The following is a 54,830-nucleotide window of genomic DNA, read 5'->3' as shown; positions in this document are numbered from 1 at the left end:
TTTTGTACTAACATTTTTATACTCTTGTTCAATTTAGGAGGGGTCCAAATTCCCAGAGATTGACGTCTTCGGCGACGTTTATGTTCGACCTGGGAATGAGTTGGCGGAGTCCCTTCATGTAAGTAGTCTTTAATTTTAATGATTATTTTACGCGTTCAAGTTTCATAGTTATTATATAAATGTTTTTATTTATATTTTATGTTATGTTAAACAGACGACCATGATTGAGAAGAGCCAGTTGGTTCTTCAGGAGTCCGCCTCCCAGCTTCCTCCCGATACGCCGCTCGAGTCTGTGGCTCCTCCACAGGATGCGGGGTTTCAGATCTTGACGGACACCTTGGATCAGACTCTAGGGAGGCGGCCAGGGACATACTGTCGAGGGATGGGGAATGCTCGGCGGCGGGAATCTAGATCCCGTTCATCGTCGCAGTCAAATAGTGCTTTGACAGCAAAGGTCGCCCAGCTTGAAACCCAGATGGCACAGATGGCTCAGATTATACAGTCCATGGCCCAGTCCGGCGTTCCCGTACCATCTTTTGTTCCCCCGTCCACCTCTGCGCATGGCCACCAAACCTCTGCCCCTGTCCCCAATGTCCAGACCTCCGAGCCGCATTTGCCAGACGAGGAAGTAGATTTAGCTACATTGTTTAATTAGTTTTTTACTTTCTTAATTACATTTTAAATATTTCTCTTGTATATTATACATTTATATTATGTTTTAAAAAACTATTTTCTCTTCATTACATTTTTCAATTGCAATTTGATTTAATTATAAAAATAAAATAAATCAAAATTCTTTTTTTTCACATAAATTAAAAAAAAAATTAATTACTAATATTTGCGCGACGAATAAATGACCCGTCGCGCAAATCACGTTTTAAAAAATAAAAAAACCATAAAAATATATCGTAAACGAAAATAATCCTCGGTTTGCGCGACGGACGTATTTGTCCCCTAAAGAAAATGCGACAAATAAATCATTGTCGCGCAAGGGTTTGAGTCACGATCCTTATTCATCGCACAAGGTATTTGCAACGACGAAATATTTGTCGCGCAAATATTGTTTGCGCGACGAAAATCTGTCGTCGCATTATGTTCATGCAACGTCTGTTAATTCGTCGCGCGAACAACAGTGCGACGGATTGAAGTCGTCGCGCGTAGTTGCTGCAACGCCTGTACTCTCGTCGCGCAAAATATTGAGCGACGGAATGTTTGTCGTCCCTGAACTATTGGCGCAACGAAGGGTATTGCGCGACGATATTTTATAGTTTTGTCGCGCAAAGTCTTGCGTGACGGTATTTGCGCGACTGATTTTGCGCGACGATATATCTGTCGCGCATAGTTTCCGCGACAGATTTGTTCTTTGCGCAATTATTTTTGATTCGTCGCGCAAACGCTAAAATGTAGTAGTGAAAGATCCTTCAACATTTGATAGTGGGAAATATCCTTTTCATATTGATACAGTCAGGGACGGACCCAGGATTTCAAAGTGGCGTGGGCTAAATTTACCTTACATACAAACATATAGAAAACTCGACAATAAGATTGAATTTCATTGATAACAAAAAAATACACGGGGGACATAATGAGTCTTACTCCTCAAAATGCATCTAATGCAAAATACAAATACAAATAACACTTATATAAAGTATAACCTATTGAATAATATATAGACGATGTAAACATATAAACTAACAAAATCCCTAATTGATAATTCATAAGTCTCAATTGTAAATCCCGTTTGGGGTTAGTTTGTATCTTTTATTAGTGAGACGTGGTGTAGTGCAGGTTTGTTAATGAGATTTTATTTGTGTGTGGGGTTAGTTTTAATTTTTTTTATTGTTATTAACTTATTGGCCAGACATGCGGGGTAGGTTTCTTAATGGGATTTTAATTGGCTGAAATGGGGATGTCAAGTGGGCTGGACTGTGGTATTATTTTAGCCTACAACAAATAAACTCACCTAGGCTACAGCCCAGGTTAGCCTGGGTGTAGGACCGTGCCTAGATACAGTTGATCTATATGATAGTAATGCTAGTTTGAATGATATTAGTGTTGAGGAGTGGGATGAGTGAATTATGTTTTTGTTTTGATGTTGAATAAATATTTTATGTTTTGGGATTGATTATTATGCTTTGAATGACAATTAGTACTTATATTTGATTATATTTAAAAGATTGTTATGGTTGAATAAGAATTAGTTGTACAATTTAATCGTATTGTATTATTCATAAATTTTTCTTATTAAAATAAATTAATGTTCAAAAGGCTTATGCCTCAACGCTTCAAGGCTTACGCCTTGCATAGCGCTATACTAAAAACGCCTCACCTATATGCCTCGCCTTTGAAAACATTGGTTTAGACTAGCTCTTGTGTAACACGTTTCATTCATACCCCTTTTAGGATTCTCTTGCACTTTCCTCAAAGTTCACAATGAGTAGTCCAAAGTACAAGTCTTGTCCAAAAAAAAAGAAGGTAAAAGCATTGTACGGGGCAATTCTTGCAACCTCAAGGCTCAAGCTTTATTCTTTCATCTGTTGTTCTTTTTCTTCTGTTCTTATGGTTACAGATGTACTCCCCTTGTTTTAGCCACAGTATTATTATGCTCTTTGTATACAGTTTCATTGTTTTTTAATTAACTGTTAATCAAACTAGAGAAATGGCCCTCTATTACAATAGTTGCTTCATTTAGTTTTGGGGTCCTACCCCAAACCCAACCTCCATGATGTAAACAAATATATAGCATCACCTACCTGTTCTCTGCAAATAGCTTGAAGCCAAAATGGTACAGAGCCTATACCCGCATCCTGATGTAAGTCATCATTTGTTTTTCTAATGCATATATTTGATTCAAGAAAATGCACCACCTAAGGTTGCAGCATTATGCGCGTTTGATTTGCGGAATGGGTTCTTTGATAATGAACAACTTTTTCATTTCCTTTTTGCTCATTGGTCGAACAAATCCTTCTTCTTCTTCATATAGCATTATGCGCCTTCTTCCTCATTTAGCTTAACCTGTCTTCGTTTGGTGTTTGAGATATTTTCTTTTGTTGATTTGTCTTTTGTTTCCTGACAAGTGCAGGTTGTTTTATACGAAAGCCCAAAACGGTAAATATCAGAATTATTCTTTTAAGATCATTTTTGTTCAAGAAAAAGTACGAAAACCACCTTACTCTTCAAAAATAAAAATGTAATGACTTGCAGTTGTTTATATTTCAGGCCTAGTATCGTTGAGACAATTGAAGAAGTTGTTGCAAATGTGGTCGGTATCTTGAGGTTAGTATATGTATGTATATGTACTATGTATACCCTTTGAGGCTTTCTCAGATGACGATCCAAAAAGTGTAGCTATGTACTATTAGATTTATTTTGAGCTAGTAGCTTAGCTTGGAAGTCTCTTTGTATGATTTAGGTTTATTGGTTGTAATTCATTATTGTTTCTTATATTCATTCATTTATGCCTAGACTATTGATTGAAGTCTGTAAATATACAAGAAGAAGAAGGCACAAACTGAAAGTCCCTGATTCATTGATTTTATGGGAAACTTTTTGTTGTTGAGTTTGAATAATTTTATTGAAAATCGTCCATATATGATAGGTTTAATATCGACGAGTATTTGATGTATCAAGAAGACAATACAGGAGACGATTTAGATGAGGATTCAAACCATCGTCGAATAAGGAAATTAGAAGGGGAACATATTCAAGAAACTCTTAGGCGCATCTTCTTCTCTACATTAATGAGGAAAATGATATTTATCTTATCATGTGTTGGCAGAGGTATTTTGAGTCGGTTCTTCTTTTCTTTGTAGTTGCTGCTGCTGACTGTATCTTCTGTTCTTCTTTTCTTATGGAGACTAGTATTTTGTTTTATGCATTGAATAATTATAACATGATGGATGAAATATCAATTTTGCTATTTATTATTTTTAATTTATATTAGTTTAATCTCCGTATTGGGACGTATCTGTATCCCAGTTGTTGACGTATCAGCTTATCGTAGACCGCAAAAATTTCCTTTACATTGAGTACTTGCTTCGCCACGCTAAGAAACAGCTTGATCAGCTCAGGAGCCCTGATATTGTTGGATTATCACCCCTGAATGTCAGTTTTTCGCAGACAAAACATCCTACAAATTGAAGTAAGAATTTCATCTATTCTTATTTACTCGTCGAGCCAAATTTAGTTTGATCCATTGTTTAAACAGAGCAACAGAGGAAAATAAATTTTTGGCTGAAATTTCCATGTTACTATAAAATCTCAATGTGCGATTCATTGATGGTCATGGCCTGTTTCAAGTCCTGTTTTCTGTGTTGCTTATTGTTCGTTAGACGATAAATAAAGACCAATGATTGATTGTGGAAATGGTAAGCAAATATTACTTTCGAAGACTGATCGGTAAAAGGATACATAGAAATATAATTCAAAGTTGCGTTTGGTATTAACAAACTTAATGGCTCGCTAAAGCAAGACCCCAAAACCAGAACTGCAACAAACTAAGAAATGGAGGAGACAATAAAACCCAGAAGAGCAAACAAGGAAAAGAACCCAACAAGATGTTATGGCCATAAAACAGAACAGGAACCCAAATTCAACCTCGACAACCAGGAACTAAAACCTCAAGCAAAGAATGCTCATTGCACAAAAGCATCTTTATTACAATTAAAGCAGTCCATTGTATCAAAAGAAAATGGTATTGAATCCAACCAATGCTTTTCTTACTATGAGCTTATTATTTTCATGCGATATAAAAGAGGATTTGCTTATATTGCCCAATCTTCCATCTAGTATAACTGATATATCTGTGTTATAAAGCGAGACAAATAATATGCAAATGTGGGTTAAGTCAGTTGACCAATGCAATAAGTTGGACCTTTTGCACCCAAGTTCAAATCCCCTTCTGTTAATATGAAAATTGTATTGTCATTTCCTTGACTCTAGCATAGGTTGGGAGTTAGTGTGTGAATATCGTTTACTAGAAGTTTTGGCGCAACACATTCAATCCCAGATTTCTGAAGTGTGACTTGATTGATATGAGGAAACTGATTTCAGGTAAATCATGACATAATCATGCATTCATTATAGGATTCCTAGTTTGAATTATTTTCACTCAAGTATTTTTATGTTAATCCTATTTTTAATAGGATTAGATTTTTTCTCTTGATATTATTTCCTACTTGATTGGTCTAATTAATTTGTTTAGGTAGATATTGTTTTAAAAGATTGGCTGTAGTGGAAAGTCATTAGGTTTCCTCTCATCTTGCATTAGTTGGCGTCATCACATAGCAAGTAAATGGAATTAGAATTTATATTGATAATTGGATAATTGTTTGGCTGTTGTTTTGGCGTCTCAATAGAGAGACCTTTTTGCATCATGTTTTGAAGTCTTAGTTGAATGGGTCTTTTAGTTGCATTGGTGGTGTAGTGACGTGGGGTTTCTCTCCAGGTAGAGAAACCGGCTTTGAATAAAAAGGATTGTTGTTCCTTTTCACAGATAGCTTTTCAACGCATGAATTTTTGAGCATATCAAATCTGTTTTTGAGAAAACTGCTGTGCTTATTTTTCTTAGATAAGTCATCAAGTGTTCCTTGTTTACTTGGTGCACTATTACAAAAAGCGCAAAAGACTACCAGAAAACAACGACGGTTTATCAAAAAACCGTCGTTGTTTTTAAAAAGACGACGGTAATTGAAAGCCGTCGTAGATACATAACTTAAACACCTAAAAAACCGGGAACCGCATAGATATTTTTAAAACACGACATACCAAATTAAAAAAGAATCGTCTTATTAAAAAGGTTTTATTCCGAGTTAAAATCAAAACCTAAAAACAACGACTGCATCTATGAAGCTACCGCCGTAGAAAGTAAAGACGACGGTTTGAAAATAAGCCGCCGTGTTAACTCATGAATAAAAACGACCAAATTTTCTTAGTCAGCGACGCATAAATTCAAAGGAATCGACGACCGTAGATTACAAAAAATTCGCCGTATTCAATTTATTTACCATGACGGTAAATATAAATTTATCAACTTTTTAATTACAGTATACTACGACGGTATCTATAAATCTACTGTCTGCATAATTTGTACTAATCACGATGGTTTGTTCAATTAACGACGTATAAAATTTCTTTACCACTTCGTGGAGTTAAAAATACCGTCGTATTAATAAACTTTATACAACTATAATTATCTATAAACCGTCGTCTTAATTTTTATTGCTTTTTAAGATTCATTTATTGGATTTTTTTTCCTACGGCGATAGATAAACAGTATGACAAGATTTGTTATAACCCACGACGGTTTATATAGAAAACCGTCGTCACAGTTAAATTAAAGTGAAGTCTTACCAGAATGAACTCTGTTCCTCATCATAATCGAACCAACACACAAAGACAATATTTTAGACATTGATGATTTGTGTATCTTTGTGTCTTTGAGATACACAAAGACACACACACACATCAACATCCAAAACATTTGCTTTCAAAAAAATGAAAAATGACGACCGCAGCCAAATTGAAAAATGAAAGCGTGTTTGTGTCTTTGCTAACTGACATTTGCTTTCAGAAAGACAATTTTTTAGAAGTTGATGATGTGTGCGTGTTTGTGTCTTTCAGATACAAATTGAAAAACGCGAACACACATCAACATCCAAACTGAAAAATGAAAGCGAGGTGAGACAGAGCCAAGAGCAAGAAGAAGTTGAAACCCTAATTGAAAAATGAAAGCGAAAGAAGGACTGAAAAACCCTTATTTATAAAATAATCTTTTATACCACGTCAGTTATATTAAAATTAGCGACGTCTAAATGAAACCATAGACGTCGTTTAAAAATAAACTGAGGTCGTATAAATTTAATTAACAACGACGTTATATAAAAAAACGACGTTGTCATTTTTTGAAAAACTAATTTCTTATGTAATTAAAAAGTTTACACGTCGGTATGCGTAATTAAAACGACGTTCTATAGATATTTAACGTCGTTATTATTGAGTATAGGTCATTGTGTAAATTTGAAAATGACGGGTTACATCTTTTTGAAGAAAATATCGTCGTGTAATTAGATATAAACACGGCGTTTTATGAAAACTAGGGGTCGTTAAAACCATTTTACTAGGGCGGTGGAAACCTATACCGCCGTATAATGTCAGATACTAGGGCGCTTTCTATTAATCGCATCGTTTTATGAAACGGTATGTTAGTATACTAAACTTTTCGTCTACTTGACTTACACTTGCACTGTTTCCAAACCCGAGAAAAAATTTCAAGCTCCGAGAGAAAACTTTTCGTCATTTTTCCTTCTCAAAGTGCTGTCGGTGTATCTCATCGTCTTCCTCTCCTCTTCGTCTTCATCTCTGAACTGAAACATCAAACTCCGAGAGAAAAACTTTCATTGCACGCAAAAGGTAAGCATTTCTCACTATTTTTGTTGCTGTTTTGCATGCGCATATCATTTTTGTTTTGAATATAGGTTTTTGTTTTGAAAATCTTTTTACATTTTTTCTCGCGAAAATCATTTTAATTCTTTCCAAGTTTGATAAAATATACAGACAAAGAAGGAAAGTTTCCAACTTTGAACACAACTATGTTTCTTCTACTTCAACTAAATAAGATGACGGTAGCTTCTTATTTACGTGGTTAGATTTATAGACCACGACGGTTCGTCAGTCGTCCTAGCGTCGTCTGAAAGTTGTTCTACGTTGTTTTTTAAAATGACCGTTGTTTTTTTATTTGATTGTCTAAGATATATTCATCGCACGTTTGATTTCTCTTAACCATGGTTTTTGTTTTGAAAATCTTTTACGTTTTTCCTAATTTGATAAAATACAAAGACAAAGAAAGAAGGGTTTGGAACAACTTCTCCGTTTTTGTTTTTCATCTTATAGAGATGACGATATCTTATTATTCACGTCGTTTGAATTGTCATACCACGACGATATATTAATATTAATGTCGTTTGCATTTCAATATCACAATGGTATTGTTGGCTGTGCAAATCTCACGGCCTGGTGCTCCGGGCCGAGGGGATGTGCGTTAACACGTGGCTTCCTGCTTTTGGATGCGGTGCGGTTGTGCGCGGGTGTGCCAGCATGGTCTACCGTGCGTCAAGATGTTGATGTGGATAGAATGGTTAAGTGGTGTGCCTGTTTGGACTTGACTTCTAATCAAACGGTTGTGGCCGAGAGAGGAACTGATCTCGGCCGTCAGGGTCACGGCCTGAGCTACAAGACCGTTTAGTAGTGGTGTTGGTGGTGGGTTTTGGGCGGTGCTCCGGCGCGTTGCTCGATGAGCGACGGTCGTATGATATATGGGGTGAATGAGAGAGTAACAGAGATGGTGCTCCGGCGCCTTGAAAATCAAGGGTCGTATGATATATTGATGAATGGATTTTCCTTACAATCTAACACTACTCCTAGGAAAGCAAGTAAAGATATTGAAAGTGCATTATAGGAAAATATAAGTTGCTCCGTGGGAGGCTTTGGTTTGGTGTTTGAACCCTTTGAATATAGCTTGAGCCTTGTATTTATAGGAAGAGTTCCTGGAGGAGTAATCGAGGCTGAAAATTTGCATGGTGGAGCCTGGTTAGAGCAAGTGGGCAGTCCAATCGACATTTGGGATCGTGAAGTATGGTGATGTGACCCCATAAATCCCGGTAAATCTCGGCCGCCGCCCTGATCGTGGGTTCTGTGCTTCTGGCCATGGAGGCGCATTTATTGCACTGATAGCTGGTGACCTAATCTCTCAAGCTGTAAGAATCCTTGCGAGAATGTTTGCGTCTAATCACTCTGATTCCTATCACCAAATCCTGACTTCAGTCACTTCCCACCTTCCCTCGTGCATTAAATGCTTATTCGTGGCCAGTGAGTTTGCAGCAATAAACAGAGGCATTACTTCATTAAATGAAGCATGGGACCCTGCTGTCACGTGATGATTTGACTTTAATACCTTTGGCCGTGATTTTGTTCGGCCTCGGCCTCGGCCTATAATCGAGGCCGAGATGATCATGCCTTAGCAATTTTTCTTTTGTTTTCAGGAAGGCCAAACATCTTGGCGAAACGCAGCGTTTTAGTTTCACGAGCAAGTGCTAGGGCCGAGAAAAGGGGCTCCTTCGGTCAGTTTATGGCCGTGATTTATTAGGCACAAACAGATATATAAATATCGCCATGATAAAGTCTTATTACGTCTTCTGTTATATTTTTGCGTCGTGTGAATAGAATTACTACATCCACATTTTTTTAAAAATGTCGTTGTTTGAAATGAAAATCTAAAATATTTTCACCTGAATGTCTGAATCTGGAATCACTTCTCTGTTTTTTGTAATTATATTATAAGACATCAGTGGTTTATTATTGACGTTGTTTTAATGTATTAACCACGTCGGTAGTTAAGTACCGTCGTTTTAAAGGTTTATTACGTCTGATGTTATGTTATTGCGTCGTGTGAAATTTAATAATATGGCATTTTTTATAAATAACCGTCATGTGTTATCTTAATTTTTTTTTGAAATATTTTCACTTGCAGGTTTGATTTGTCTGTAACCATGGTTTCTCAAGACCAAAGTAAGGACTCTGGGTTGAAAAAAAATGAAGGTAAGGAGCTTAAAGTTGTAAATCCTCAAGCCAAGTCCTCGAAGAAGATGAAGTTTGTTTCATCTGCTGAGACAGAACCAGGCAGCACGACAACATTTTCTGAGGAGCCAAAGTCAAGTCGGGGTATAAGCACAATGCCCCGTGTTGTGAAGAGAAAATATCAGAAAATCAAGCCAGTTGTTGAGTACAATAAAAGGGGGAAACCATGTGGCCCTGCACATACTGAGATGCAGTCCTACATTGGTGTGTTGGCATGCTCCAGAGTCCCACTTGTGGACAAGAATTGGGCTGAAATCCCCAAGGATATAAAAGAGCAGATTTGGGAAGCCGTTGACATGGCTTTTGTGGTAGGTCATGGGGGCAAGAAACTGGTGTTATCTTCTGCTGCCAAGAAATGGAAGGATTTCAAGTCTACACTAACGAGGCATCATATCCTTCCATTCATCAAGGAGAAGGAGAAATTAAGCCAACCCCCTGAACTATATAAATTCATAGAGAAAGCAGACTGGGATGCCTTTGTAGCTTCAATGTTATCTGAACAATTTGTGTCTATGCATTTTGAACAAGCACAGAGGAGGGAGAAACTTGAGTACAATCATCGATTGTCTCGAAAAGGATATGCTGGTTTGGAGGATCAATTGGAGGAAACCATGCCCGGGGTACAAATTGATCAATCTACCTTATGGAAGAAAGCTAGAGAAGACAAACACGGTAACATCCTGGATCCAAAGGTGGCAGAGAAAGCAAAATTAATTGTAAGCCTACTCACTCTGTTTTTAATTTTATTTAAAAACGTCGTTAAAGGTCTGAATCTGGAATCACTACTCTGTTTTTTGTAATTATATCATAAGACGTCGGTGGTTTATTATTGACGTCGTTTGAAACTTTTAACCATGTCGAAATAAATTGTAAGCCTACTCACTCTGTTTTAAATTTTTATTAAACTGTGTATTGCCATGATAATTCTTATTATGTCTTTTGTTACTACATCGAAATTTGTTAAAAAACGTCGTTAAAGGTCTGAATTTGGATTCACTACTCAGTTTTTTGTAATTATATCATAAGACGTTGGTGGTTTATTATTGACATCGTTTGAACTTTTAATCACGTCAGTAGTTAAGTACCATCGTTATAAATATATGATCACGTCGATTGTTATGATATTGCGTTGTGTGAAATGTTATAATACGTCATTTTTTATAAATAACCATCGTGTGTTTTCTTATGCTGACTTTTTAATATGTCTTTGTTTTAGGATGAATTGCAAAAACAAGTCTCTAAAGGCACTCTTACTGTATCTGGAAGTAATGATGTGTTGACAATGGCTTTGGGTCCCGAGCATCCAGGGAGAGTTAGTGGGGTAGGGGCTGGGATTTCCACTAGGCAATACTTCAATTTACCTAGACAACAGAGGGTAAAGTTTGCCGATCAATTAAAGGAAAGTGTAAGACTTGTCCTTCAAGAAGAGACTTTGAAGATGGAGGCTAGATCAAGGGAAGAGACTTTAAAGATGGAGGCTAGAACCAAGCAATTGGTAGAAGCTGAGAGGGAAAATTTGCTGAGTCAGCTTTCCCAACTCTTGCCCAATTTTGATCCAAGCATGCTTAAACTGAAAACTAACCCCTGTGAAATCCAAGGTCAAGAGCAAAGTCCCAAAAATCCAATGTCGGACAAAGCAAGCTGCTCTGGGGCTCTTGATGTGAGAGCCCTACATTTTGAGGATGATACTGCCAAGGGTGGGGAAAAGCAGGATGAAATGGTAACATCTCTTAACTTTGAATTCTCTGTTTTTTAAAAAGTCATTAGACGTCGTTATTGTGAATCACAGTCGTTAGATTAAAAACTACGACGGTTTATATTTACCGCCGTTTGAAATTACAAACCACGACGCATGTATTAATAAATCGTCGTTTGGAATGCAATACCACGACAGTGGAAAGGATTGAGTTATTGTCGTATTTAGTTTACTTGTTTTACAAGCTATCTTCATTGACACAACCCCACTCTCTGTATCTCTCTCTCTCTCTCTCTCACTCTTTTTATCTGCAATTGCTGTCATCTGTGTTTCTGCTAAAAAAGGCTGGTACACTATGGAATCTGGATTTTTGAAAACTTTTATGGTGATTTAGACGACGGTTTTAGTCCTTACCGACGTAATAGATAAATCCCCACGACGTTTATTATTTACCGTCGTTTAATGGTTTTTAGACGTCCGTAATTCTTACATACCGTCTTATGTTATGCCTTACCACGACGGTTTAATTTAATTTTTTTTTACTTTTTGTACAATCTTTCTTATATATGTTTCTTTATTTCTTAAAACAGAAATCCAGGGATGTAGAAAAGCAAGATGAAAAGGTAAATTCTCATAAATTTGCCTTTTTCATTTGTTTTTCAATTTTCAAACGTCGATATTTTCTTTAAACCGTCGTTTGTTTTAAATTTCCACGACAGTTTTGTTTTTAAATGAATTTTTAAATTTTTGTACAAGCTATCTTATATATCTCTCTTTATTTATTAAAACAGAAATCCAGTGTTGGAGAAAAGCAAATTGAAAAGGTAAATTCATTATCTTCACCACGATAGTGTTTTGTTACCGTCGTTTAAATTATTTTCAGACGACGGTTGTTTCATTAAACTATCGTGTTTATTGATTTACCACGTCACTTTATGTTGCTTTATTTCTTTAAACAGAATACTGAAGTACCTAATTATTCAAAGCTGGAGGTGCCATCTTCTTTACAATCCTTTTGTCGTTATGTGGAAACGACACTAAAGCCTCAGGAGAAGATTATGACCTTTACAATTGAGAAGGAGGTGTTTGGTGAAGATCGTAGTACCTTCGTCTTAAATGAAGATATTACACAGTCTGCAGGCATGGAAGAAATTGGGGCTACTGTGGTTGCAGTATATATGAGGTTTGTCCTTATCAAATATTCATTTCACACTCTCCGTTTTGTTGAAAAAAAAAGTCATGTGATCATTTCATATATATATATATATATATATATATATATATATATATATATATATATATATTAGGTGCCTATTTGATAATTTGATAGCTGCAAATATGGTGAACATGGTTGGCCTTATCGACCCTGCTCAAGTTAGTGTCAACTCTGGGTCATTAACTGAGAGATCACATTTGGTAGCCAATCGACTTCAAAAGACAGATGTTGAACAAATTTTCATGATGCCTTACAATCCAGGGTTAGTCTCCTTAACAGGATTTTGTTTGTATGATGCACTGCGTATAAAACTGTTTAACCTTTATATTTATTTTGTGTAGCCGTCATTGGGTCTTGTTCATTATGAGAGCAAAGAAGGAGGCTGTGTATTTTTTGGATCCACTGCCTGGAAATCGAGTTGTTGATGAGGAGGCAAAAACATAATGAACAGTGCTATCAAAATGTATAATTCACACATAGGCAGACAAGGCCGTAAAGCACTTATTTGGAAAACTCTACCAGGCACACCAAAGCAACCAAGCAGTGTAGAATGCGGCTATTATGTCATGCGCTTTATGAGAGACATCATCATGGATCCTTCCTTGGAGTTTGAGAAGATGGTAAGAAGAAAATTTTCAGATTTATTTTATGTGGTTTTTGTATTATCAACGACGATAAATTCAAAATACCGTTGTTGAATCGATATACTATGTCGGTAATGAAAAATAGCGTCGTCTGTGGATATCAAATATTGAATTTCTGTGTATTTATAAAGCCTAAATAATCATTGTTTATGGATTGCAGTTTGCCAAGGGAAAAGATCAACCGCCATACCCCAAAGAAGCCATTGATGAAGTGAGGAAAGAATGGGCAGAGTTTGTTTTACTTCATATGGAGTAGAGGATTTTTAGAACCCTTAACATTTTTATATAATGTACAAATTTTGTTAGAATTAGACAAGTTTTTGTACAAATTTTTCTCTATAATATACATCCTTTTTTTCCCTGTAAATTTGTTGATGTTTTCGTTATTTTAAAAAAAAAAAAGAAATTGCGTGACTGACGTGTAATAAACGTTTCAACGACATAATTATATCAAACACCGTCATCTTATTGCATGTTCAATTTATTACAACCGATGTTGAAAAAAATAACAACGTCATCATTTGAAACAAACCAGAAGTAAAAGGATATTTAGACGACACTCTTAATGAACTAGATGACGTAGTAATTAAATTAAACGGCAATAAGTTAATAGTTTGAGTCGTGATATACAGTTTGTACGTCGGTGACAGCCATTAAACGACATTTTTTTTTTACAAGTAAGTCGTTTATTATGTTTTACAACGTTGTTCTTTTCTTAGCGCCGACGTGGTTTGTTTGTGTTTATTTCCATTTAATTCAAAATATTCAAAATAAATTTAAAATAAATCCAAAAAATACAACGTCAACTCCTATGAAGTCATTGAGATATTTTCTTCTTAATTTGGCTTGAGCTGAACCTCCCTGCAAATTTGTTGAGGTTTTCATGTTGTGAAAAACCCAAGTTCATGTTGAACCAAATTTGTAACAACAGAAAGCTGAATTCTGCTTGACTCGTCTGAGTTGGATCGTCGATGTTTTAGGAAGGGCGCTTTGTAAACCGTCGTTTATCTAAACCGATGTTGTAACAAATAACAACGTCATCTTTTGAAACAAAAGAGACGTAAAAGGTTTTTCAGACGATGCTCTTTCTAGATACCGTCGTAATGAGAATTAAACGGCAATAAATAATTACTTTAGTTCGTATATACAGTTTGTACGTCGGTGTGTGTGTAAAAACCGCCATTTTTTCTTTTAAAGACGACTATTTTTACAAGTAAGTCGTTTATTTGTATTTATAACGTCGTTCCTTTCTTAGCGCCGACGTGGTTTGTTGGTGTTTGTAATAATATTTTATTCTATTTAATTCAAAATATTCATAATAAATTTAAAATAAATCCAAAAAATGCACCGTCAACTCCTATGACGTCATTGAGATATTTTCTTCCCCCTTAAGCTTAAAAAAAATGCAATTTGAGTAATAAAAATTTAAAATGACCTCCAAAAAAAAAATTGTTTTGATGTGTCACAACATCACTTCTAGTTTGATGGTTGAGGGTTTAGGGTTTAGGGTTTAGGGGGTTAAATGTTTATTTTTGGGGTTTATTGTTTATGGTTGATATATATTAGGCCGTAAAACCATAAACCCTTTTCTAAAATTATTTTTAAAAAATATATAATTTAGGGTTTATTTTTTAGGGTTTAGGGTTTAGGGTATTAATGTAATAAGCGTCATGTTTATTTATATTTTTAACGACGGTTTGTTTGTTTTCCGTCGATGATATACGAAGAGCGCTTTCTAAACCGTCGTTTCTTTAAAATGACGTTGTACAGGAATAACAACGTCATCGTTTTTTAAAAAGAGACGTAAAAGGCTATTCAAACGATGCTCTTGGTTCTACAGATGACGTGGTTTAATTGAAATTAGACGGTGATAAGTTAAGAGTTTAAGTTGTGGAATAAAGTGTGTACGTCGGTTTTGGTGAACAAATCGCCATGGTTTTTCCTTTAAACGAGGTCTTTTTTGCAAGTATGTCGTTTATTACGGTTTACAACGTCTTTACTTTCTTAATGCCGACGCGGTTTGTTGGTGTTTGAAAGAATATCTTATTCTATTTAATTCAAAATATTCATAATAAATTTAAAATAAATCCAAAAAATGCAACGTCAACTCCTATGAAGTCATTGAGATATTTTCTTCCCCCTTAAGTTTAACAAAATGCAGTTTGAGTAATACAAATTTAAAATGACCTCCAAAAAAAAAAATTGTTTTGATGTGTCACAACGTCACTTATAGTTTGATGGTTGAGGGTTTAGGGTTTAGGGGGTTAAAGGTTTATTTTTGGGGTTTATTGTTTATGGTTGATATATATTAGGCCGTAAAACCATAACCCTTTTCTAAAATTATTTGTAAAAACAATATAATTTAGGGTTTATTTGTTAGGGTTTAGGGTTTAGGGTTTAGGGTATTAATGTAATAACCGTCATGTTTATTTATATTTTTAACGACGGTTTGTTTGTTTTCCGTCGATGATATATGAAGAGCGCTTTCTAAACCGTCGTTTCTTTAAAATGACGTTGTAAAGGAATAACAACGTCATAGTTTTTTAAAAAGAGACGTAAACGGTAATTCAAACGACGCTCTTGGTTCTACAGATGACGTGGTTTAATTGAAATTAGACGGCGATAAGTTAAGAGTTTGAGTCGTGGAATAAAGTTTGTACGTCAGTTTTGGTGAACAAATTGGCATGGTTTTTCCTTTAAACGAGGTCTTTTTAGCAAGTATGTCGTTTATTACGATTTACGTCTTTACTTTCTTAACGCCGACGTGGTTTGTTGGTGTTTGTAAGAATATTTTATTCTATTTAATTCAAAATATTCAAAATAAATTTCAAATAAATCCAAAAAATGCAACGTCAACTCCTATGAAGTCATTGAGATATTTTCTTCCCCCTGATCCCTTTTCTAAAATTATTATTTTTTAAAAAAAAGTTTAGGTTTTATTTATTAGGGTTTAGGGTATATTTGTCTATTTAATTTTCTGTTCATTCCACCCGTTCGCGCACGAGTTTGAATTCCAGCAAAACCAAACCCCACATATATACTTAGTTTCTAATACGTCAGTTTTGTTTTTTTGTGTCGTAAGGAGTTACCACGACGCATTTCGTGTAATATGCGTCATATTTCTTTTGAATTTTTAATGACGGTGTTTTGGTTTTGCATCGTAAATATATTTACCACGACCTCTTTAATGTAATAAGCGTCATGTTTATTTTGAAATTTTAACGACGGTTATTTTGTTTTCTGTTGATGTTTTAAAGAGCGCGCTTTCTAAAAATTTCCCCGCGACCTAAAATTTTCTGATTTCGCTCTAAGTCTTATACTTGTAACCCTGAACCAAGTTGGCCATAATCTGTGACCTAAAACATTTCGCTCTCTCACTTCAACTCTAATTCAAAGTTGGGCTCTCCAGGCTCCGTCGAATCCAAGTTGGGCATAATCTGTGAGCTCTGCCTACCTGTAAGTACAAACCCTAATCTCATGCTTGTAAATTCATTGAATGATATTCAGTTATGTGTTAAAGGGTTTTAGATATATGTTTTGCGATATTTTAATGTTGTCGGAGGTATGGGTTCATGGATTTAATGTTTAATGTTTTCATGCTTAGTATATGTTGGTTTGTTGTCGGATCTTATGAATCGGGAATGGATTTAATGTTTTCATGCTTAGTATATGTTGGTTTCATGCTTAGTATACATGTTCTTAATACCCAACATAAAAATTAATGTATATGTTGTGTTCTTAATATATTTTGGGTTCTTGAAAATAAACTGGGATTTCAACCATTGTGAATGCTTTTTTAGGCATACGACGACGGTTCAATTTGTTTGCCTTTGTTTTTTGCTAGCATTAGAAGACGTTTTTTTGAAAACCCGTCGTCTATATATGTCTAATACGTCTGTTGTTGTTTAAAAACCGTCGTTTGTATACTATATTACTTGCTATTAAAACCCTATATAATTTGCTATAATGATGGTCATTGCTTGTCTTTTCACTTTATTATAGATAATATGGTATAGTGTCGTAGATGGATAAGTCATGGATGCACTCGGATAAAAGATCGAAGGCATATGAGTTAGGGGTGGAAGCATTTTTGAACTTTTCTGTAGAAAATCTTCTAACTACAACACATATCCATTGTCCATGTGTTAAATGTGTGAACTTGAAATTGTTTGGGGTTGGAATTATAAGGGATCACTTATACTTTAATGGAGTTGACCAAAGCTATAAGAATTGGACATTTCACGGAGAACCTTGGGAAGCAACTACTAATGCTAGTAGAAATGTTGAAGAAGATGATGACCATAGTAGGTACAGTTTTGTGTCTGAAGAAATAGAGATGGATGATAATGATTTTGGTGATTTTGGATCCGATCCTTATGAGTTTGCCAATGTGATTGGGGATGGATATCAACCATTGTACCCTGGTTATAGAAAGTACACCAAGTTATCGGCATTAGTGAAGTTGTATAATTTGAAGGCAAAACATGGGATGAGTGATGTCTGTTTTACAGAATTATTGATACTTCAAGGCGATTTGCTTCCAGAAGGAAATACAATACCCGCCTTTATGAATGAGGCAAAAAAGACTTTGTGTGCATTGGGGCTGAGTTATGAGAAAATCCACGCATGCCCCAATGATTGCATCTTGTATAGGAAGGAGTATGAAGATAAAACTAATTGTCCTACTTGTGGTATCTCAAGGTGGAAGGAAGGTAAAGATTCAATCTTGAAAGAGGGTGTGCTAGCGAAGGTGGTGTGGTATTTTCCTCCAATTCCAAGGTTTAAAAGGGTGTTTCAATCACATGAGACAGCTAAGAGTTTGACTTGGCATGCTGCTAGAAAATCAATTGACGGTCAGATGTCTCATCCGGCGGATTCCCCGTCTTGGAAATGAGCCGAGAAACTTGAGATTGGCTCTTTCATCTGATGGATTCAATCCCCACAATTCTCTAAGTAGCAGATATAGTTGCTGGCCAGTTATCTTAGTTACATATAATCTCCCATCATGGCTGTGCATGAAACGAAAGTTCATGATGTTGACCTTATTGATTTCCGGTCCTAAACAACCCGGAAATGATATAGACGTCTATTTGGAGCCTTTGATTGATGATTTAAAATCTTTGTGGGATGGGATTAGATGAGTGTATGATGCACATAATGAAGAATACTTTACACTCAGAACTGCATTAATGTGGACAATTAATGATTTCCCCGCCTATGAAAACTTATCTAGTTGTGTTGTTAAAGGATATAAAGCTTGTCCAATATGCGGTGATGATACACCTAGTCACAGGTTGAAAAATGGCCACAAAATTTGTTACATTGGGCATAGAAAATGGTTACCAATCAATCATCCACATAGGAGGCAACGTGCAGCTTTTAATGGGAAACCTGAATATGGCACGCCTCCCGAGCCATTAACCGGAGAAGAAGTGCTGCATATGGTTGAAGATATTAATTACAGATGGGGCTCGAAAAATGGGAGAAGTGTTGGTGAGAATAATGGTGACAGAGTTTGTTGGAAGAAGAAATCAAAATTCTTTGATCTCGAGTATTGGAAATACCTTCCTGTGAGGCATGTCCTTGATGTTATGCACATTGAGAAGAATGTTTGCGATAGTATCATTGGTACATTGCTGGAGATTCCTGGAAAAAATAAAGATGGGATTGCTGCTCGGTTAGATTTATTGAACATGGGGGTCAAAACTGATTTGCAACTCGAGTATGGAGAAAGACGTACTCGTTTGCCTCCAGGGCCTTGGAATTTGTCAAGAGCAGAGAAGAGAGCGGTTTGTAATTCTTTCTATGGTATGAAGGTCCCTGAAGGTTATTCTTCAAATATAAAAAATCTGGTATCTTTACAAGATTCAAGACTTCTTGGCCTTAAATCACATGATTGTCATACCTTAATGCAACAATTGCTCCCTGTGGCAATTCATTTTGTTTTGGAGAAGCCTGCAAGGTATGCAATAACTCGTTTGTGCTTCTTCTTCAATGCTATATGTGCAAAGACGGTTGATGTTTCCACCTTCATTCTTCGATATCATGGTTCATCTAGTAGTACATCTTGTCAGAAAAGTTTGTATATGTGGGCCAGTTTATTTTAGATGGATGTATCCGTTCGAAAGATATATGAAAGTTCTAAAAGGGTATGTTCAAAACCGTACTCATCCCGAAGGTTGCATTGCTGAGCGTTATATAGCTGAAGGTAGAATTTTGTATCGAACATTTATCTGATATTAGTACAATTGGAGTGCCATCAAGTCAGAAGATAGGAGTTTCAAAGCCATTATCAGGTTGCACAGTGAGCTTAGTTGATCGGGAGCCTGTTGAACCAAGCACATCTGTATGTCTTGGAGAATACGGAGGAAGTCCTATCTTATATCGAGTATGAGTTTTATTCTTTAAGTTTCAATTTTAAATTATTCCTTATGTTTATCTTATATGTTTGGGATCGTAATGCTTGAATTTTTCGTGTCATGTAGGGAACATATGATCCACATCAAGACCGTTTATCCAAAATTTAGAAATAGAACAAAGTGGTTGGAAGATAAGCACAATAGCACTTTTAAAAATGAAGAACCATGACGGTATTGTGAAATAGTTATTAACGATATCACGTTGGAGAAGCCTAAAGAGCCGACATGTAATTACAAATAACACGACTCCAATCTCATAATACCGACGTCTAAAAGATGAGATTTCTAATCTGAACGTTACAAAAGATGACGTCTTAGATTATGAACTCTCTATATCAACTCAAAAATAGTCGTCTTAAACATTTACCACGTCGCTTGTTATCCCATAAACGAAGTGGAAACAGAACAATTCACGACGGTATTTGAAATCCAGAGATAAATTTGTCGACGTAAAGTGATATTTGGACGTCGTTCTTTTGCAAAAACAACGTTATATGGAAATATCCGCATTTTTTTATTATTTTTATGTCGTTAAAAGGATTTTACACGGCGATTAGCTGAGAAACTTTGTTGTCTCAAGAATATTAGACAACTGTAATTTTGGTAAAGATGACGTATAAATTTCGAAACACGTCTGTCTTTTACATTATGACAACGTTGTGCATCAAACACAACGTCGTCTTTAGAAATAAATGTGTCGTAAGTAATGACCCTAACAAATTTTCCACGTCGTTTATTCTCATATCATGTCGTTAAAATTATTTTACACGGCGATTGATTGACAAACTTTGCCGTCTCATATTCATTAGACGACGATCATGTTTTAAAGGAGGGACGTATAAATTCTGAAACATGGCTGTCTTTTATTTGAGGACGACGTTGTTTATTAAATACAACGTCGTCTATAAATACATGCATCGTAAGTAATGACCCTAACCTCTATTTCCACGTCAACATTAATGGAAAAAACAAAGTGGAAAATTTATTTCATGACAGTTATATAAATTTTGGTGACGTAGTATGCATCAATAATGTCGTATGTTATTTATTTAAAGACGTCATAATTGTATTTCACGTTCCTTGTTTGATCATGTGTCGTGAAAGGTATATTTAACGGCTGTGAGTTCTAGTTTTCGTCGTGGCATGCGTCTCTTGCGGCCATGTGCTGTTAAACTATGTCATGTGTTGCTTTGTAATTGACGTTTGTTTGTTAAAATTGGTCGTCTAATCTTATCCTTGACAATTTTTTTGGCTCATTTTTAATAGATAGACGTCGGTTGTTATTTGTTAATAACGTTGTTTGTTTTAACAACAATGGGGATTTACCGTCATGGTTTTCTTTTGGAAAAGATGTCGGTCGATTTCACGACTGTTTGTTTTAACAACGGTGAATTCCCGTCGTTTTTTGCCTTTTTTTTTGTAGTAGTGGTGATTTATCAAATCTTTTCATCATTCATAATTGCATACATATGCATGTCAGTGACTCATATGGTTGAGTGACCAAGACTGTTGTGGCGTTTATCCTCCGTTGAGCTTGAAGCAATCGTGATCAGTATTGCATTCAACATAAGAAATGTCGAAGACCATCCTGTGACAGAAGTTGAGTTACGAAGAAGTCGGTAAACATTATTTAGAATGTGTCTAGGATAAGTGTGTGGGTACTTCTTGTAATCATCGTTCTATAGTGGATTTGTGTTGGACTGAGGAGTCTTGTGGATTTTCCCCAGAGGTGGGGTTTTACCACGTAAAATAATTCTCTGCGTGTTCTTTTATTTTATGCCCAGCACGTTTCAGGAATTGATAAGCCATATCAATCCTACTACCGAAGTTTATTTATTTTTTTATTGATTATAATCTTAAATTGGCCTATTCACCCCCCTCTAGGCATCTTTAGTCATCCTACAGGTATTTTCACCCTCCTCTTAAATTAGATTGATTTAGAGACGATTATCGCTTGTATTAAAAGAAATAGAAACATGTATATAGAAGTTTACCAGTTTTGATCTCCCTTTTGCGAGTCCTGTGGAAATTCCGACATCACATCGATGCTGGGCCCACATACTAAGAACCGAGAATTTCTGCCGAAATTTCGGCAGAGTCTCCCTTGTAAATTTGACTTTTCCCAAATTTTCAACCTGTTAAAAATCACAGTTTATCACCCAACTGGCAGCATACACAATGCAATACACACAGTTTACAGAATATGCTGCCAACCTCCAAATAAATCAAGGTAGAACCACTAGTAGTTATAAGGGCCTCATGCCCGTTATACAATATAACCAAATCTAAAATCAATCGTTTACTTCGAAAAGGTCCTCAAACCTGTCAGAACGACATACACTATTTAATAGAATTCATTCAAGTGCTAATTGAGGAATAAACAAGCATTTAATCTCGTTCAAGTTTAAATCAAGCTTCAGACATACCAACATATTCAAAATCGAACCCAATGATAATAATAAATAGAATTCAAATTCAATAACCACCTCAAAATCCATTCGCATACACATAATTGATCAAACCTTTTAAATATAGTTTATTTCGTGGCTGCACCTAGGTGAGACCCTAGGCTACCTACGTACCCTTGGGCAAGGGATCAAGCCACACGTAGTTCTTATCATCAACGATCACAACTCCGATAATATACGATTATTTAAAATGAAACCAACGAATAACTTTAGATTCCTTACTACATCAAATTCGACAAGGCAACCCCTGAACACTTTATGAGTTCCTTTCCTTTTATCAATTCTTTCCGCGCAATCATACCCTATCCAAGGCGTATGTTGCCGAACAACACTTCCCAAACTAGGACTTAATCAATCATGCCTGTACAGAGTACTCACAAGGCACAATCTCGCGAATCTCAACCCAGAATCGAATCCACATATACATATATGTAATAGGTATGCATATAAAGGAATAAATATATATAAATACACCCACCTCTCACCATCATCATGTACCAGGGGACAACAATCCAATTTGGGGATTGTTTAACTAGACCACATGGAGGAATCCTCAACAACCATGTGGCCCGGGAACGAGCCGTCTAACCGGGGGACTAACTATCAGCCAACAAGTATAGGCGAATCCTCAAGACTCGTACTCCTGTGACCAGTCCTACAAGCGCAGACTACCCAATCAGGGGTCTACAGCGACAACCCATTAAGGATGCCCTGGGTTCCGTCATATCCACGTATCTATTTCCATGTATCCAAGTATCCATATCCACTAATTCCAAGTATCAGTATCCAAGGGAGGTACATATGATGATGCACATCATGTACTGGGGAAAACAATCCAACTGGGGATCGTTTGACTAGTCCACATGGAAGAATCCTCAATTGATCATGTGGCTAGGGAACGAGCCATCCAACTGGGGGACTAACTTTCAGCCAGCACGTACGGACGAATCCTCAAGACCCGTACTCCTGTGACCAGTCCTACGCTCGCAGACTACTCAATCAAGGGTCTACAGCGACACCTCGTTAAGGATGCCCCGGGTTCCGTCATATCCAAACCATATCCACAATTTCCAAATCCATGTATCCATTTCCACTGTTTCCAAGTACCCATTTCCACTGTTTCCAAATACCCATTCTCACTGTTTCCAAGTACCATTATCCAAGGGGAGGTACATATGATGGTGGAGTTCGTAACCCTTATATAAATATTATAAAATTAATATTCCCTTCCTTAATTCAATTTTCCCACAATACCTATTCATAGTATAGACAATAAACTATCAAGCATAACTTCCATAACTGAGGAGGTACATAAGGTAGTGCTAATAGCACTCAAACTAACATAGACCACAACCCAATCCACATTTCATAAACCCTTTCCAACAACTCCATGTACGACAACACATATCCAAGTATAAATAACCATACTCTTGTAATCATAATATATTTCCACGTCAAAACATATAATAACTCGAAGTCAAAGCACTCAATATGCATACTTTTCATTCTTTGAAAATAATGAATATTATTTGAAACCAAAGTCCACTCACTTTAGAATAGTCATAGCTAAGCCCACGGCTCGCTTTCATAACTCACCAAAATAATTAACACATACTCATCTATTCCATAATCTAAATTATTAAAATAATAACCAAGAATTTTCATACAATAATAATAAAAACAATCTCAATATCCCAATACAGTCAACAAAACTCAAATAACGGTCGAGACTCGTTAATAAGGTCGTTCTAGTACTCCTCGAATGGTGAAACTACCTCGGAAGACTCGCGGTCCACCGAGGGGTCAAACTACCCAAACTTGGTCAACCGGGCCCACGGGACCCACGATCTCCGGTTTACGATCCAAACATTTCTATGGGTTCCACAAGGTCTAGGATACACGTCCTACAAGTTTGGTCCGGATCGGACAGTCGGATCGCTCGCGATCGCACAATCGGATGGTTATCGTAACATGCAAACTTTAAGTTATTGAATCGAAACGTCCGGTGCTCCGATTCACGCTCCGTCGAATCCTACATGATCCTAGGAATACCTAGATCAACATATATTAAATTGGAAGCGATCCAACGGTTCTGACATATCGAACCTGGAAATCGCACAGTATGCGAGATCCGTTCGGGGTTCAAATGTTATCCGAATTAGAATCCGAAAGTACCTACGTGCTCGTGGGAACAAGGGGATCGCATTGGGACACAATGCCCTTCTGCTATAGTGCCCACGCACCTCCACACGCGCCGGCAGCACGTGGGTGTCCAAAGCGATTACCACACGCCGAAAAATCTCAAAATCAAGGGCCAAGATTCCTACCCTAGGTAAAACATCTAATTTAGAACCACTTTTGTTGTGGGACCTACCCTAAAAAGTCGATGAAAGTGGCCGGAATTTCAATTTGAAAACCGGCCAAACTTCAATTCGAAAATTGACTTGCCTACGCTAGAAATTGATGCAATCCTACCCAACCATCAGCTAGATCACGAAAAATAGATGAAAATCCATACCTTGATCACCAAAATGGCGGCCGGATGACGGAGATCGAGGCCGGTGAAAAATTGCGACAATCCGGCTTGTTTTGGCAGTTTCCGACGGCAATACGACGGCTGGCAGCGGCGCTAGGCTGGGGGAAGATGGCCGGTCCAGGCCGGTCCGGTTGGTACCAGCACCATGGCTTGTGGCGGCCGATGGGCTGAGATTCGAAGAGAGAGGGGGAGAGGGCTGTCGGGGAGAGAGAAAGGAGAGAGAGAGAGAGGGAGCTGTGCGCGTGCCAGAGGAGAGAGAGAGAGAGAGAGGAAATTCTGATTTTCTAAAACCAATTTCAAGTTATTTATGGTTATGCCACTGAAACATTTTTAATCGTAACTTCCTCGTTACAACTCCGATTCGAGCCCACTACGTGTCTACGGACTCGTCTCGACGTTCTCTACGCAACGGTATAGTTGAAATTTTCAAATTCCTTCCCGAACTTAAAATGATCTTTTTTTGCCCCTTTTTAATATTAAATAATACTTTAATTTTTCAAAAACCTTAATTAATTCAAATCATTTTATTTTACTATTTATTTTAATTTATTTTCTCATTCAAATTTATTTCCTCTTAATTTAATTATTTAATTTCTTTTTCAGACCTGGATGTTACACTTGTGTTGTCTTCTAAACTACATTGACTATGAAGCATGCTGCATTTTAGGTTCAGATTAATCAAAGTCTGACACCACATATACATGCTCTGTTTATTTAATCGGGTAGAAGAAATCTTCCTTTAATGGGGAGCAAACTTATATAAATAATTATATGACAACACTTCTATTCAAAGGCAAATATATTTTAATAAAAGTTGGAAGGAGGGAGTGGACTTACATCACTTGCTTCAGAGTTCAGAGAACCCAATATATATTTAATTTCCCACATGTCAGTCTGATATAGTAATGTAAGTGAGGGAACATTTGCAATTTGGTGTGATTAAGAAAAGATTTCTAATTTCTTTCATTTATGGAGCACCAGAATCCCCTGCAAATTTGAAATGGTCACTGAAATTATTTTGGATTCTGCTATAGTTATGTCACTCTCCACTCTAATTTTGGAATGTTATCTATTGATTTCAATTTAATTATGTTTTCAACTCTATTCTATGTCTTGATTTACCACACCAGAAATTCTCTCACAAAATTTTCTTAGAGAGATGGTAAGGGCAATTCCATTTCTGATCATATGATTTTATGATTAAGAAGATACAGTAGAAGAGCAAATATGGCCTCAGCTGCAACCGATCTCTTGATTGGCAAAGTTGTAGGCATTCTTGAGAGCGAAGCATCCTCCATAGTAGGTGTTCGTGATCAAGTTGACGAGATTAAGCAAGAGCTTATAAGCATGTAATCCTTCCTAAAGGATGCTGAGGGGAAGAAACCACAGACGGAGGGAGAGGAGACAAGATTTGGCCTGTGATGTTGAAGATATCATTGATAAGTTCATGTACCACATGCATGAGCAGCAGAGTGGGGGTAGATTTGCAAGCTTGCTCCACAAAACCATTCGCTTTCCAAACCATTGGAACAGAGGTCGATTTGCAAGGTGGCTCCACAAAACCAGACACAACCGAAAGTATCTTTGGTATAGGAGTCGATTTACAAGGTGGCTCCACAAAACCATTCACATTCCAAAGTATAGGGGTCGATTTGCAAGCTGCCTCCACAAAGCCATTCACATTCCAAAGAAACTTTGGTATAGGGGTCAAATTGGCAAAAAGTTTCAGAAAATCACAAAAACCATCAAAGACATTACAGAGAGGAATCAAAGATACGATATTGATCCCCTATAAGGAACAGTCAAACAAAGTATGGCAAATATTCAGATATGCTCGTATATGCTCATATACGCTCATATTATTATTCTTCTCCAACATGGAGGTATTTATACAAGTACAAAGATTTGTTAACCCTAAATAAAATAGGAAATATATCTAAATTACAATAGAAAATAAATATAAATTACAATAGGAAATAAATCTCAATTATAGTAGGACTAGATAAATGGGTAAGTAATCAAAATCCTAACATAGTAAGGAACCCAAATCCTAACTAAGTAAGGACTCGCCAACACTCCCCCTCAAGTTGGGGCAAAGATATTTCGCATGCCCAACTTGACAAGTGAGTCACAGAACACCATACTCGACATTGACCAATCGAAAAACTGTAGAGAAGGCCTTGTCATAAACCCCGAGAAAAACAATCAACAAACCAAAGCAAAGATCGCAGCGGAAACACAAGAGCAAACCCTAACAAATAAGGCACATAGAAGAACACATAAAAGTAGAACACAGAAACCTTGTGAGCACAGCAGTAGATAAGGCAGAACACAGAAACCCTGTGAGCATGGCAGTAGATAAGGCAGAACACAGAAACCCTGTGAGCACGGAAGTAGATAAGGCAGAACACAGAAGCCCTGTAAGCACGTCAGTAGATAAGGCAAAACACAGACATGACGGTAGCAAGGTAGGCGGCAACGAAGGTAGTAAGATAGATAGTGGCAGCGGGCTAGGATTATAGGCTAGGTGTATAGTGCAGCGAAAATAGGTAGTGTTTAGGGTTAGGGTAGAGACAGATCGGCAATGACCATAGATATGGAAAGCGAAGAAAACAAAGGCATCATCAACGGCAACAATAACAGCAACAGTAACATCAACTGCAGTAGTAGAAGCAACAGCAACGGCAACAGCAACAGTTCTTCCGTATCAACTTTAGCTAATTCACGCAGACACAACTTCTCTTCACTCCCCCTCTCCCCCTGAAGAGAAGGGGTCGTCGGAGCCAAGAAATAAGCAATAGGGGAATACGTCAAGGTAATGGGGATACGTCAATAAACGTATTCTTTTCACTCCCCCTCACCCCCCCCCCCCCTTTGAAGAGGAGGGGAGGATAGTACATAAATTTCAAGGAGAACGCAAGCACAGGTCACAAGAAAAACTAGGCTATGATACCAAGTCAAACAAAGTATGGCAAATATTCAGATATGCTCGTAAATGCTCATATACGCTCATATTATTATTCTTCTCCAACATGGAGGTATTTATACAAGTACAAAGATTTGTTAACCCTAAATAAAATAAGAAATATATCTAAATTACAATAGAAAATAAATATAAATTACAATAGGAAATAAATCTCAATTATAATAGGACTAGATAAATGGGTAAGTAACCGGAATCCTAACATAGCAAGGAACCCAAATCCTAACTAAGTAAGGACTCGCCAACAGGAACAAGTTCAGATGACATTCAAAAATGGGTGAAAAACCAAGCAGAGTCTTCCCTTTTTATTAAGGAAGAAGAACTTGTGGGGATTGAAGACAAGAAGCAAATATTGATGGGATGGCTGATGAACGGAGAGCAACAACAAGCGGTTATCTCTATGGTCGGCATGGGAGGATCAGGGAAGACAACTCTAATTGCAAAAACCTTCACCAGTGAAAATGTGAAGAGGCATTTTAGCTGTTATGCGTGGATTACGGTTTCCCAAAGTTGTGTGATTGAAGATTTGTTTAGAAGCTTGATCAAGGAAGTCCACCAAGCAACGAAGGAAGAGGTCCCTGCAGCTGTAGACTTAAATTCCATGAGCTATAGGGAATTGCTACATATACTCGTAACCTACTTGGAGTCTAGAAGGTACCTAGTTGTATTGGATGACGTGTGGGATATAAAACTTTTGAAATAAATGAGGTTAGCACTTCCAAATAGACAGCTTGGAAGTCGAATCATGCTTACTACTCAAAAAGAAGACATAGCGTTCTATTCTTTTGGAGTACAAAGCCATGTTCATCGTATTCAACCGTTGGAAAAGAATGAGGCTTGGGAGCTCTTTAGCAAGAAAGCATTCTCAACTTACCATGATAAATGTTGTCCACCAGAGCTTGAATCATTAGCCTGGGAACTTTTGGGGAAATGTAAAGGCCTGCCCCTAGCAATCGTAGCTTTAGGTGGTCTTATGTTTTGCAAGGAGTCATCTATGGAGTGGAGAAAAGTGTGCAACAGCATAAATTGGCATATAATAAATGATCATTTCCTAGAACCTGTGAAGACAATCTTGTTTCTCAGTTTCAACGATTTGCCATATCGACTGAAACATTGCTTCCTATATTGTTCAATTTTCCTAGAAGATTATTTGACTCGAGCAGAAAGGCTTATTAGATTGTGGATAGCTGAAGGCTTCGTTGAACATGTTAAAGGCACTACTACAAAAATGGAAAAAGACGACCAGAAAAAGACGACGGCATAACATAAAACCGTCGTTGTATTTAAACAAACGACGGTATAAAAAAAAACCGTCGTGGATAAGTTCCTTACTGTTGAATATTTTTAAAAGACGATGCATACAAATGAAAAAGCGTCGTTTTAAAAAAAGGTTTTCTTCAGAGATAAAATCTGACCAAAAAACAACGACAGCAGGTATGAATCCACCGACGTAGAAAATAAAGACGACAGTTCACCAAAAAACCTGCCGTGTGAACTCCTAACTAAACACGACCAACTGTTCTTAATCCGCGTCGTATAATATAATGGAATCCACGTCTGTATACTACGACGGTGAATTCTCTGTAAACCGCCGACTTATTATTTTGGAGTATACTACGACGGTACCTACAACACTACTGTCATTTTTATTTACCACGTCCTGGGTTCAAATTACCGTCGTATTTTTATAGTTTATACGTCTACCTTCTCTGTAAACCGCCGTCTTATTTTTATAGCTTTTTAAAATTAATTAATTTTTCTTTTATTTTGGTAATATCTTTCTTAACACAAAACAAAATTTAATTCTCAATCCTCAACAACATTTTCATCTTAAATATTGATCAATATGTACACAAATTTGGCAAATACATCGTGGTTTCTTTTCTGCCTTCACCCTCAGCTTGTTCAACTGTTTCTTCCTCTCATATGCAAGCTGAGCCCTCTCCTTCCTCTTGTTCTCAAGCTCCTGCACAGCCACAGATGAATATCTAATAATTTCAGAAAATCAAAATCAACAAAGTATGAAAAGCTCACTCCTCGATTCCCATTTTCATCAAAATCAACTGTTTCTTCAAAACTCATGTGTAGCAAGGGTGGAACCAGACTTAGAACCTGTTGTGGGTTGTGCCCTCGTATGCCTTCAAACGGGCAAGTGCGGCTGCAAACCCATGCAGGTTCTAAGGCTGGTTCCACCCTTGCTACACAGGAGGATGTAGCAAACCCATGCTTGGCCTTGTGAGGAATCATTCTGCAAAACCATTTGCTTTCAGAAAGACAATTTCTTGTGAGGGTTAAAAAACGCGTAAAAAAATCCTATTTAAACAAAATAACCGTAATTATCCACGTCGGTTCTAATATAAATAGCGACGTCATATTTGAATAATCAACATCATAACTACATCGGAAATCCAAAAGTCATTTGGCGCATATTAAAAAGATAACTACATTGGAAATCCAAAAGTCATTTGGCGCGTATTAAAAAGAGAACGACGTCGTTTTCAGAAACCCAAGAAACCACGTCGGTTTATTAAAATTCACAGTCGTTGAATTTACAAGTACAACGTCAGTTTAGAGGAAAAAGCGCCGTCATAACCACATCGGAAATCCAAAAGTCATTTGGCGCGTATTAAAAAGAGAACGACGTCGTTTTCAGAACTCCAACGTAACAACGTCGGTTTTCTTAAAATATACAGTCGTTGAATGTACAAGTACAACGTCAGTTTAGAGAAAAAAAGCGCCGTCATAACCACATCAGAATTCCAAAAGTTTTTCGGCAGTTGTGATAACCACGTCATTTATGAATTGTGTACCGTCGTTATAACTAAATAATACGGCGGTGTTTTAATAACAACGTCGTTGTATTGAACTCTGGGAAAATATATAAAGTTTTCGTCACCTGACCTAATATTCTACGGTTTTCTCTTCCCGATAAAGTATCTTAGTTTCCCTCTCATTTCCCAAATCACCATTTTCGTCACCTGACCTAGCATCATCGTCTGAATCTTCGTTTTCATCTCCAAATCACCATTTTTGTCTTCGTCTTCGTCGGAAGGAAACATTTCTTTGCACGCCAAAGGTTTTTTCTCACTCTCTTCCCTTTTTTTACTTTTCATTTGAATGCCGTAGTTGTCTGGAAACAAGATTCTGTCAAATTGAAGAAATCTTTCACTGGTTTTGATTAAATACATAAGTAGATACTCTCACGACGCCAAAAGACGACAGTTCTGTCTTGTTTTCGACGATAGAATGGACACACCACGACGGCCATAATGCAAACTGCACGACGGTGGCTAAAAACCGTCATGGTGTGACAATTAATACGTCGGAAGCAAGATGAAACCGTCGTCTAGTGAGAGAAGAACAATCATTTGGAAATTTTAAACCACGTTGGTTATTATTAATAACCGACATAGTGTATACACATTTACGTCATGAAATATATAAAACCGTCGTCTTATTTTCATTCATGGTCTAAGAGACTGTTTAATAGGACGTCACTTTTTTAGTGTTTCCGTCGTTGTTTTGTCTTATTACGTCGTTTATTTTTAATAACCGACGTTGTTTTCCTTGCAGATTAATCAAAAATGGTTTCGAAATCTCAAAACAAGGAAGCTGAAGCGTCAAAGGCCAAAGCAGGTTCAACGACACAAGGGGATGAACCCAAAACAGGTTCAGTGGAAGTTGAAAAATCAACTCAAAGCAAACCCTCGAAGAGGATGAGATTTTCCTCAACCTCAGAGAAAGACTCGAGCATAGCCACATTTGTTGAGGAGCCAAAATCTGGCCCCGGTATCAGCACAATGAGCCGTGTTGTGAAGAGGAAAATTGAGAAGGTTAAGCCTGTGGTTGAGTTCAATAAAGATGGCAAACCACATGGCAAGGCTGCTGTTGAGATGCAGTCTTTCATTGGTGTTTTGGCACGCACCAGAGTCCCTCTTGTGGACAAGAAATGGAAACAAATACCCAAGGTCGTGAAGGAGCAGATTTGGGAAGCTGTTCAAATGAACTATGTTATTGGGGATAGTTACAAGAACTTGGTCTTGCAGTCTGCCACCAAAAAATGGAAGGATTTCAAGTATAACGTAACTAGGCAGTATATCCTTCCATTCGCACATGACATGGAGAGGTTAAGAGAAACCCCTCCGCTTTATAAATTCATAGAGAAATCGCAATGGGATGCCTTCGTAGCTTCAAGGTTTACCCCAGATTTTGAGGCTAAGCATGCTGTGCAGAAGGAGAGGAGGGAGAAATTGGAGTACAACCATAGGTTGTCTAGAAAAGGGTATGTTGGTTTGACGGACCAATTGGTAGAAACCATGCCCGAAGGTCAAGAAATCGATCGAGCTGTTCTGTGGAAGAAAGCAAGAGAAGATAAAACAGGAAACATCCCTGATCCAAAGGCTGCAGAGAAGGCAAAAATAATCGTAAGTCTCACTAACTCTGTTCTAAATTTGAAAAACAGAGTGTTTTATTTTGGTATAGACGTCGTTTATCTTTACATAAGCGACGTTATAAAATGAACACCACGACGGGCTTAATTTATGGACGTTTAAAAATGAATAGGACGTCGGTTTTTGAATAAAGTAGACGTCTAGATAGAATTAATACGACGGATTAAATTATTCTATGAACTGCATTTTTGTTTTAAGTTTACTCACGCACACACTCTCCCTCTCTCTGTCTATTTCACTGAAATTTGTGGTGCACAATTTCTGGAAAAGAATGCATATTTCAATCGAGTTTTTTCACTTCTTCATTAAAACTTACGACGGTGTTATCTTATCTAGACGTTAGAATGCTTATACAACGACGGTAATTTTGTGCAGCCGTATGGAATTGGACATCTACGTCTGTTTGTTTAATAATCCGTCGTCTTACTTTGAATACTACGACGGTCTTTGATTTATGTCTTAATCTATTTTATTTTGAATATACGACGTAATTTAATATACCGACGTTGTAAAGTATAAACAACGACGTTATTTAAATACAGACATTTTAAATTAATACCACGTCCGTCCTTTAAGAAAAACCGTCGTTGTTTATAATTTACAACGTTGGTATATTTATCTGTCATACACCCTGCTCAGGTTCTAACAATCTCTCTTTCTCTCTTTTAGGATGATTTGCAAAAGCAAGTCTCCGAAGGCACTCTGACTGTCTCCGGGACCAATGATATCTTGACTCTGGCTTTGGGAACCCCCGAGCATGGTGGGAGAGTCAGAGGAGCTGGTGCTGGCGTTACCCCAACTCAGTTCTTCAATTTGCCGAAACAGCAGAGAGTGAAATTTGGTGAGAAATTGAAGGAAAGTGTGAGGGAGGCAGTCAGAGAAGAGACCTTGAGGATTGAGGCGAAGTCAAGGGAAACTATAATGGAAGTTGTCAGAGCAGAGAGGGAAACTATGTTGGCATATATCCGTCAACTAGTTCCTAATTTTGATCCCAGCCAGATGCTCCAAACCCCAATTTCTCCAATTCCTCCAATTCCTCCAATTATTTTACCCCCTCAAGATCAAAGCCCAAAAAATCCAATGTCTGATAAGGCAAGCTGCTCTGGGGCCACTAATATCAGACCTCTAGCTTTGGAATTAGAAGATCCGAAGCCTGAAGCTGATATTGCTGGAAAAGAGAAAGAGGACACGGTAAAATCTCTGCTATTTTCTATTTCTGCTTTTTAAATTTTAAAAAGACGTCGCTCCTTTTAATAACCGACGTTACAATTTAAAATAACGACGGTATATACGTCTGTTTCTTACAAGACACGTCGTGTTTCATTAAATACCACGACGCTTTTATAAACCGTCGTCTATTTCATGATTTCATTAACTGTATTTATATTAGTATAGCGACGTTATAAATTCAATACAACGACGGTTATCTATTTACCGACGTTTATAACCTTTCCTCCGTCAGTATTAACTAGAAACCGTCGTTTATATTATATACCACGTCTGTTTTTTGAGTTTAGTTAGAGTCTTTTATTTTAGTTCACACACAAACTAACTTATATTTCTTTATTAATTTCTTTTAACAGGATCTCTCAAAGCTAGACATGCCACCTCCTCTGTCCGCCTTATGCCAACATTTCCGGACCAAGTTGTTGCCTGGTAACGAGGCTCTAACAATTCACATGCCCAAGGAAGTGTTTGGCTTTGAGCATGATACCTTCCTCTTCACTGAAGATGTTTTGCAGTTTGGTTCCATGGTTGAGATTGGAACCACAGTGATATCAGTATACATGAGGTAATTCTCCCTAATCCCATTTTGTTTTACATTTTCCTTTCTTTTAAATTAAAATCTCATTTAATTGACTTTCATATATTTAGGTTCCTATTTGACTATTTAAAAATGGCAAATATTGCAAACCTTGTTGGCCTCGTGGACCCTGGGCTAGTGAGCTCTGGAGCTGGATCAATATCAGACCGAATAAAAAACCTGTCAAACCGCCTGAATACAGCAGATGGGAATCAATTTTTCTTGGTCCCTTATAATCCAGGGTTAGTACCATTTAAAGTATTTTCCTGAGCTTCTAATATTTTTCTTTGTAGTACTATTTAACCTATATGAATCATTATGTGCAGGGGTCATTGGGTGATGGTAATTGTGAGACCAGCAACGGAGACTGCCTATTACATGAATTCACTGCCAAAACGCATGGTTGACGACGACATGAAAAATATAGTGAATACGTAAGTTGATTTCTTCTGATTTAAGATTTTTCCTATAAAGTATTTAAATAAACGACAGTTTTTAATAATGCCGACGTTATAATTAATATATAACGACGGTAAGATATTACCGACGTTTTAATTTAACTACCACGTCAGTATTTTATTAAAAACGTCGTTTTAATTTAACTACCACGTCGTTTGCGTTTTATTTAAGAACGTTTTAATTTTTTCAGCTCAATTTTTTGTCATACGACGTTTTTTACGATTACCGACGTTATAACGTTACACAACGACGGTTAGGTTTTACCGCCGTTTTAAACAAAATATAACGTCTTGGTTTAAAAAACTCCGTCGTTTTGACTGATTTACCACGACGGTTACTATTTGTATTTAAATTTTTTGTTTTGTCATTAACACCCTTTGTTTTCTTGTAACAGGTCAATTAAAATGTTTAACATTCATATAAATAAAAATTCACGTAAACAGCAGGCCATTTGGAAAAATCTACACGGCACTCCTGAACAACCAACAAGTGTAGAGTGTGGCTATTACGTGATGCGATTCATGAGAGATATAATTCATGATCCAGACCTAAATTTCGAGAAGAAGGTAAAACGCAACATTTTAGATATACTTTCTTTATTTTACTACGTCATAGTTTTGTTTAAAACCGTCGTTTGTATCTTTATAACACGTCGGTTTTTTGGTTTATTTTGCAGTTTGACAAGAAAAAAGATAAACTTCAGTATAAACAAGAGGATCTTGACGAAGTTAGGCATGAATGGGCAGAATTCGTGAACAAGCAATTACCGAAGGATAATTGATGTAGATAAATATTTATGAACAATGTTTAGGTTTAATTTAGTTTATTTAAAATGTACATAAATATTTTGTTGTAATCAAGCGAACAAAAATCAAAAAAATTAAATTTTGTTTTAAAACTTGTTTAGTTCCCAAACACCGACGTCTGATTCTAATTTACACGTCACATACGTGTACACAATGGTCGTCTTGCAGTAAATGGAAATATAACATTGACGGCAATTCTTAAAAACGACATGTAATAGCAATAACAACGACGGTTTATAATTAATTCATCCTGTAAAATGAATTTTGTACTTATATACTACGTCGGTTCGTATAAACTTATCGACGTCTTACTAATATACAAAGGCGGATACTCTTAAATATACGCCTTTGTATATTTAAACAACGTCGGTTATATACACTAAATTGACGTGTAATATCAATAACTACGACGGTTTATAATTAATTCATCCTGTAAAATGAATTTTGTACTTATATACTACGTCGGTTCGTATAAACTTATCGACGTCTTAATAATATACAAAGGCGGATACTCTTAAATATACGCCTTTGTATATTTAAAAAACGTCTGTTATAAACACTAAAACGACGTGTAATATCAATAACAACGACGGTTTATAATTAATTCATCCTGTATAAATGAATTTGTACTCATATACTACGTCGGTTCGTATAACCTTATTGACTTCTTAATATTATACAAAGGCGGATATTCTTAAATATCCGCCTTTGTATATTTAAACAACGTCGGTTATAAAAAGACGTCGTTTTACATTCGTTTGGACGTCATGTTATTAGTTTAACGTCGTTGTAAAGGGATACAACGTCGGATAGGTCATTTTTCATTTAATTTTTAATGACTTTAATATTTTATTTAATTCCATATTAAATTCAAAACTAAATCCAAAAATTAAACTGAAAACTACCAAGCATTGGAATATTGTCTCTATCCTAAAGCTTTAAAAAATATAATTTTGGAAATATTTTTTTATTGTATTTAATTACTAATATTAATAATATATTCAAAACAAAATCCGAAAAATATACCGGCAAATTCTATGCACTGATTGAGACAATATCTTGCCCGTTAAGGCCTGAAAAATGTAATTTTAGTTTTCAAAGTTCGAATGATAACAAAATTCAAACAAATTTAGAGACAAAGCATGGTACTCCTTATACTTTACATAACATAACCCTAAGGTTTATGTGATCCATTGGTGCCCATAAATTCAAAATTATGAAATCCATATTTTAGCCTACTATTGTAGAAGGCAATGTTGTAAGGAATCCATAGCAATTTTCGGTTCATTTTTCTCGTACTTGTGTATTTTTTTAAAATTATTTTAAAATTTAGGGTTTAGGGTTTAGGGTTTGTTGGAACGACGCCGGTTTTCTCCCGCTGTTTTTGGTCAACTACATTAACAAAGACTAATTGAATTCGGTTTACGACGTCGGTTATTAAATAGCGACGTCCTTTATGTTTACAACGTCGGTATTTGATAAACACCGCCGTTGTAAGTAATAATTAGACGTCCGTGTAAGGGTTGACCGTCGTCGTTGAAAAACGCGGTACTTTAAAATTTTTGACCGCGACCTAAAATTTTCAGAATTTCCCTTTAACCCTCAAATAGTTCATTCTCTCTCTTCAACATAAATTTGTCTGAAAGTTTTCGTTCTCCCAGCTCTCTCAATATCCATGTAAGTACAACTCTAGTCCCTTTAATCCTAATTCTCTCAGCTCTCTCTCAAGCTTTTGTTATATTCTCTCAGCTCTCTCTCAAAGCATTGGGTACGTAGATTCTCCAAGATCTCTCTCAAAGCATTGGGTACGTAGATTCTCCAAGATCTCTCATTGGGTACGTAGATTCTCCAAGCTCTCTCTCAAAGCATTGGGTACGTAGATTCTCCAAGCTCTCTCTCAAGCAGTTGTTATACTCGCAGCTCTCTCTCAATATCCATGTAAGTACAACCCTAATCTCTTCTTAAATCCATAAATGTTTTCGTTGGTAGCTATATTAGGGTTTTGGTGTTTGCAATCTTGTAATAATTGCTCTCTATTTGGGTTCTTTTATGTTTGTTTGGCCATGGGTTCTTGGAAAAGGAATGGGGATGGGAGATTTAAGCTGTTTTTTTTTTATAACTACGACGACGGTTGACGGATAAAACCGTCGTCCAAATGTTTATTATACGTCGGTTGTTCATTTACTCCCGTCGTCTGCGTTTTAAGCCGCAACTGGTAGCCTAAAGACGACTGTTTCTCCATTAAACGTCGTCTGTAGGCTACCAGAACACCGTTCAAATTTCTGGGTTGGGGTATCTTAATGACGACGGTGACTATAGATGCCGTCGTCTGAATGTATATTAAACGACGATTATTTTTTTAAACCGTCGTCTTGTCCATGTTTTATATTTAATTTTCATTTTGTTCTCTGCTATTTGAATGAGGTAGTGTTTCATTGCTGGTCTTTCCACTTTAATATATATATATATATATTTATATGAATTTGATAAAGTGTGAGATGGATAAGTCATGGATGCATGCGGATAGAAGATCGAAGGCATATGAGTTAGGGGTGGAAGGATTTTTTAATTTTGCGTTAGAAAATCTTGGAAATACAACTGAGATTCGTTGTCCATGTGTTAAATGTGGGAATATTCGATTGTTTGGGGTTGGAATTATAAGGGAACACTTATACTTTAATGGAATTGACCAAAGCTATAAGATTTGGACATGGCACGGAGAACCTTGGGAATGGACTACCAATGCTAGTAGAAATGTGGAAGAAGATGAGCAAAGTAGGTTCAGTTTTGTTTCTGAAGAATTAGGGATGGATGATAATGATTTTGGCAATATTGGATCTGATCCTTATGAGTTTGCCAATGTGATTGGGGATGGCGATGAACCCTTGTACCCTGGTTGCAGTAAGTACACGAAGTTGTTGGCTTTGGTGAAGTTATATAATTTGAAAGCAAAACATGGGATGAGTGATGTTTGCTTTACAGAATTATTGATACTTCAAGGAGAATTTCTTCCAGAAGGAAATACACTACCTTCCTCTATGTACGAGGCAAAAAAGACTTTGTCTGCTTTAGGGATGAGTTATGAGAAAATCCACGCATGTTCCAATGACTGCATTTTGTATCGGAAGGAGTATGAGAATGCAACTAATTGTCCTACTTGTGGTATCTCAAGGTGGAAGGAAACCAAGGATGGGTTCTTGAAAGAGGGTGTGGCAGCGAAGGTGGTGTGGTATTTTCCTCCAATTCCAAGGTTTAAAAGGATGTTTCAATCACATAAGACAGCTAAGAGTTTGACTTGGCATGCTGTAAGAAAATCAGTTGACGGTTATATGTCTCATCCAGCTGATTCCCCGTCTTGGAAACTTGTTGATGAAAAATGGCCCGACTTTGGTAATGATCCAAGAAACTTGAGATTGGCTCTCTCATCTGATGGATTCAATCCCCATAGTTCTTTAAGTAGCAGATACAGTTGTTGGCCAGTTATGTTAGTTACATATAATCTCCCACCATGGCTATGCATGAAGCGGAAGTTCATGATGTTGACCATACTGATTTCCGGTCCTAAACAGCCCGGAAATGATATAGACGTCTACTTAGAGCCTTTGATTGATGATTTGAAATCTCTGTGGGATGGGATTAGAGGAGTGTATGATGCCCACATAGGAGAATATTTTACACTCAGAGCTGCATTACTATGGACAATTAATGATTTTCCCGCTTATGGAAACTTATCTGGTTGTGTTGTTAAAGGATATAAAGCTTGTCCAATATGCGGCGATGATACACCTAGTCACAGGTTGAAAAATGGCCACAAAATTTGTTACATTGGGCATAGAAAGTGGTTACCAATCAATCATCCATATAGGAGGCAACGTGCAGCTTTTAATGGGAAACCTGAATATGGCATGCCTCCCGAGCCATTAACAGGAGAAGAAGTGTTGCATATGGTTGAAGATATTAATTACATATGGGGCTCGAAAAATGGGGGAAGTGTTGGTGAGAATGATGGTGACAGAGTTTGTTGGAAGAAGAAATCAAAATTCTTTGATCTCGAGTATTGGAAATACCTCCCTGTGAGGCATGCCTTAGATGTTATGCACATTGAGAAGAATGTTTGCGATAGTATCATTGGTACATTGCTAGAGATCCCTGGAAAAAATAAAGATGGGATTGCTGCTCGGTTAGACTTATTGAACATGGGGGTAAAAATTGATTTGCAACCCGAGTATGGAGAAAGACGTACTCGCTTGCCCCCAGGGCCTTGGAATTTGTCAAGAGCAGAGAAGAGAGCGGTTTGCAATTCTTTTTATGGTATGAAGGTTCTTGAAGGTTATTCTTCAAATATAAAAAATCTTGTATCTTTAAAAGATTCAAGACTTCTTGGCCTTAAATCTCATGATTGTCATACCTTGATGCAACAATTGCTCCCTGTGGCAATTCGTTCTGTTTTGGAGAAGCCTGCAAGGTATGCAATAACTCGATTGTGCTTCTTCTTCAATGCTATATGTGCAAAGACGGTAGATGTTTCCAAGCTAGATAAGTTGGAAGAAGATGTAGTAGTTACTTTGTGTTTGCTTGAGAAGTACTTTCCCCCTTCATTCTTTGATATCATGGTTCATCTAGTAGTACATCTTGTCAGAGAAGTTCGTCTATGTGGGACAGTATATTTTAGATGGATGTATCCGTTTGAAAGATATATGAAAGTGCTAAAGGGGTATGTTCAGAATCGTACTCGTCCCGAAGGTTGCATTGCTGAGCGGTATATAGCTGAAGAAGCTGTAGAGTTTTGTACCGAGCATTTATCTGATGTTAGTACAGTTGGAGTGCCTTCAAGCCAGAATATGGGAGTTTCAAAGCCATTATCAGGTTGCACAGTGAGCTTAGTTGATATGGACTTATTGAACCAGGCACATCTATATGTCTTGGAGAATACGGAGGAAGTCCTACCTTATATCGAGTACGTATGAGTTTAATTTTTCATATATATGTAGCCATTTTAAATATTATTACTCCTTATGTTTATCTTATATATAAGGGACCGTAATGCGTGTTTTTTTCGTGTCAATTGTAGGGAACATATGATCCACATCAAGACCACTTATCCGAAATTTAGAAAGAGAACAAAGTGGCTACAAGATAAGCACAATAGCACTTTCATTCAATGGCTACGTGTTAAGGTATATATGTTATTGAATGACATATTCAACTTATTTTAATTTTCTTTCTTTCTATATATATGTTCGATTGAATTAATATATATGTTTAATTTGCAGGTTCAAAGTGAATTTAATAGGGAAGATTATAATGGCATATCAGAAAATTTGAGGTGGTTAGCAGCTGGTCCAAGCATGGTAGTGCCATCATATAGGAGCTATCTTATTAATGGTGTCAAATTTAGCACCAAGGCACAAGATGATGTGCGAACTGTCCAAAATAGTGGAGTTTATTTACTTGCACATACTATGCAAGTTGCTAGTGCCAAGGATAAAAACCCTATTGTCTCCAATATGGGTTTTTATGGGGTTATTCAAGAAATTTGGGATCTTGACTACCAAAAGTTTAGAATCCCAGTCTTGAGATGTGATTGGATAGATAACACTTCGGGCCTTGTAGTCGACGAACTTGGATTTACCCTTGTAGATCTGAGTAAAATTGGACATAGGAATGACCAATTTGTTATGGCTTCTCAAGTCAAACAAGTATTTTATGTTGACGACCCAATGCATCGTGGTTGGTCGGTAGTGTTATCAATGCCTAATAGAGAATATAATGATGTTATTGGTGATGATGTGCTAGGTGATATTAGAATTGAGTGTGAGCCATTTTCTAGAGGGATACCAAATGTTGACACATTTGATGACCTAGTGGGTGAGTTTGGGAGTGAGAATATTAGAGATGGGTGTGAAGATATATGGATTGATTGATTGTTGTAATGTATGACATTAGTTATGCAGTTAATTGTATGACATTAATTCATAGCTCTGTATATCATTTTAATTCCGATCACATTTTCATTCTGCAAGCTTTGGGCACGAGAAATCAAAAATTAAAAAATAATCGGTTAAAGCTGAAAATACGACGGTAAAGTTACAAAAATCGCAAAAGAGATGTCTAAAAAACAACCAACGTCGAGTTTTCACAACCGACGTGGAATGACAACGCAAAAATGAAATAAAAACTGCCATTTGAAAAAGAAAACACGTCGGTTAATTATAATTCATTTCAAAACGGTTAATATTGTTGTTTTTACGTCAGTTCAATTAAATATATGCCATGTTATATGTTTTAGACGTCAGGTGTTTTATTTAGTGAACGTAGTATTTATTAACCACGGCGGTTTCTAAGTTTGACACGTCTGTTTTGTTTGATTTAGAGACGTTGATAAAACTATTTACGTCGGTTTTGTAGTTGTTTTTGACATTTAAAATTATTTAAACGTCTGTGTTTTACTAATACCGTCGTCTATTATAGTCGAAAGGTCTCTTTTTATGCTTTATGTATCAAATCGACCTCGGTTTTAGTTTTTTTATGACGTGTAATATATTAACCACGTCGTTTTTTTGTGTTCAAGCCGTCAAAATCATTTTCAACGTCTGTGGTGAGATAAAGGGTCGTGGTTATTATTGTTTTTACGTCAGTTCAAGTAAATATATGCCATGTTATATGTTTTAGACGTCCGTTTTTTTGTTTAGTGAACGTAGTATTTATTAACCACCGCGGTTTCTAAATTTGACACGTCGGTTTTGTTTGATTTATCGACGTTGATAAAACTCTTTACGTCGGTTTTGTAGTTGTTTTTGACATTTAAAATTATTTAAACGTCTGTGTTTTTCTAACACCGTCGTCTATTATAGTCGAAAGGTCTCTTTTTATGCTTTTATGTATCAAATCGACGTCGGTTTTAGTTTTTTTTAAGACGTGTAATGTGTTAACCACATCGTTGTTTTGTGTTCATGCCGTCAAAATAATTTTCAACGTCTGTGGTGACATAAAGTGTCGTGGTTATTATTTTTTTTACGTCAGTTCAAGTAAATATATGCCATGTTATATATTTTAGACGTCCGTTTTTTTGTCTAGTGAATGTAGTATTTATTAACCACGACGGTTTATAAGTTTTACACGTCGGTTTTGTTTAATTTAGAGACGTTGATAAACATATTTACGTCGGTTTTGTAGTTGATTTTGACATTTTAAATTATTTAAACGTCTGTGTTTTTCTAACACCGTCGTCTATTATAGTCGAAATGTCTCTTTTTATGCTTTATGTATCGAATCGACGTCGGTTTTAATTTTTTTAGGACGTGTAATATATTAACCACGTCGTGTTTTTGGTGTTCAAACCGTCAAAATAATTTTTAACGTCTGTGGTGACCTAAAGTGTCGTGGTTATTATTGTTTTTACGTCAGTTCAATTAAATATATGCCATGTTATATGTTTAAGACGTCAGTTTTTTCATTTAGTGAACGTAGTATTTATTAACCACGACGGTTTCTAAGTTTTACACGTCCGTTGTGGTTGATTTAGAGACGTTGATAAACATATTTACGTCGGTTTTGTAGTTGTTTTTGACATTTAAAATCATTTAAACGTCTGTTTTTACTAAAACCGTCATCTACTATAGTCGAAATGTCTCTTTTTATGCTTTTATGTATCAAATCGACGTCGGTTTTAGTTTTTAATGACGTGTAATATATTAACCACGTCGTTTTGTTTGTGTTCAAGCCGTCAAAATAATTTTCAACGTCTGTGGTGACTGAAAGGGTCGTGGTTATTGTTGGTTTTACGTCAGTTCAAGTAAATATATGCCATGTTATATGTTTTAGACGTCAGTTTTTTCATTTAGTGAACGTAGTATTTATTAACCACGACGGTTTCTAAGTTTTACACGTCGGTTTTGGTTGATTTAGAGACGTTGATAACCATATTTACGTCGGTTTTGTACTTGTTTTTGACATTTAACATTATATAAACGTCTGTGTTTAACTAAAACCGTCGTCTATTATAGTCGAAAGGTCTCTTTTTATGCGTTTATGTATAAAATCTACGTCGGTTTTAGTTTTTTTTACTAACGTGTAATATATTAACCACGTCGGTTATTTGCCGTCGTTATTTTATGTGTGAAAAGACGGCGGTCGATTTCTCGTCGGTTGTAAACCATGATACACGACGGTGGATTACCGTCGTCTATTTCATTTTTTGTAGTAGTGAGGGGTCACACTGGAAGAAGTTTCCGAGAGCTATCTTATGGAACTCAATTTTTGTAGCATGTTGCAGGTTGTAAGGTGTCCAACTATAAAACAAGCATGTAAGATGCACAATCTTATGAGGGAGCTTGCTTTGTCCACATTAGAAAAAGAAAAAGTTTTGTGTTGTATATGATGGGAGAGAAGCAATGGAAAAAATCAGAGCTCGTTGTTTGTCAATTCAAACATCTTGAAGGAGAAATTAAAGTATGCAAAGGTATATGTCAATATGCAAAGGTATGTCGCAGCTTCGTTCATTTCATGTGTTTGTCACTGGTGTATTCTCACCGTCTATTTCAAGTACATTGCTTTCTCAATTCAAATGGTTGAGGATTCTAGATTTGGAGGATGTACCAATTGAAGAACTGCCTGATGGTCTTATGTACTTATTCAACTTAAGATATTTAAGTTTGAGTCGAACTTCAATTAAAAAACTTCCAGAATCCGTAGCACAGCTTTTCAATCTTCAAACCTTAGACATCAGCGACAAGTGAAGAGGAATTTCTTCGAATCGATGCACTTGCTTCTCTTCTAGGTCCTCCGCCACACCTTCAAAGGCTTCTTTTGAGCGGCAAAATAGAAACTGTACCAAGTTGGTTTGCTTCACTCAGGAGCCTCACAGATATCAGTTTACGTTGGTCTAGAATTAAAGAAGATCTACTACCACACATTGAAGTACTACCCTATATTAGAAGGCTTATCCTTGTTAATGCCTATGTTGGGAACGAGTTGTGCTTCAATATAGGCTTTGCAAGGCTCACACATCTAGAGTTGCTTAATTTCCCCTTCTTGAAAAATATAACAATAGAAGAAGGTGTGATGCCGAAACTCCAGTTGTTAATACTTCATTGCTGCATGAAATTAAAGGCATTACCACGCTGTCTTGAATTCCTTAGGAATCTAGAAACATTGAGATTGGAGTCCGTTCCGATGAAAATGATAGAAAATATGTTGAAGTGAGTCTCCTAATTAATCAAGGAGATTTATTTCCTTGATTAATTAAAGGATTTACTTTCCTCTTTTATATAGTTGTCAAATCATTGTATAATTAGGAGATACTTTCCTAATCCTTTACTGTTTCTAATTCCTTGTAAAGCACTCATGTAAACTGTTATATATACCTCCTCATGGAGAAGAATAAGACCTAACCTAATGCATTCAAACCATATTCATATTTTAGCATGGTATCTATCAGAGCCAGCGATCCTCGGTTGTCTCTAAATTCTCATTTCAAATTTCTCATATTCAAATCCAAAACCCTAAATCAAATTCCTCATACTTAATTTCCTCAAATCCAAATCCCTCAAATCTAAATTCCTCAAATCCTCTTATCAAAATCCCTAAACACATACCCTCAAATCTTATACACATACCTCTCAAATCATATTCCTATATCAAATTCATACATCAAATTCCTCACATTCTCATATCACATCTTACTTCCGCTGCGATGTCTGGACCCCCTACGATTCTCTCCCTTATTGCAGACTCACAGAAGCATACGGTCAATTCTGCTATCTCGGCTCCCCGACCTCGTGCTTCTATCGTCACCACCAACGGTTTTGTTTTTCATACGTCCTCTAAAACATCCGCATGGATTATCAACTCGGGTGCTACGGATCACATGACTTTGCTCGGCCTTGGTCTCGGCCTATAATCGAGGCCGAGATAATCATGCCTTGGCATTTTTCTTTTGTCTTCAGGAAGGCAAAGCACCTTTGTTGAAACGCTGCGTTTTAGCTTCTCGAGAAAGTGCTAGGGCCGAGGAAAAAGGGCTCCTTCGGCCAGCTTATGGCCGTGATTTATTAGGCACAAACATCGCCCCTCCTCAGTTCTTCAAATACAAAGAACCTACTTCAAAATGATCGATCGGCAGCAGACAGCGACCGGTCGCTAGAGGAAAACGATCAGTTGTCTCCACGCTATCAAAATCAGAAGGAGGAAATTCAACCGTTTTGTGAGATTTTGCCCGCTGAAGCTCCAGTACCACACCAATCACCTGCTGAGGACGTCATTCAGGTAACATTTTTTCCTGAAACTGATAACATTAATGAAATATCCCATAATGATTTTATTTCAGAAGGCATAGAGCCAGCATATCAGATTCCAAAAAGGAAGAACCGTGGAAAACCTTCAGTCCACTACAAAGCAGATCTTAATGCAAAAGGGAAATATCCCATCAACAATTATGTATCTCTCAACAGATTATCAGAATCACGGGTACACTTTGTGAAGCAGTTGGCCGACATATCTATCCCCAATAGTGTAACTAAAGCACTAGAAGACCTCAAATGGAAAGAAGCCATGAATGAAGAAATGCGAGCTCTCCAGAAGAATGGCACATGGGAACTCATGTCATTACCTCATGGAAAGAAGACAGTGGGATGCAGATGGATTTATACTGTGAAACTCAAAGCAGATGGATTCATTGAAAGATACAAAGCTAGATTGGTGGCGAATGGGTACACATAAAGATATGGGATAGACTAACAAGAGACCTTTGCCCCAGTAGCCAAGATTAAAACTATCAGAGTTCCTTTGTCTCTAGCAGCAAATCTCGATTGGCCATTACATCAGTTTGATGTAAAAAATGCATTCTTACATGGAGACTTGGAAGAAGAAGTATATATGGACTTACCACCAAGATGTAACTTAGCTCGTGACAAGGAGAATCAAGTTTGCAAGCTCAGAAAGTCATTGTATGGGTTAAAGCAATCTCCCAGGGCATGGTTTGGCAGATTCACTAAATCCATGAAGAATTTTGGATATATACAGAGTAATGCGGATCACACTTTGTTCTTGAAGCGTGATGGAAGAAGACTTATTACATTGATTGTTTATGTGGATGACATAGTCGTAACTAGAAACGACACAGAAGAGCAACTGAAACTACAGAAGTATTTGTCTCAGGAATTTGAGATGAAAGTAACAAGGTCCACAACTGGTATATTTCTGTCCCAAAGGAAGTATGTATTAGATCTACTCACTGAAACAGGAATGTTTGGATGTAAGCCTGCTGACACACCCATTGAGATGAATCACAAGTTGTGTGAAGACATGGATCAAGAACCAACCAATAAGGAACAGCACCAACGCCTTGTTGGAAGGTTGATATATTTAGCCCACACAAGACCAGATATTGCATATATTGTGAGTGTGGTTAGTCAGTTTATGCATTCACCCAGTATGTCTCATAGGAATGCAGTTGATCGGATCTTAAGGTACTTAAAGTCAGTCCCTGGGAAAGGATTAATGTTCTCAAAAAATAGAGATCTCAAAGTTGTTGGGTATACAGATGCTGATTGGGCTGGCTCCATTACTGATAGACGCTCTACTTCAGGTTACTTCACTTTTGTAGGAGGTAACCTAGTCACTTGGCGGAGTAAAAAATAAAATGTGGTTTCTCGGTCTAGTGCTGAAGCAGAGTATCGAGGAATGGCTCACGGAGTTTGTGAATTACTATGGATCAGAAGGCTATTGACATAATTGTGTTTCAAGCCAGAAAAGCCAATGGAGTTACATTGTGATAACAAGTCAGCCATTGATATTGCCCATAATCCAGTTCAACATGATCGAACCAAACATGTTGAGGTGGATAGACATTTTATCAAAGAAAAAATTGAGAAGAAGATCATCCGCCTACCATTCGTAAAATCAGAAGATCAACTGGCAGATATCTTAACCAAAGCTGTTTGTGGCAGAGTATTTCATGACTCACTTACCAAGTTGGGCATTAGTGACGTATATGCACCAACTTGAGGAGGAGTGTTGAAGTGAGTCTCCTAATTAACCAAGGTGATTTATTTCCTTGATTAATTAAGGGATTTACTTTCCTATTTTATATAGTTGTCAAATCATTGTATTATTAGGAGATACTTTCGTAATCCTTTACTGTATCTAATTCCTTGTAAAGTACTCATGTAAACTCTTATATATACCTCCTCGTGGAGAAGAATAAGACCTAACCTAATACATTCAAACCATATTCATATTTTAGCAAAATATACAAGAAGGAGGCGTGGATCATCCAAAGGTACAACACAACCGCGAAATTGACCAAATTTACGAAACATCATCTGCGACTTCTTCTGCAAGGTGAAAGTTCGCCCCATGATTCTTTACCCACACCATAAGTTTTCTGTCCTTCCATTGACTTTCCAAAGCTTAATCTTCTTAGATCCTTTAACTACTGTTATATAAGCCACTTCTCATTTACAAGTCTGTTAACTTATATGTGCATTCATTTTATTTTGATTATGGTATTGCTCTGTCTCGTCATATCCCTTTACAGACTCAAATTGGAGAAGCATGGTGCAAAGATGAATTTGTGTGAAGATGGAAAGACTGAGCTTCTTGTTTTGCACTACTTAATATTTGTATTTTCTGATCAAATGTTGTTTGTACTCTAGCTTGGCTGATTAAACAATTCCTAGTGCTTTCACTGCTGATTTTTATTTTTAAATTTTTTTTAATCTCATTAAGAGTGAGTTTTTTTTTAAAATTATTTTTCATTATAATGAGTTTGAATATTGTGCTATTATTACCAACATTATTAGAATTATTATTACTTTTACAATTCATTATGCAATGCAACAACACTACTAGTCAGGAGCTCATAATTCTGGATTTCTGATTCTACCATCAAGTTTCTTCAACCTGTGGTATCCTTGCAATTATTAATCATATTCTGCAGCTTTGGTAAAACCATCACAGTTCTACAAGATTCTTAAATAATTCAATTGTCTCAGCCATTAATAAAGATTCATCCTTAATCTTCTCAAAAACCAGCATGTGACTTCTCCAGCATTAGCCAAGAATTAAGCTTTTAAATAGTCTCGTTCATAATTTGAAGCAGCTCAGGCCGTTCAGCCATGCTTTCTATTTTCTTACTTAGTTTCTGCGTCTAGAAGCTATTTTGATTTTCAAAAGTCAACTGGAGTTATCCACAGACTTCAGAACCTGGAATTTATAATGTAAAAATATGGAAAACTTTGATTACAAGTGATGATTCCTCCGCTGAGGGCCTAAGCAAAGTGAGAATCCACAGAGCCATATTCATTCACTTTGCTCATTTTGTTCTCTGCTTTGCTAAATTATTTGGAAATGAAGTAGGCAGGGTTTTCATTTTCTCCCTGATTTCACCATGCCCCTGCCGTGCATTGTTACTGATGTCAGCGACAGAGGAGGTTGCTTCCCCTCTCAGAGTTGTTCAGATCGAAGGATTGGTAACTCTCCATGATTCTCGTCTTTTCTCTGTTTTGCTGCTTGTAAATTTTTGGAGAACTATGGATGCCTAAGTTGATTATAACTATGGACACGATCCTCCCAGGCTGCCTAGATCCTCCCAGGCCGCCTAGATCCGCCCAGGCCGCCTAACTCCCTGGCGTTGGTGTCCTCTCACCTAGTGCCTAGGCCGATTTTTTGAACCCTGCTCGAAACTTGGAACGGGCTTGCTCTGTGCCCTAGACGTTCGTAGTGACGAGTTCGAGTCCTCTATCCGTGGCTACCATGGCGTCCAATTTTTGTATGTTTTGGATTTTGCAATTTTTTTGTTTGTTTACATGGAAAAGGATTATCAGAGTTAAACCCTGGATATATTAAAGCGTATAGCCGCCCGGCTATACCTTTAAAATGTTCAAATAGTCATGTTATTTTAAGGTTTAGGGCAAAAAATATCACTTTTGCTAATTAGGATAGAGTAATTTCTTAAATTATTTTATTTATACCAGTGATATTGGGGAATGAGAATTTAAATTCTTTCTGATAGCTCTCATTCTAATGATTTCCAGCTATTAGTCCATTACGCAAGAATAACAAATGAATTTTATTTTTAAGAAACTAGTCTCTTCGCACACGCTTCCGCGCATGCGAGAGACTTTTCTTAAAAAAAAATTTAAATTTATTTTAGAAGTAAAACGGATAATGGGTAGTTGTGTTCCATAAAAAATGGACATATTATCTAATCTTGTTTTCATTTTTAATTTTTTTAATATGAAAAAATGTGAATTTACCAAATTATCCTCATTTAATTAATAATTTCAATTCTTAATGTTTGAATTAACCAAGGGCATTTTCTGGTATTTTGAATGTTTCCATTCTCTGCCTTTTGCTTGATATATATAGATAATACAAGTTAAACTCATAAATACAACAACAAAAAATAGAGATCCACCAACATTTTGGTGATAAACGAATTTTGAATTTCATAGTATAAAATTGCTTGTATAAGAATTTACTTTCTAAAATGTATCCATCGTAATTATGAACTAATCCCAATGACAGCCTTTTTCTCATTGCACTTGACAACCCTGCCCTTCTGCTATGAGATACATTAGTTCGCGTTGTATTCTCTGCAAATGAAAAATTGGATATAAAACAATCTAATGAGACAACGAAAAAAAGAGTTTTGAAATGAATTGAAGGTATCATAGCTCATATGGGTTTGATATATATATACGAACTATTCTAAAAGAGATTTCAAACAAGGTGTTAGATAGAAGTAGCATCTCATTCTTACATATACCATATTAACGTGCACCTGAAATTCCCAATGTTAATAGGGGAGAAAAGTGCAATACCTCTCTTGTATCTCGCAAGTGTAGGAGATCCAACCTTTCATGAAGACGCAGGTTTGATAAAGAAGCAAGCTGCATCCAATCATACTTTAATAACGGCAATCACAGCCTAGAATATACTGTAACATCCCGACCCAAAATATTATTAAGTTTGGATTTTAATTTAATTAAATTTTGGAATTTCCAATTTTTGCCTTTGAAGTGGGGGCAAAAAGGTCAATTTTTATCCGGAGAGAGTTTGGGGCAGCAAGTGGTGTTTTTAGAAAGGTGGTACTGAGCCGAGTCCGTAGACACGCGGTAGGCTCGATTCGGATTTGAAACGAAGAAGTTATGGTCGAAAAACCGTTAAGGGCTTAATTGGAAATTTTCAGAAATGAATTTTGTTAAAATCAGAAAATCTGATTATTTCTCATTTCCCTCTCTCTCTCCCGTGCGTCTCTCTCTCTCCCGTCGACTCCCTCTCTCTCTGCAAAACCCCCAGCCACCACCACTGACCACCGTAGCCCCCACCGTCGGAGCCAAGCTCACAGGCCCGGCCCTGCCGTCTCCTCCCCCGCCATCTCTGCCGTCGCCAGCCGCTGCAGCCGCCGGAAAACGCAGCAAAAGCTGCTGGAAAATTTCAGAAAAATCATGAAACTTCAACACCTTCGTTCTCCTTCGTTTCTCAACCGATTTTGACAAGTAAGGTATGGAAATCTATCTATTTTTCGTGCTCTAGCTGCCTGTTGGATAGGTTTCCCGAAATTTTGAGAGATTACAAGTTAAATTTCGAAGTTTAGCTACAGCCGGTTTTCAGTTGAAATTTCCGGCCACTTCCGGCCATTTTCTGGCCTTCACCCAAGAAGAAAAGTGGTTCCAAATTAGGTGTATTACCTAGGTTAGGAGTTTGGAGCCAAAATACTAAGTTTTTCCGGTCACCGGAATTGTGATCAAGCCACCCACGCGCGGCAGCGCGTGGGGCGGCGCGTGGGCAGTCCGGCAGAGGTCATACTTTATCATAGAATGATCCTTGTGTTGTCACGAGTGCGTAGGAGTTTACGGATCTCAATTTGGATATCGTTTGGGCCTCGAACGAATTTTACCTAATCTGTGATTTTTGGGTTTGATGTGTTTGGACCGTTGGATCAAACCCAATTTCACGTATGTTGTTCCAGGTATTCCTAGGATCGCATAGGAATTCACGGATTGTGAATCGGAGCCCCGGATGTTCCGGTTCAATAATTTAAAGTTTATGATTTACGATAACCGTTCGATCGTGAGTTTTGACCGTCCGGTTGACCGAGTGTCTTCTTAGACTTTTTCAGCGTTTGAAACTCTTAGGTGGACCCTAGGAGTGTCTCGTTCCTCGTGCGTACTAGAAACCCGGGAAAATTAGGATTTTATTTTAAAGTCTTATTTTGAAGAGTTGGATTTTTATATCGTATTCCTATTCTGAAATAGGTAATCCGACTCCGCCTTCGGAGCAGGCAGGACCCTCTCGGGGTCACACAGCTTGGGACTACTTGTGAGTGGACTTTGTTTTCAAATAAATAGCATGGATTTATCTTGGAAATTGCATGTATAAGAATTTAAGGATTTACTGACAGTTAATTTGTGCTTTAAAGTGAAACTAATATGTTCGTAAGTATTTGGTATATTTTCTGGGTTTTGATATTCTAAGTATCTTGAGTATATATAAATTGATATATGTGAATTGTTATCTATCTTTGAGGGCTATGTGTGGGAAGTACGGGGTTGTTTTATGAGTTGTGGAAAGATGTGGTATAGATTGTCAGTTTGAAGTGCTATAAGCACTACCCCGTGTACCTCCCCCTTGGATTTGTGAATGGATTATGGAAATGTGATACTTGGAAATATCGGAACCCGGGGCATACCTTAACGGGGTGTCGCTGTAGACCCTTAATTGGGTAGTCTGCGCGCGTAGGACTGTTTACAGGCGTACGGGTCTTGATTCTTCGTCCGTACGTGCTGGCTGAGAGTTAGTCCCCCAGTTGGACGGCTTGTCCCTAGCCACATAGTCCGTTTGAGGGCTGATAATTGTGAGCTAGTCAACAATCCCCTGCTGGATTGTTTCCCCGGTACAATTAGGTGTGTCTTATATATATATATATAGAGTGTATCTCTCATATTTTAGTATTATGCAATTGTTCTTATTTTTGAGCGAGGATACTTCCCCGCTCGTCGTGCCGGTGGGCACGGGTTTCGAGAGTTTGATTTGAGTTTTGTAAGGAAAGGTTTGGGTGGGTTGATTTGCAAGTTTCACTGAATTTTGGATTTAGCTCGGATTGAGCAAACTATATATGTATGAATATAATGGTTTTTAATGTATTGAGTTCATGCATGGTTTTCTAACAGTGGGGTTATACTACTTTGGTTTAAATTGAACTAAACGTTGTTTTGTCCACTCACAATTTTCTGTTTTGCGCCCCACAGCCAGTAGTTGACTGGAACGAGCCGCAGTGCCGTGTCTTGTGCTCCTGTTTTCACGAGCTTCAGCACTTGAGCCTTCTCAGGGCCTCTGTGCTATGTAAAATCGTTAAACTTCCTTCCCACTTTTATTTTCTTTGAATTCTGTTAGATGCTCTGTTATTGCCCAGTTAGAATTTTGGTATTTTGAGGCCGGAGGCCACAGTTTGTAAATGCTATGTATTGTGTAATGCATGCTGGCTGTTGGGTTATAAATATCTGTGTTTTTGACAGGTTGAAATTTTTGGGTTATGTCCTGTTTACAGGGGAGACTCTGCCAAAATTTTGGTAGAAAGTCTCGGGTTTTAGTACATGGGCCCGGCATATGCGGAATGCCGGATATTTAGGCGGGATCCGACCCGGGTTCCGAGGAAATCCGGGGCGGGTCTTGTCAGCTTGGTATCAGAGCATTAGGTTTCTTTTCTTGGGACTATCATGCTTCTTTTGCGTGTTGGTACTAATGATTTGGTGGTTTCTTGGGTTTAGAATCATGCATCGTCGTGGTGCTCGAATTAGAGGTCGTGGTCGTACTCAGAGATATGGACCCAATCCTCCACCTCCATCTCCATCTCCACCACCCTCTCCACCACCACCACCTGTTGGAGAGCAAGCTGGTGAGAATATGTTGGATTGGCAACAAGTGATGAACCAGTTCACTAATCAGTTTACCACACAGCTTGCCCAAAATATGGCTACCGCCATGCAAGGAACCATGCAAGGGAGAAGAGAGCAGGAAGGTTCAGACATCAAAAGAGTCAAAGATATGGGAGCTAAAGAGTTCTTTGGTAGCTCTGATCCTACGGAAGCCGAGGCTTGGCTCACGGATTTGGAAAGAGTTTTTGAGGTTCTACAAAGTCCGGAAGGGGATAAAGTGAGATTGGCGGCCTTTCTATTGAAAGGGAATGCGTATCATTGGTGGAAAACTGTTAGGAGGGCACTGGCTGAAGCTGCTGATAGAGTGGAAAGAACAATTAGATTGACTGCTGGTAGACGAAGTAGAGACATGTCAGGAATTGGTGGACCGAGTCAGGGTCCATCAAAGAGAGGATCCAGCTCCAGTTCAGCAGGTAGTAGCTGGTCCGGTGGACGGAGGTCTAGCTCCAGCAGTGGTCGGTCTAGCGCTCGACCAGTGTGGGGCCAGCATTCAGGACAGCAGTCGGTGGCCGGTACAAGTTGCTATATCTGTGGACAGACAGGACATCTCAGGAGGGATTGTCCATTACGTGGGCAGACTAGTGGTCCCACCCAGAGGAGCGGAGTTACCTGTTTTCAGTGTGGACAGCCTGGGCACTATAGGAGTGAGTGTCCACTTCTCATTGTTGGTGCTACTACGGGACAGGTGACTGGGGCCCAGCAGGGGCAAAGCGGTAGAGGACATGGTCAGACCCGGGGTGGGGCATCTTCTTCTGCAGCCGGTTCTTCTTCGAGCAGTGGGGTTCAGTCCACTTTCCGTGGACGAGGCGGTAGGAGTCAGAGGGGCCAGCCAGGGCGTGCTACTACTCAGGCACGTGTATTCTCTATGACACAGCAGGAGGCCCAAGCCACACCGGATGTTATCACTGGTATGGTTCCTATTTTTGATTACCTTGCACGTGTATTGATAGATCCCGGGGCTACCCATTCATTCATTTCAAGTAGCTTTGTTCCTTATGCCAGTGTTAGACCCACACCCATGGCAGGAAGTTTTAGTATTTCTTTACCTACTGGGGACGTCCTGTTTGCGGACATGGTGCTCAAAGGTTGTTATGTCCAAGTGGGAGATGCAATGTTAGATGCGAATTTGATTCCCTTGGATTTGGTAGATCTTGACATTATCTTGGGAATGGATTGGTTAGAAAAGCATCGTGCATCGGTAGATTGTTTCAGGAAGGAGGTAGTGTTTAGAAGTCCGGGACAACCTGAAGTCATGTTTTGTGGAGAGCGTAGAGTTCTTCCGTCTTGTTTCATCTTTGCCATTACGTCAAAAAGGTTACTTAAGAAGGGATGTGTGGGGTATTTAGCCCACATCATTGATACTCAGGAGATCACTTTGAATCTGGAAGATGTTCCTATTGTTCGTGAGTTTCCAGATGTCTTTCCGGATGATCTTCCTGGTTTACCTCCTCAGAGAGAAACCGAGTTCACTATCGAACTCCTTCCAGGCACGAATCCAATTTATCAAGCTCCTTATAGGATGGCACCAGCAGAATTGCGGGAGTTGAAGATTCAATTGCAGGAGTTGGTTGATCTTGGATTTATTCGACCTAGTGTTTCCCCTTGGGGTGCACCGGTGTTGTTTGTAAAGAAGAAGGATGGAACCATGAGGCTATGTATCGATTACAGACAATTGAACAAGGTGACTGTGCGTAATCGATATCCTTTGCCTCGAATCGATGATTTGTTTGATCAATTAAAGGGTGTCAAGTATTTCTCTAAGATCGATCTGAGATC

At 37.5% G+C, this 54,830-nt stretch overlaps 1 pseudogene; it reads left to right on the top strand.

The window, feature by feature from the left end:
• Positions 1-4,089: 4,089 nt before the first annotated feature.
• LOC148291080 (disease resistance protein RPM1-like) lies at positions 4,090-43,853 on the top strand (annotated as a pseudogene).
• Positions 43,854-54,830: the final 10,977 nt, after the last annotated feature.

The sequence above is a fragment of the Prunus avium genome, chromosome 8 (assembly GCF_965620075.1).
Source record: "Prunus avium chromosome 8, drPruAviu1.hap1.1, whole genome shotgun sequence".
NCBI lineage: Eukaryota > Viridiplantae > Streptophyta > Magnoliopsida > Rosales > Rosaceae > Prunus > Prunus avium.
This window is presented reverse-complemented; position numbering and strand designations above follow the sequence as displayed.